At 44.5% G+C, this 72,089-nt stretch overlaps 2 protein-coding genes across 2 annotated transcripts; one reads left to right on the top strand and one right to left on the bottom strand.

Annotated features, from left to right (window-relative positions):
- The first annotated feature begins 16,418 nt into the window (after nucleotides 1-16,418).
- LOC119525920 (pre-rRNA-processing protein TSR2 homolog) lies at nucleotides 16,419-21,305 on the top strand. The gene is given in 6 exon segments (XM_037824709.1): nucleotides 16,419-16,499; nucleotides 16,656-16,746; nucleotides 19,275-19,366; nucleotides 19,916-20,101; nucleotides 20,328-20,359; nucleotides 20,361-21,305. Coding segments are annotated over 6 exon segments (582 nt in total). The 3' UTR covers nucleotides 20,461-21,305.
- On the bottom strand, nucleotides 21,128-66,591 carry LOC119525919 (FYVE, RhoGEF and PH domain-containing protein 1-like). Its single transcript, XM_037824708.1, is given in 21 exon segments — nucleotides 21,128-21,788; nucleotides 21,790-22,059; nucleotides 22,592-22,735; nucleotides 23,702-23,863; nucleotides 24,040-24,165; nucleotides 24,535-24,636; nucleotides 25,149-25,179; nucleotides 37,538-37,617; nucleotides 37,774-37,866; nucleotides 38,238-38,384; nucleotides 38,524-38,582; nucleotides 45,132-45,270; nucleotides 45,378-45,534; nucleotides 46,166-46,314; nucleotides 47,053-47,142; nucleotides 48,458-48,893; nucleotides 49,019-49,158; nucleotides 49,161-49,198; nucleotides 49,524-49,697; nucleotides 66,286-66,576; nucleotides 66,579-66,591. Coding segments are annotated over 21 exon segments (2,880 nt in total). The 3' UTR covers nucleotides 21,128-21,749.
- Nucleotides 66,592-72,089: the final 5,498 nt, after the last annotated feature.

Here is a 72,089-nt window from a genome sequence, read left to right as displayed (position 1 = left end):
TGGAGTGCACAGCTTAGAGGAGGGGTCCCACACAGAAGTGCCAGGACCCCTACCCTAATCCCAGGGACTTGTGGGTACATGGCAGAGAGGGACTGTGGGGAATCTGAGCCAAAGGGTTAGACTCATGCAACAGCCCCAGGGTATTCCAGCTGCAGCCCCAGGAATGGCTGGGAGTTCAGGATCTTAAAGCTGTCTTCCCTGACTAACTGCACAGTGCACATCCCCCACCCTCAGGGCTGGTGGTCACAATTGCACACGGAAAATTGGTGCACTGATTGGACCTCCACATTGTTTGGACACCCACTTGCTGCAAAGATGAAGTTGGGGAGAACTGGCTTGAGGGTAAGAGGTGGCTCAGGGTCACCATCTTCTGCTCGTCAAGGAAAGTGCACTGAACCAAGCTGTAGCTCCAACAAATTATAGATAATTGTTCAAATAAGCCTGCATATCCTAAAAGAGCTCTATCAAGATAAAGAAATGCCAAGAAGCTGAAAACAACAGAAAATTTTAAAGCATATGAAGGAACCAGAAGACATGGATAACCCAAACGCCCAAATCAAAAAAACCAGAGGAGACACAGAACTTGGAGCAATTGATCAAAGAAGTAGTCACAAACAACAAGATCATGGCTCAGGATATAAAGCACACCAAGAAGACCCTAGGAGAACATAAAGAAGAATTTGCAAGAGTATATTAAAAAAGAGAAGCTTATGGAAATTAAAGAAACTTGATCAAATTAAAAAGATCCTGGAAACACATAGCAGCTGACTAGATGAATTAGAAGATCAAGTAAATGAACTTGAAGAAAATGTTTTGGAGAGTGAAAGCACAAAAGTAAGAATGGAGGAAAAAATTCAGAAAATTTTAAATGGATCTCAGGGATATGATGGACAACATGAAGCATGCAAATATAATAATCATTGGTGTTCCAGAAAGGGAAGAGAAGGGTAAAGGTCTAGGAAGAGTATTCAGAGACATTGTTGGGGTAAACTTCCCAACCTTTCTAAATGACATAAATACGCAAATCATAGAAGCCCAATGAACTCCAAACAGAAAAATTCCAAATAAACACACTCCAAGACATATTCTGATCAAATTGTCAAATACTGAAGAGAAGGAGCAAGTTCTGAAAGCAGCAAGAGAGAAGTGATTCACCACTTACAAAGGAAACAGCATACGACTAAGTAGTGACTACTCAGTGGCCATCATGGAGGCAAGAAGGCAGTGGCATGACATATTTAAAATTCTGAAAGAGAAAAATTGCCAAACAAGAATTCTTTATCCAGCAACACTCGCCTTCAAATTTGAGGGAGAGCTTAAAATCTTCTCAGACAAACAAATTCTGAGAGAATTTGCTAACAAGAGACCAGCCCTACAAGAAATACTAAAGAGAGCCCTACTGGCAAAGAAAAAAAGAAAGGAGAGAGAGGTCTGGAGAAGGGCTCAGAACTAAAGATTTTTAGTAAGGGTACATTAAAGAAAATAGAGAGAGGGGAAAAATATATCTGACAAATAAAAACCAAAGGATATGTTGACTGATTCAAGCACTGCCTTCATAGTAATAACATTGAATGTGAATGGATTAAACTCCCAAATTAGAATATATACATTGGCAGAATGGATTAACAAATACGAACCATTAATATGTTACCCACAAAAGACTCATCTTAGACACAGAGACACAAAGAAATTGAAAGTGAAAGGATAGAAAAAATATTTCATGCAAGCTACAGCCAAAAAAAGCAGGAGTAGTAATATCAATCTCAGATAAAATAGACTTTAAATGCAATGACATCATAAGAGACAAAGAAGGTAACTATATACTAATAAAAGGGACAATTCAACAAAAAGAAATAACAATCATAAATGTCTATGCACCCAATCAAGGGGCACAAAAGTACATGAGATAGGGAGGTGGAGCAAGATGGCAGACTGGTGAGCTGTATGTTTTAGTTACTCCTACAGGAAAGTAGGTAGAAAGCCAGGAACTGCGTGGACTGGACACCACAGAGCAATCTGACTTTGGGCATACTTCATACAGCACTCATGAAAACGTGGAACTGCTGAGATCAGCGAAATCTGTAAGTTTTTGCGGCCAGGGGACATGCGCCCCTCCCTGCCAGGCTCGGTCCCGTGGGAGGAGGGGCTGTCAGCTCCGGGAAGGAGAAGGGAGAACTGCAGTGGCAGCCCTTATCGGAAACTCATTCTGCTGATCCAAACTCCAACCATATATAGACGGAGACCAGACAATAGAAAATCTGAGAGCAGCCAGCCCAGCAGGGAGGAGACAGGCATAGAAAAAAAACAACACGAAAAACTCCAAAATAAAAGCGGAGGATTTTTGGAGTTCTGGTGAACATAGAAGGGGGAAGGGCAGAGCTCAGGCCAGAACTCAGGCCCTGAGGCGCATATGCAAATCCCGAAGAAAAGTTGATCTCTCTGCCCTGTGGACCTTTCCTTAATGGCCCTGGTTGCTTTGTCTCTTAGCATTTCAATAAATCATTAGATCTCCGAGGAGGGCCCTTTTTTTTTTTTAATCCTTTTTTCTTTTTCTAAAACAATTACTCTAAGAAGCCCAATACAGAAAGCTTCAAAGACTTGCAATTTCGGCAGGTCAAGTCAAGAGCAGAACTAGGAGAGCTCTGAGACAACACGCAATAATCCAGTGGCTGAGAAAATTCACTAAACAACACAACTTCCCAAGAAAAGGGGGGTGTCCGCTCACAGCCATCATCCTGGTGGACAGGAAACACTCCTGCCCATCGACAGCCCCATAGCCCAGAGCTGCCCCAGACAACCCAGTGTGATGGAAGTGCTTCAAATAACAGGCACACACCACAAAACTGGGCGTGGACATTAGCCTTCCCTGCAACCTCAGCTGATTGTCCCAGAGTTGGGAAGGTAGAGCAGTGTGAATTAACAAAGCCCCATTCAGCCATCATTTCAGCAGACTGGGAGCCTCCCTACACAGCCCAGCAGCCCAGAACTGCCCTGGGGGGACGGCACTCACCTGTGACATAGCACAGTCATCCCTCAACAGAGGACCCGGGGTGCACAGCCTGGAAGAGGGGCCCACTTGCAAGTCTCAGGAGCCATACGCCAATACCAAAGACTTGTGGGTCAGTGGCAGAGACAAACTGTGGCAGGACTGAACTGAAGGATTAGACTATTGCAGCAGCTTTAAAACTCTAGGATCACCAGGGAGATTTGATTGTTAGAGCCACCCCCCCCCCCCGACTGCCCAGAAACACACCCCATATACAGGGCAGGCAACAACAACTACACACGCAAGCTTGGTACACCAATTGGACCCCACAAGACTCACTCCCCCACTCACCAAAAAGGCTAAGCAGGGGAGAACTGGCTTGTGGAGAACAGGTGGCTCGTGGACGCCACCTGCTGGTTAGTTAGAGAAAGTGTACTCCACGAAGCTGTAGATCTGATAAATTAGAGATAAGGACTTCAATTGGTCTACAAATCCTAAAAGAACCCTATCAAGTTCAGCAAATGCCAAGAGACCAAAAACAACAGAAAATTACAAAGCATATGAAAAAACCAGACGATATGGATAACCCAAGCCCAAGCACCCAAATCAAAAGATCAGAAGACACACAGCACCTAGAGCAGCTACTCAAAGAACTAAAGATGAACAATCAGACCATAGTACGGGATACAAAGGAAATCAAGAAAACCCTAGAACAGCATAAAGAAGACATTGCAAGACTAAATAAAAAAATGGATGATCTTATGGAAATTAAAGAAACTGTTGACCAAATTAAAAAGATTCTGGACACCCATAGTACAAGACTAGAGGAAGTTGAACAACGAATCAGTGACCTCGAAGATGACAGAATGGAAAATGAAAGCATAAAAGAAAGAATGGGGAAAAAAATTGAAAAAATCGAAATGGACCTCAGGGAAATGATAGATAATATGAAACGTCCAAATATAAGACTCATTGGTGTCCCAGAAGGGGAAGAAAAGGGTAAAGGTCTAGGAAGAGTATTCAAAGAAATTGTTGGGGAAAACTTCCCAAATCTTCTAAACAACATAAATACACAAATCATAAATGCTCAGCGAACCCCAAATAGACTAAATCCAAATAAACCCACTCCGAGACATATACTGATCACACTGTCAAACACAGAAGAGAAGGAGCAAGTTCTGAAAGCAGCAAGAGAAAAGCAATTCACCACATACAAAGGAAACAGCATAAGACTAAGTAGTGACTACTCAGCAGCCACCATGGAGGCGAGAAGGCAGTGGCACGATATATTTAAAATTCTGAGTGAGAGGAATTTCCAGCCAAGAATACTTTATCCAGCAAAGCTCTCCTTCAAATTTGAGGGAGAGCTTAAATTTTTCACAGACAAAGAAATGCTGAGAGAATTTGCTAACAAGAGACCTGCCCTACAGGAGATACTAAAGGGAGCCCTACAGACAGAGAAACAAAGAAAGGACAGAGAGACTTGGAGAAAGGTTCAGTACTAAAGAGATTTGGTATGGGTACAATAAAGGATATTAATAGACAGAGGGGAAAAATATGACAAACATAAACCAAAGGATAAGATGGCTGATTCAAGAAATGCCTTCACGGTTATAACGTTGAATGTAAATGGATTAAACTCCCCAATTAAAAGATATAGATTCGCAGAATGGATCAAAAAAAATGAACCATCAGTATGTTGCATACAAGAGACTCATCTTAGACACAGGGACACAAAGAAACTGAAAGTGAAAGGATGGAAAAAAGTATTTCATGCAAGCTACAGCCAAAAGAAAGCAGGTGTAGCAATATTAATCTCAGATAAAATAGACTTCAAATGCAGGGATGTTTTGAGAGACAAAGACGGCCACTACATACTAATAAAAGGGGCAATTCAGCAAGAAGAAATAACAATCGTAAATGTCTATGCACCCAATCAAGGTGCCACAAAATACATGAGAGAAACACTGGCAAAACTAAAGGAAGCAATTGATGTTTCCACAATAATTGTGGGAGACTTCAACACATCACTCTCTCCTATAGATAGATGAACCAGACAGAAGACCAATAAGGAAATTGAAAACCTAAATAATCTGATAAATGAATTAGATTTAACAGACATATACAGGACATTACATCCCAAATCACCAGGATACACATACTTTTCTAGTGCTCACGGAACTTTCTCCAGAATAGATCATATGCTGGGACATAAAACAAGCCTCAATAAATTTAAAAAGATTGAAATTATTCAAAGCACATTCTCTGACCACAATGGAATACAATTAGAAGTCAATAACCATCAGAGACTTAGAAAATTCACAAATACCTGGAGGTTAAACAACACACTCCTAAACAATCAGTGGGTTAAAGAAGAAATAGCAACAGAAATTGCTAAATATATAGAGACGAATGAAAATGAGAACACAACATACCAAAACGTATGGGACGCAGCAAAAGCAGTGCTAAGGGGGAAATTTATAGCACTAAACGCATATATTAAAAAGGAAGAGCGAGCCAAAATCAAAGAACTAATGGATCAACTGAAGAAGCTAGAAAATGAACAGCAAACCAATCCTAAACCAAGTACAAGAAAAGAAATAACAAGGATTAAAGCAGAATAAATGGCATAGAGAACAAAAAAACAATAGAGAGGATAAATATCACCAAAAGTTGGTTCTTTGAGAAGATCAACAAGATTGACAAGCCCCTAGCTAGACTGACAAAATCAAAAAGAGAGAAGACCCATATAAACAAAATAATGAATGAAAAAGGTGACATAACTGCAGATCCTGAAGAAATTAAAAAAATTATAAGAGGATACTATGAACAACTGTATGGCAACAAACTGGATAATGTAGAAGAAATGGACAATTTCCTGGAAACATATGAACAACCTAGACTGACCAGAGAAGAAATAGAAGACCTCAACCAACCCATCACAAGCAAAGAGATCCAATCAGTCATCAAAAATCTTCCCACAAATAAATGCCCAGGGCCAGATGGCTTCACAGGGGAATTCCACCACACTTTCCAGAAAGAACTGACACCAATCTTACTCAAACTCTTTCAAAACATTGAAGAAAATGGAACACTACCTAACTCATTTTATGAAGCTAACATCAATCTAATACTAAAACCAGGCAAAGATGCTACAAAAAAGGAAAACTACCGGCCAATCTCCCTAATGAATATAGATGCAAAAATCCTCAACAAAATACTTGCAAATCGAATCCAAAGACACATTAAAAAAATCATACACCATGACCAAGTGGGGTTTATTCCAGGCATGCAAGGATGGTTCAACATAAGAAAATCAATCAATGTAATACAACACATAACAAGTCAAAAGGGAAAAATCAATTGATCATCTCAATAGATGCTGAAAAAGCATTTGACAAAATCCAACATCCCTTTTTGATAAAAACGCTTCAAAAGGTAGGAATTGAAGGAAACTTCCTCAACATGATAAAGAGCATATACGAAAAACCCACAGCCAGCATAGTACTCAATGGTGAGAGACTGAAAGCCTTCCCTCTAAGATCAGGAACAAGACAAGGATGCCCGCTGTCACCACTGTTATTCAACATTGTGCTGGAAGTGCTAGCCAGGGCAATCCGGCAAGACAAAGAAATAAAAGGCATCCAAATTGGAAAAGAAGAAGTAAAACTGTCATTGTTTGCAGATGATATGATCTTATATCTAGAAAACCCTGAGAAATCGATGATACAGCTACTAGAGATAATAAACAAATTTAGCAAGTAGCGGGATACAAGATTAATGCACATAAGTCAGTAATGTTTCTATATGCTAGAAATGAACAAACTGAAGAGACACTCAAGAAAAAGATACCATTTTCAATAGCAACTAAAAAAATCAAGTACCTAGGAATCAACTTAACCAAAGATGTAAAAGACCTATACAAAGAAAACTACATAACTCTACTAAAAGAAAAAAAGGGGACCTTCAAAAATGGAAAAATATTCCATGTTCATGGATAGGAAGACTAAATGTCATTAAGATGTCAATTCTACCCAAACTCATCTACAGATTCAATGCAATCCCAATCAAAATTCCAACAACCTACTTTGCAGACTTGGAAAAGCTAGTTATCAAATTTATTTGGAAAGGGAAGCTGCCTCGAATTGCTAAAGACACTCTAAAAAAGAAAAACGAAGTGGGAGGACTTACACTCCCTGACTTTGAAGCTTATTATAAAGCCACAGTTGCCAAAACAGCATGGTACTGGCACAAAGATAGACATATAGATCAATGGAATTGAATTGAGAATTCGGAGATAGACCCTCAGATCTATGGCCGACTGATCTTTGATAAGGCCCCCAAAGTCACCGAACTGAGCCATAATGGTCTTTTCAACAAATGGGGCTGGGAGAGTTGGATATCCATATCCAAAAGAATGAAAGAGGACCCCTACCTCACCCCCTACACAAAAATTAACTCAAAATGAACCAAAGATCTCAATATAAAAGAAAGTAACATAAAACTCCTAGAAGATAATGTAGGAAAACATCTTCAAGACCTTGTATTAGGCAGCCACTTCCTAGACTTTACACCCAAAGCACAAGCAACAAAAGAGAAAATAGATAAATGGGAACTCCTCAAGCTTAGAAGTTTCTGCACCTCAAAGGAATTTCTCAAAAAGGTAAAGAGGCAGCCAACTCAATGGGAAAAAATTTTTGGAAACCATGTATCTGACAAAAGACTGATATCTTGCATATATAAAGAAATCCTACAACTCAATGACAATAGTACAGTCGTCCCAATTATAAAATGGGCAAAAGATATGAAAAGACAGTTCTCTGAAGAGGAAATACAAATGGCCAAGAAACACATGAAGAAATGTTCAGCTTCACTAGCTATTAGAGAGATGCAAATTAAGACCACAATGAGATACCATCTAACACCGGTTAGAATGGCTGCCATTAAACAAACAGGAAACTACAAATGCTGGAGGGGATGTGGAGAAATTGGAGCTCTTATTCATTGTTGGTGGGACTGTATAATGGTTCAGCCACTCTGGAAGTCAGTCTGGCAGTTCCTTAGAAAACTAGATATAGAGCTACCATTCGATCCAGCGATTGCACTTCTCGGTATATACCCGGAAGGTCGGAAAGCAGTGACACGAACAGATATCTGCACGCCAATGTTCATAGCAGCATTATTCACAATTGCCAAGAGATGGAAACAACCCAAATGTCCTTCAACAGATGAGTGGATAAATAAAATGTGGTATATACACACGATGGAATACTACGCGGCAGTAAGAAGGAACGATCTCGTGAAACATATGACAACATGGATGAACCTTGAAGACATAATGCTGAGTGAAATAAGCCAGGCACAAAAAGAGAAATATTATATGCTACGACTAATGTGAACTTTGAAAAATGTAAAACAAATCGTTTATAATGTAGAACGTAGGGGAACTAGCAATAGAGAGCAATTAAGGAAGGGGGAACAATAATCCAAGAAGAACAGATAAGCTATTTAAAGTTCTGGGGATGCCCAGGAATGACTATGGTCTGTTAATTTCTGATGAATATAGTAGGAGCAAGTTCACAGAAATGTTGCTATATTAGGTAACTTTCTTGGGGTAAAGTAGGAACATGTTGGAAGTTAAGCAGTTATCTTAGTTTAGTTGTCTTTTTCTTACTCCCTTGTTATGGTCTCTTTGAAATGTTCTTTTATTGTATGTTTGTTTTCTTTTTAACTTTTTTTTCATACAGTTGACTTAAAAAAGAAGGGAAAGTTAAAAAAAAAAAAAAAAAAAAAGAAAAGGAAAACAAGGAAAAAAAAAGATGTAGTGCCCCTTGAGGAGCCTGTGGAGAATGCAGGGGTAGTCGACTACCCCATCTCCATGGTTGCTAACATGACCACATGGTTGCTAACATGACTGGTGGTTTGATGGGTTGAGCCCTCTACCACAGGTTTTGCCCCTGGTAAGACAGTTGCTGCAAAGGAGAGGCTAGGCCTCCCTATGGTTGTGCCTAAGAGCCTCCTCCCGAATGCCTCTTTGTTGCTCAGATGTGGCCCTGTCTCTCTGGCTAAGCCAACTTGAAAGGTGAAATCACTGCCCTCCCCTCTACGTGGGATCAGACACCCAGGGGAGTGGATCTCTCTGGCAACGTAGAATATGACTCCCGGGGAGGAATATAGACCTGGCATCATGGGACGGAGAACATCTTCTTGACCAAAAGGGGGATGTGAAAGGAAATGAAATAAGCTTCAGTAGCAGAGAGATTCCAAAAGGAGCCAAGAGGTCACTCTGCTGGGCACTCTTATGCACACTTTAGACAACCCTTTTTAGGTTCTAAAGAATTGGGGTAGCTGGTGGTGGATACCTGAAACTATCAAACTACAACCCAGAACCCATGAATCTCGAAGACAGTTGTATAAAGATGTAGCTTATGAGGGGTGACAAGGGGATTGGGAAAGCCATAAGGACCACACTCCACTTTGTCTAGTTTATGGATGGATGAGTAGAAAAATAGGGGAAGGAAACAAACAGACAAAGGTACCCAGTGTTCTTTTTTACTTCAATTGCTCTTTTTCACTCTAGTTATTATTCTTGTTATTTTTGTGTGTGTGCTAATGAAGGTGTCAGGGATTGATTTAGGTGATGAATGTACAACTACGTAATGGTACTGTAAACAATCGAAAGTACGATTTGTTTTGTATGACTGCGTGGTATGTGAATATATCTCAATAAAATGAAGATAAAAAAAAAAGAAAGGACATAGCATTAAAAAATGACTCTGATTATCCAAATGGAAGATATTAAAGTCTTAAAATAGGCCTATAATTACCAGGAAGGAACTAAAAAAAATCAAGTGAATAGATTCCTGAGTTTTAGATAAGATTTATGTGCAAGGTTTAACTATGAATACTGAAGTTAATAACGTTTCCTGAAAATAAAGAAATGTACTCACTGCTGGAATTATTTTAAAAGGTAAAAAAATCATCTGCCAGAGATAATTGTGTATGCTCTGTTGGAAGCCTTTTCTTCCTTATGGGTAACAAATAATTTGTTTTAGAATAAAAAATCATAAATTGTGAAAAAAAAAAAAAAAGAAAAGTAGTTTTGGCATCCAAGAAGTCCCTGGTGACCTTGGTGAGGGCTGTTTTCAGTGAAATGAACAAGTGCATGGGGGCAAAAGCCAGACTGAAGTGAGTTTGAGAATGAAGAGAAGGAATGTAAATATAATGAGCATGTAGCAAAAACAGCACACTGAAAATCTGGCTCCGGAGGAGAGGGAAAAGGCTGGGGGCTGGAAGAAAGAGGTTAGAACTCCTCTATATGGCTCCCCCCACCCATTTTTTTTTTCCCTAACAAATGAGGTCCAGAGAGAGGATGGGGTCAGTCACTGGCAGAGCCAGAACCAGAGTTGACTTTTTCCACCCATTATCGGTAAAGCTTTGATTACTAGTCCAAAGCTGACTTCAGGGAAGTATTTGGAATTCGGCAGATCTGACCAGCCTGTCTTCACCTTCCCCTCAGCCCTCTTACTGGACACACTTCATTCTACCCCTACCCAACATCAGCTTCCTCTCCTCAGCTGCAGTTCAGTCAGCATCCACCAGAGGGCTCTGTCTGAGTCCTGGGGAGAGCAGGATCTTACACTTGGGGTCTGAGACTGCCGGGAGGTGGCAGAAGGGGGCTATTTGCCTCAGTGAAGCACAGTACTCCAGTTTGTCAATAAACTCATCCTGACCCCTGCACACATACCTCCTGACTGAAAACCCTAAGAAGAAATGACAGTTGAATACAAGTATAAGTTAAAATAAGCTAACTCATGGACTATCACCCAGTTTGATGTGGCAGCAGCTTGGGAATGCCTCCAAGCAGGGGCTGAACCCAAGATCAGAGGGAGTCACTGGTGAGATAAGGCTGCCTAAAACTCGATGCCACCTGGAGCTACTGTTAATCAGGGATGAGGTGGGGTGTCCAGGTTATAGGTTACTGCTATAGGTTACTGCTCCCCCCAGACTTCACCAGGGCATTGCACTGCATGAGGACCTCTGTCAAAACTTCTTGTTCATAGTAGTCCAGGAGCACTGAAGGGTCTGCAAACTGGCCCATGAATATCAAAGTTCAGAGAGCTGGGGGGCATTCAGCCCCAAGACGACTTGGGGAAATCATGATCTGGTCTTCCTATATCTGAAGGTTTGCCATGCAACTTGTTCCCAGGTTGCAGAAGTCAGTTTGACATGAAGAACTTGGGTCATCCTTCATCCCATATTGGAAGGGGTTGGTATATGTGTATTAATTGGAGATGCCCTTACCACTAACTTGTGAGCAGAAGTTAGAGGATTATAACTTAGAGGTAGTGCAGATTAGATGCCTTCTAAAATCACTGCCATTTCAGATTCTATGGTCCAAATATAGTTGTGCCAAGTACCCCCAAACTCTACCCTGTTTTCTAACCCATCTTTAGTAAGTGTTCCAGAAGCTCCAAGGAACCTGAGGGGACCTAGTGCCTTTTGGGGTCGGAATGCACCACTCCTCCTCTCCTAATACACCCCCCCCCCCAAAAAAAAAAAACCAAAAAACTCAAAAAGAAGTACAATGCCTGTCATACACACACATACCTATATGTATACACCAGAATATACATATATGTATATAAGTGTTCAGTAGATATTTAACAGTTGAATGTACAGATTATGTTTTGTGCTGTGGATTTATCTTTGGTAGTTTGTCTCCCCTCATTGTGAAGACTCCAATGAGGGCAGAGCTGTATCTCCCCTTTGAGAGCTGGACATTTCTAGGGTACATAGGAGCCATACTTAACGTCCCTCCTCTGTAACATCAGCTATCTTGTACATAGCTATTATTGCAGCCCAAACCCTTGTGAAACATGGACTACATCAATCAGAAGTGATTGATACACTTTATTGTATACAATAAAGATCATGGTAGGGGTGTGTGTGCTCATGAGAGAATAAACTGAGTTACCATCATGGCAGATGCCAGCCCAAGTAGTGTTCTAAACCCAAGCCAAGGCTAGTGCCTCCTGAAGAACTATTTACCAGCTTGCTGGCCTTAAAGTGGACACCAATTGCCTGAGAGAGAAGACTAAAGCCACATAATGGGGCTAGGATATGTGGATGCATACATGTCTTCTGTGAAGACAGATGTACTGACGCTTTTATGAGACCAGATAACAAAAGCCAGGGGTGGCAGAACTTCCCTGGGAAGAACTGATGACTCCTTGAGACTATGATATTGCTGAGAGCCGTGTGTCCCCTCCTGAAGGCTAATAATTAATCATTTACAAATATATTGAATGGTAGATGGGAACAAGTGTGGGCAGTGTTGGAACCTGCAGTAAGTGTGGGTGATCATGAATCAATTTGGGTATGGTTGGAAAGAATATTAGAAATTTGTCAATAAATATTTAAACTGGAAACATGCCAGTTTGTTGATAAAAAAAATAAATGGAAATAAAATAAATTTTAAAAATAAATTTAAAAAACCTAGTAGGTGTGAACTGGTTTCTTATTATGCATTTTTTTTATTTTTAACTTTTTATTGTAGTAATACATATGCAACTCAAAATTTCCCATTTTGACTACTTTCAAGTCTACAATTCAGTGGTATTAATTACATTCATGATATTGTACTACTGTCACCCAACATCCATCACTCAAATTTTTCATCACCTTAAACAGAAACTCTGCACCCATTAAGAAATACTTCCTTCCTCTTCCCCACCTGTTGTGTGTGTGTGTGTGTGTGTGTGTGTGTGTGTGTGTGTGTGTGTGTGTGTGTGTGTGTGTGTATTTTCTTATTCTAAGTATTTTTTAATTTAAGTGAGCTCATACAATATTTGTCTTTCTGTGTCTGGCTTATTTCACTTAACATATTTTCAAGTTTCACCCATGTTGTAGAACGTATTGGAACTTCATTTCTTTTTACAGCTGATTAATATTTGATCATGTGTATATACCACATTTCATTTATCCATTCATCTGCTGATGGATACTTGAGTTGCTTCCTCCTTTTGACTATTGTTAATAATGCTGTTATGAATATTGTTGTACAAATATATTTTTGAGTACCTGCTTTCAATTCTTTTTTGTATATACCAAGAAGTGGGACTGCCAGGTCATATGACAATTCTGTATTCAACTTTCTGAGGAACCACCAAACTGATTTCCACAGTGACTGCACCATTTTATAATCACACAGTGTACGAAGGTTACAATTTCTCTGGATCCTCACCAACACTTGCTATTTTCTGTCTGTTTTTTTTTTTTTAATAATAGACATACTAGTGGGTAGAAGTGCTTTTTTCATTTTGGTTTTGGTTTGTATTTCCCAACTAATGATGTTGAATATCTTTTCATGTGCCTACTGACCATTTGAATATCTTATTTGGAGAACTTACTATTAAAATCTTTTGCCTATTTAAAAATTGAATTGTTTTTCCTTTTTAGTTGAGTTGTTAGAGTTCTTTATATATTCTGGATACTAGACACTTATCATATATATTATTTACAAATATTTTCTTCCATTTTGTGTGTTGTTTTCACTTTCTTGATTGTGTCCTTTGAAACACAATAGTTTAATTCTGATGAAGTCCAGTTTACTGATTTTCTCTTTTGTTGCTTGTGCTTTTTGTGTCATGTTGAAGAAACTATTGCCTAATCCCAGGTCATGAAGATTCTCAACTATGTTTCCTTCTAAGAATTGTATAGTTGTAGCTCCTAAATTTATGTCTTTGATCCATTTTTGAGTTAATTTTTATATGGTGTGTGGTAATGGTCCAAATTCATTCTTTTGCATGTTCTTGCACCATTTGTTGAAAACACTATTCTTTTCTCATTGAATGATCTTGGCACCCTTGAAAATCAATCAACCATAGATTTATGGATTTGTTTCTGGACTCTCAATACTATTTCAGTAATCTATACATCTATACTTATGCCAGTACCATGCTGTTTTGATCACTGTAGCTTTGTAGTATGTTTTGAAATTGAGAAGTGTCAGTTCTTCAACTTTGTCTTCTTTTTCAAGATTGCTTTGACTATTCAAGGTCTTTTGCATTTCCATATGAATTATAGGATCAGCTGGGTCCCTTTTTTCTGCAAGAAAGGGAAGTTGAAATTTTGATAGGGATTGCATTGAATCTGTAGATCAATTTGAGGAGTATTGTCATCTTAACGATATTGAGTTTTCCAGTCCATGAACACAAGATTCCTTTCCATTTATTTAAGTCTTTTAAAATTTCTTTTAACAATGTTTTGTAGTTTTCAATGTACAGTTCTTGCACTTTCTTGGTTAAATTTATTCCTAAGTATTTTATTCATTTTGATTCTAAGGTAAATGGAATTGTTTTCTTCATTTCATTTTCAGATAATTCATTGCTAGCGTATATGACTATAATTGACTTTCCTACATTGATCTTGTATCCTGCAACCTTGCTGAAATTGTCTATTTGTTCTAACAGGTTTTTTTGTGGATTCTTTAGAATTTCCTATATACAAGATAATTTAATCTGCAAATAGAGATGGGTTTGCTTCTTCCTTTATATTCTGGCTGCCTTTTCTTTTTCTTGACTAATTGACCTGACTGGAACTCCAGTACAATGTTGAATAGAAGTGGTGAGATCAGCCACCCTTGTCTTATTCCTGATATTGGGAGGAGGTGTTTAGTCTTTCACTATTTCAAGTATTATCTTAGCTGTGGGTTTTTCATAGATGCCCTTTATTGGGTTAAAGAAGTTCCTTTCTCGTCCTAGTTGTTGAATGTTTTTTCTTTTTATCATGAAAGGGTGTTTGATTTTGTCAAACACTTTTTCTTCATCTATTTTCACGATCATGTGGGGTTTTCCCCTCTATTCTATTTGTATGTTGTATCACATTAACTGGTTTTCATACATTCAACCACCCTTGTATTTCTGGGAAAAAAATCCTGTTTGATCATGGTGTACTCCTTTTTTATGTCTTGCTGAATTCAGTTTGCTGGTAATTTTTTAAGGATTTTTACATCTATATTCATAAGGGACATTGGTCTTTAGTTGTTTTTGTTTTTTGAGACATCTTTGTATGGTTTTAGTATTGGGATGATATAGGTCTCATATAATGAGTTGGGAAGTGTTCTCTCCTCTTTTATTTTCCAGAAACATTTGTGAAAGATTAGTGTTAATTCTTCTTTAAATGTTTGGTATAATTCACAGTGAAGCCATTTTGGCCTCTGCTTTTCTTTGTTGGAAGTTTTTAAAATCACTGGATCAATATGTTTACTTGTTATATGTCTTTTCAGATTTTCCATTTCTTCTTCAGTTAGTTTTGGTAGTTTGTTCTAAGAATTTTTCCATTTCATCTAAGTAACCTATTTTGTTGGCATACAGTTGTTCATAGTATTCCCTTATAATCCTTTTTATTTCTTTAGGGTTGGTAGTGATGTCTTCCTTTTTATTCCCGATTTTAATTATTTGAGTCTTCTCTTGTTTTTTTCTCAGTAAGTCTAGCTATAAATTTGCAAATGTTGTTGACATTTTCAAAGAACCAACTTTTGGTTTCATTGATTTTCTCTATCTTTTCTATTGTCTATTTCATGTATTTCTACTTTAATCTTTATTATTTCCTTCTTGTTTTGTGTTTACTTTTGCTCTTCTTTTTCTAGTTTCCTAAGGTGGAAGATTAGGGTTATTGATTTGAAATCTTTGTTTTTCAATATGGATATTTACAACAATAAATTTCCCTCTAAGCATTGCTATATCTACCACCCCATAAATTTTGTTATGTATGTTTTGATTTCACTCATCTCAAGATATAATTTCCCTTCTGATTTTTTTCCTTTGATCCATTGGTTATCTTGGAGTATGTGAATTTCCACATATTTATGAATTTCTCAAATTTCTTTCTGTTAATGATTTCTCATTTCATTCCATTGTGGTTGGAGCACATACTTTGTATGATTTTTAACTTTTTTAAGGCTTGCTTAAGGTCTAGCATATGGTCTATCCTGGAGAATGTTCTAAGTGCCCTTCAGAAACATGTATATTCTGCTGTTGTTGAGTGCAGTGTTCTACAGATGTTGTGTTTTTTTGAAAATGTAGATTCCTTAGGCTGAACAACCTGAGGTTGATTTCTCTGCCCTGGGATCCGAGAATCTGTATTTAATAAATTGCCGCACATCTTTCCTGCGCAGTACCCACTGGCCCAGAACCCGGTGGCACCAACCGTCCTCCACTCCTGGCATCCTTCTATTTAATTAACACAAGCGAGTAATGTACACTTGTCATCATTTGCTCTGATAGGCTTTCCTATTGTTCTAGCCTTGTTGCTAGGTCAGCGGAAAAGCGAATTCTAGTCTCAGGATCGGCCTGCGGCTTATTCTGCCTGGGCCGGCGTGGGCAGCACCAGTTAGCGGCCTCGTTATCACGTGGTCCGCGATCCAGTGATGGCTGGCGCTGGGGAGGATTCGCGAGCTCTCTTCCGGGCTGGCCTCCGCGTGGCGCTGGAGGCCTGGCCAGCATTGCAGGTGAGTGAGGCCCACGCTGGGTTAAAGGTTAGGACAGAACAGGAGTTGGCCGGGCGAGGCGCCCGAGGTTTAGCTGGGCGATGTAAGCGGCGAACCCCCACCCCACTCCAGGCTGGCGCCCACGCTGACTTGGTGAAATCCGGCCGGTGTTTGCAGATCGCGGTGGAGAATGGCTTCGGGGGCGTGCACAGCCAGGAGAAGGCTGAGTGGCTGGGGGGTGCTGTGGAGGAGTACTTCATCCGTAATGGTGAGTGAACGTGAGGCGTCCCGACGTGTCTATGTGGAGGCGTGGAGAAGAGCCACTCAGCTCTGGAAAAATCCGCACTTATTCCTGTCTAGTTGTCGTTTGGTAACTGAGTGCGAGGTGGGATGAATAAAGCCCTTGGAATTAGAATCCTGGGTTCAGATATCTTACTGGCCGTGCCACTGATTCATTGTCTCACTCTGGACAAATCATTCCAACTTCCTGGGACTCGGTTTCTTAGTGAGTATAAAAGTATTTACCCAAGCGTTGTACAGTAGAAATATAATGTCAGCCAAATCTAGTTTAAAAATTTTTTGCAGTAACATTAATAAAGTATAAAAAAGCAGTTGAAGTTAATATATTTTATTCAACTCAATCTATTCAAAATATTTCAATAAAATAAAACATTATTAAGACATTTTAGTCTCTTTTTTTAGTATTAACTTTTTGAAATAATGGTGTGTATTTTACAATTTTAGCTCGTCTCAATTTGGCTTAGCCACATTTTAAGTGCTCAGTAACCACATGTGGCTAGAGACTACCAGATCTACACCTTAGGCTTGTGTAAAAGGTCATTTAAGAATAAGGGGCCCAGTAGAGGGCCTGTTACATAGTATGATTTTTACAAAATTCTTTGTTCATTCTGTAGCCTTGGAGATGACATTAGGCAGAGTCGTTTCTCTCAAGAAATTTACTATCTACTGAGGGATCCAGACAGGTAAATAGGCAGTCGCAAAAGAGGGTGATAGATGTTCTGATAAAGAGGAACTCCAGGTACTCGGGAGAACACGGGACTAGGGAGAAGGCTTCTCAGGAAAGGTGGTGATCGGGCTGGATCTTAAAGGATGATAAGGAACTAACTGGAGCAACACCTGCCTAAGTTCTGTGGTATGAGGAAATAGTATGTTGTTTTTAGAAAGTGACAGAGAACTCAGTATTGGAGTAAGGGTGTTTATGTGTGTGTATTTCTGGGGGGCGGGGGCGGTTCGTAGAGAATTAAGCTGGAGTGGGGGTGTGGAGTGGAGCCACCACCCCCCCCCCACCACCAAAGGCTAAGACATGGAAGGCCGTATGTGCCTTTAATTTCACCCTTTAGGCCACTGTTTGCCAAAATGCATGCTATGGTAGACTAGTTCTGTTAGATGTTCAGTGAAGAAAAAGCTTCACTAGTCAAATTAAGAAAAGCTCTTTTTCCCACTTAAGGGTCGGGATATTTAGTAACATATTAACAGCTTGAATAAGAGTAAGGACCACTGAAAAAGAAACCTGTTTACCTTTGTTTCACAATTGTCTATGGATAGAAACACAGCAGAGGAGATGTTTCTCAGTCAGACTATGAAATACTACAGTAGCTGATACAAATTCATGCACAGATTCTAAGGTGAGTGATAGGATGGGATTTACTGGCTGGAAATATCAGAAAGTAATCAGCATGGACTGGAGGGGGAAAACTGGTAAGAAAGCTGTTTTTGCCAGAAAATGACGAGGCCTGAACTATGGCAAATAGCCATGGAAAGGAAGGGGTGGATTAGGGTCATGGAGATTTGACTGCAGACAGAGGGAAAAGATGGCAGGTTTTCTGGTTTGAGTGGCTGGGTGGACTGGGCGATTTTTATGGAGTGAAGGAAACCTGGAAAATGAGAAGCAAATTTAGAGGATAAGGTGATGAGTCTGGCTTTGGATATGGAGGGTCTGATGTGTCTGTGAAACATTTAGTCAGAGAGTAGTCTGGTTTGGACACCGATTTGGGAGGTATTAGGGTCGAGTAGTAGGGAAAGCCAAGGGCATGAATGAGCTCCCTCAGGGAAAGCATATACAGTGAAGAGAGGGTGAAGAGCTTTGTGGAAGTCTTTCTTGAGTTCTTCTCTAATTCAGAAAATGTAGAGCATTTTATTGGGGCCCAAAAGGAAACTGAAGCCCAGATTTGGCCAAGGTCACACAGTAAGATGTTGATGTCAAGGTTATGACAATTTCATTTCATCATCATTGCAGCTACTTACCCATTTCTTACCATTCCCACTGATCTGTGGCCTCCTGTATCAGTGGAGCCACAGTTGTGAAAAAAACTTCAGTCCTTGAGTGATGGAAACATGGATTATGGGTCTCCCTTGTGCCAGGCATGGTGTTGGATGACTCCTCAAAATAGACCTTCAAGGAGGCCACTCTTCGCCCCATTTTACAGATGAGAAAACTGAGGCTCAAAGAGGAGTAAACAACTTGCTCAAGTTCACACAGAGGGGGATCAGTTAGAATGGATCAGAGGAAAGAGGGTGAACATGGGGCTGGGAGCTGTGGAAATAGAGGGCTCAGTGGGATGCAGGAGATAGTAAGTTAAATGTTAATAGTTACTGTCTTTTAAAATCATTTAAAAAACCTGGAATACAGACCATTTCAGCAAATAAAAGGCACATTGTTTGGACCTTTACCTACCAATCCGATGCAGACCCACCAAGTAGGTATTAAGGATTAGTGGGCAGGGGTAATGAAGTTGGCTGGTCTTTGACCAAAGGGCGCTGTCCTTTCCTACTCAGCTGACTTGGAGCTAGATGAAGTGGAGGACTTCCTCAGGGAGCTTATGACCAATGAGTTTGATACGGTTGTGGAGGATGGGAGTCTGCCCCAGGTGAGCTTATCATGGACAAAACTGCCATCTCCCTGCCTGCAGTCTTTTCTTTCCCCAGCTCTCTTGGGCCAAGACCCTTCTCTTGAGTCTGGCACAAGAACCTTCTATGACTCCCTATTGCCCAGAGGAAAAAGTCTAATTTTCCCAGGCCTTTCCAAACCCTCCATCTCCTCCCTTATTTCTCTCTTTTTATAATTCCCAGCAAAGCCTGTTCCTTACTCTTATTCCAAGCATAGGGCAGTCCAGGTACATTTATACCCACTGCTCTGGTACACATTGCTCTCCTTGCTGAAATGGCCTTCCCTTTTACATCTTCCATCTTTCAAAGCCCAGTTCTAGTGCCTTCCTGCTACGAGGCCCTGCTTTACTGCTTCTGGACCTCCACTGAGGCCTTTATATGTGGTTGCCTCATTGATGAACTCCCTGGGGAGGAAAGAGCCCTGTACTCTTCTGGAAATTTCCGACCCTCTCCATTCTTGCTGTAAATATGGGCTGATTGTATAGTTTGTTCTCTTGAAAATCCAAGCTCGTTGAGTATTTTCTTGGTAGGTGAGCCAGCAGCTGCAGACCATGTTCCACCACTTCCAGAGGGGTGATGGGGCTGCTCTGAGGGAAATGGCCTCCCACATCATCCAAAGAAAGTGCAGGGTCTCAGCCACCGCACTTACAACAACGAGAGAGACTGATGAGGATGAAGATGATACGGACAGTGTGGAGGAGATGGAGGTGAAGGGGGTGCCCTTTGTGGGGGATGCAGATATTTTCGATTTTCTGGGAGATCAGCTGGTTTCACAGGGAAGTGATGAGAGGGTTGATGGTGGTCGTGGTATTATTCAGAGAGGGCAGGTAGCTTTCTTAAGGTCACCCAGCCAGTCCTGACAAAGCTCATAACAGTCTGGGTCTCTAATGGCCACAACCGGAAAGTGTCACATTTTAGCTCTCTCTTATATTTCCTCTCCAGGTCACAGCTACAAATGATGGGGCAGCTATTGACAGTCTGCACCCAGCCTGAACCCTCTGTCCCAGACTCCCAGACTATTAAGGAAGAGGATATAGTGGAGGATGGCTGGACCATTGTCCGGAGGAAGAAATGAGTGGGGCTGGAAATGGTTTGGGCCCTTGATTACGAATTAATTTGAGACTTGTTTGTAGGGGCTGTTTTGGAGGGATTGTGGACCTTTGGTTACTCCATCCCCTCCCTCTCCCCTATTCCCCTGCTCATCTCCCTGCAGGGGAAGAAAAGCTGGGAAAGGATCATCAGAACCAATATGCAGTGCTAGGGGCTGGCTGGGTCAGGAATGGTGAAATGAACAGAACACATAAATGGAAGAGAGAATAGCTGAAGAATGAAAGCTGTGGTGTGCCCCTCCCTTGTTCCCCACCAGACACACGCCAAGCAGCTCTGTACCCCTGCCCAGAACTTGCTCCCTTTCTGCAGCTCAGCCTCTAGCCCTGGGTTCCCTCAGGAATTCTGAGACCTTGACTAGGTGGAAAGCTGGGCTTTGCTTTTTGTGTTCTCCAACTCCTTTCTGCACTCTTATTCCATCCCAGTTAAGTCCAGGGATAAAACCCCCATAAATACCTTACTGTTTAATCTGTGGCTTAACCTATGAGTAGCCTTAGAATTGATTAGCCTTCTGGGGGCTGAGCTTCAATGCTCAGCAAGGGAATAATATCTGGGCCCACCCTAAGAGCCTGGTGCTTTGGACAAACAAACAGATGGACGAATGGAACACATCTGTGCTTTGAAAGTTTCTGTAAGCCTGAAATAAACTGTATTTTTCTTTAAAAAACAAAACAGAGAGTATCCATTGTCCTCCCTCCTGTTCCCATCCTGCCCGGTGGCCCTGCCATGGGTCTGGACGATAAAATACTAGGTAGCCTTGGGGCCAGGTAGAAGCTGTAAGCCATGGGAGAGACACAGGAAGAATATAATTCACCACCCCACATTGAGTTGTACATGTGAAGACACTGGCTGAGGGGCAAGGGTGGGCAGCCACAGGGGTCAGTGGCAGAGCTGGCACTTGGAATCCAGATCTCCTGCTTCTGGTGCTTTCTGAGGGAATTGTGTGGAGGCAGGTTTTGTAGGGTATTGGGAGGGGGGATGGGGGCAAAATGGCTTAATTCAGGAGGGTCTAGCAAGAGCTCCCACCCTCTCTGGTGGGGGAGGATTAAAAAAATTAATGTTACCATAGGAATATTTTTTTAAAACCCCACTATTTGTGAAAAGATTAATTAAAAAACCCAAGACCCAGCATTTGGGATTGAAAATGCCCATGATGGGAGTTCAAGTATTGACTGAGCTGGGAGGGAGCTGGAGTTCCCAATTGGACACAGGCAGTTAGAGGGTGGGGCAGGGGGCTCCCAGTTCTCTCCAAACCCTTTAGGTCTTCTCTTGGGTCTGGGGAGCTTCGGGGGGGGGGGTCAGCAGTGGCTCCTGAAGCTGCCACCGGTGCTTCCTCCAGCTCCTTGTCCTCAGAGAGTATGGGGCCCAGGCAGAATGTGTCCCCACGGCCTGCCTGGCCAAGCACAGCCATCCAACGTCGCTGCAGCTCCTCTGTCTCAGGGCTGAAGTACCAGCTCAGGTGACTCTGGGTGATCTTGAAGACATGCCGTCTATCAGGCCGCTCTCCTGCCTCAGGAGGCCCCACCTCAAAGCCAATGAGGGGCAGGCTGCGTTGGGCTTTCACATCCTGGGGAGTAGGGACAGAGCTGGGGTTACCTTGGGGCTGGACCTTTCCCTCTGTTTCAGCTTCTAGTTGGTTTAGCAACTACTCCCCTTTTTTCCTTCCCCTGCTCAAGAACCGTCCATGGCTCCACTGTTATCAACAGAAAGATGTCTGAACTGGGGCTAGAACTCAGGATGGTTTGAATATCCAGTTCCTCTCACTTGCAAAATCACCTGGGCTAGTCTCTAGCGTACCCTATACAATGTTTTCAGGCCTCTGCTTGCCTGCCCTTCCCCACTGCATGTTCTTCCCCACTTCAGTTTGGACTTGGCATTACCCCATTTCCAATCCTGCTTCCTCCAGGAACCAGCCTTCCCAACTCACTTGTTTTTCCTACATACTCTGGCCCACAATCACCTCTTGTCCCTAGCTGGCCTTTGGCTCAGAAGGGTGGGAATCCTCATTTCCCCAAGGGGACTGTGGGGGAAGTGGGGGAAGTGGGGGAAGCCTGGCTTTGCCAGGTGGCTGAAAAGACCTGAAAGAATAGGATACACACCTGAGGGGCTCCATAGATGTACAGCACCAAGGGTTCATTCTCAGGCACCACAAACCATGCCTTGTGCCAGCCTTTCCCACCCTTCTCCGTGTAGTGCAGGAAGCTGCAGATAACGCTGTTCTCCGCAGCCACTGAGGCCTGTTTCTGTTGCCAGAGATGGGGGCATCAATGTTGACTGAAGGCCAAGCCTGGCTCTTGAGAATTTTCAGCACCCCTTCAGTGTAGGAACTGCTGTTCCCATATCTCAGATGAGGAAACTGAATGAAGCTCAAGTGGCCGGAGTGATTTTCCTATTGTCAACCAATGAGTAGAGTTTGGTCTGCCTGACTCTGGGGCCCTGGCTGCTGCCACTAAGGGCTGATGGAAGGGTGTACAGATTTATTTTTCATCTTTCTTCACACATCCATTGCCTACAGTCAGAGAAGGTAATAGAGCATTGTGATTAAGGAGGTGAGTGGGTGATTAAGGCAGTATGGTTCAGAATCCCAGTTCTGGATGAAAATATATTGACTTGGAAGGAAAGCAAATAGAGTTGTTGTGAGGATTAAATGAATTAATATACAAAAAAGCACTTAGAATAGTACCTGGCACAGAGTGTTAAATATTTCTTGGTTCAAAAAACAAAAACGTGTGTGTTTGTATGTATGTATGTGTATGCACCTAGAAAGATAAGGAGAAGGAGAAGTCGTAATCTCTGGGTCGAATGAACCTGGTGTTTTTATTATTTTTACTTACATTGTCTAATTTTCCTTAGTGCAAATATCCTAACTTGTAATAATGAAAGGTAATTTGTTAATTAAAAAAAATCTCAGCTTTGCCACTTACTGACTGTAACATGGGCAAATAACCTCTCTGGGCCTTGGCTTCCTCATTTGTGAAATAGGGGTTATAATAGCATAGATAGATTAGTTACTATAATTAAGTGTGTAATGCACTTAAATAAAAATGACTGTCTTTCATTAACTCTTACACTCATTTTTCTAATTCTATGTATGTCACTTGTCCAGTGGACATCCATGGCACCCTAAGGTTTGAGATATCCAACCCTCTTCAATACACTGTGTGGGGCCCATGTGGTTGCTGGGGGATTCATGGGATCCTGGCTCTTACCTCCAGGATGGACCTCCGACGCTGGGGTGTATGCTGGCTGCAGGCTGGGCTGCTCCCGGGCACTCCATGCAGGGCCACATAGCAGTCGCTGCACACACGGTTGGAATGGTTGTTGTCATAGATGAGGCAGGCCCAGAACTTGGAGCACTTCCCACAAACCACCTGGGGTGGCGGGTAGGCAAAAGCAGCCTGATTCCAGTGGACCTTCCCCTTTGGTGTACCAACTCCCACAGCAGACTTGCAGATTCCTCCCACTTGGAGGGTGCCCACTCAGAAGTGGGCCTTTGGGCTGCCAATTTGTCCCCTCCCCAGCTCTGCCCCTACCTCCCAACACTCACATGCCCACAGGCCTTGCAGTGGTGCCTGTGTTCGGTGATGGAATTGAAGGGCTCCTGGCAGCGCATGCACATGGTGACTTCCTTTTCCCAGTTGGGTGTAGGTGCTCACTTCCCAAGATCCACGTTCTGAGGGGAGGGCCAGGGCCAGATCAGAGACAGCTACTCACCAGTCCTGTCCAGCCAGCCCATGCCCTTGTCCCTGCCCCAAGACATGGATCATAATGGGGGGCAGTAGATAGGGGGCCTGCCTTTGAGTCCTGGCTCTGTCCCTACCTCACTGTGCTACTGAAGACAAGTCACTTTCTACACGTTGGGCCTTGCTTCCCCAGTGATTTCTCTGTGGCCCTACCAACAGAAGACTGTGTTTCTCAGGGTCATGCATTGCCTCTCTGGTCTTTACTCTCGGAGAAGGGGAGAGGGGCATTTCAAGGTGAGGTGGGGACTTGGAGGCCTGAAATGGACCCTGATGCAGGGGAAGAGGGGATGGGGACTTACTGGAGAGTTAGGGGGTGTGTCTTCATCTTCCCTGTTTGTTGAGTTCAACAATTTGAAGGTCTCCAGCATCTGTTCATGCTTCAGGAGGGTGGAGCTGATCGCCTGGGGGGGGGAGGTGTAAAAAATGAGAGGTCAGATTACTCTCCAACCCATCCCTTTTCCACCTCACCTCACCCTCCTCTGCCCTACCCTAGAGTAAGAAGAGTTGGGTTCTAGGACTACTCTGCCACTGCTTGGCGTATGGCCTTGAACAAGTTCCTTTTCAAATCTAGGGCTCAGTTCTTACAACTGTGAAATTGGTAAGGGGAGCAGTGGCTGAAAAACCTCAGAAGGCATTCCTGGTCACTGTCTGGTCTTAAGGTTTTATAGGACTTGACTCACTGGGATTAAACCCTCACAGGAACCAGCATTTTAAAAGAAGAAATCTGTGTTTCTGCTTAGCCTCTGGACCTCAGTTTGCTTATCTGTGATATGGGGATGGTAAAGTTTATTGGAAGAGAGGTGTCCATGCCCTTTCTGGTGAGATATGAGTTTTGCGGGTACAGCCCACCACCCTCTAGGAGACCTGTTAATGCTTTTCCAAACCCCTACCACAAAGCCTTGTTGGATGTTACCTGGAACCAGTCTTTCTTCTCTTCCTCAGTCCTAAGGGCAGAAAAAAGAAAGATGTTGGGTTATGCAGGCCAAAAAAGCAACTGGAGTTTGGTAAAGAGCATGTTTTGGAGTTGGGCAGACCTGGGTTTGACCCTTTGCTCCTTTATTATCTGTGACCTTGGCAAGACACTTAACTATTGCAACAGTTATTAATTCCTTCCAAACCCTGTGCTAGGAATTTGGGCCTCAGAAAAGACCCTACCCTCAAGGAGCTCATGGTCCAATGGGGGAGACAGACAGGGACATACAGAGGAATCAGTGCTGTGACAGAGTGAAAGTAGGGCTGGAAGCCCAGAGGAGGGGACCCGGAGCTGAGGTGGGGGCTTTTAAGGAAGGTTTACTCAAGAAGGTGCTAGGTCATAGATTGAGGGGTAAGGGTGAGGTTTAAGAAAGAATATGGAACATACAAGAAACCATTAATAATTCCCTGTTGTTGGAATGTCAAGTTTGAGAAAGGAGGACAGTTTTTTAAATTTATATTTTATTTCTATCTCTGGGTTCTGTGATATAAAGTGCCCAGTGCAATGTCTGATATACTAGATGCTTATCAGCGTGAGTTCACCCTTCCCTTTGCCTTTCTTCCCTCTCTCCTGTCTGCCCTGCAGTCTCCAGGGCCTCTGCCCTGGGTGCAGCCCCATCAGCTGCTCACTAGGAACACAGGACCCCTCTTTGCTGCTTCCTGTCTTACCTCTTCTAATCTCCTTCCACATCCACACTCCAGACATCAAAAGTATTTTTCTAATATGAAAGTCTGACTACATCCTTAGAACCACTTGGCTTAATTAGTAGAAATATTATCAGTAGAGTTTTGTAGACATTCAAGGCTAAGTAAGTCTGATAACGCTGTGGATACCCTCCTTTGATCTTGATTCACTCGTACTTCAGAATGCATTGTTTACCACTCATGGTTCAAATGTAAAGATAGAATATGACTGTCCATAACAATGCTATTTACTGCAGTGAAAGATTGGAAGCAGACCAAGTGTCCAACAACAAAATAGGTTAAAAAATTTCAGTACATCACTACTGCAGGAGAATATCAATGATGTAAAAAGAAGTTTATAATATATTAAGTGAAAACAACCTGCATAAAATACATATAGTATCTTCTCATTTTTGTTTAAAAAAATACGTGACACAAGTAGCCAAAACTCAGCCATGGTACACTTAAGATCTATGTATTTCACTGTATGAAAATTTTACCTTAAGGAGGAACCTTAAACAAAATATTGAACACTAGTTAATGATATGAATGCTAGAGTCTTTAGGGATGATGTCTAATGATGTCTGCAACTTACTTTGAAATGCATTTAAAAAATCAGATGTATTGGTGGATATATAAAAGGATAGATATGTGCTAGAGTAAGTACAGCACAGTGTTAACACTTGTAGAATCTAAATGGTGGGTTTATGAGTATTTGCTGTACAATTTTTTAAACTTTTCTATATGTTTGAAAATTTTCGTAATAAAATGTGGAAAAAATTACATATACATATTTGTGTGTTTTTGTATGTGGACTATAATCTATGCATAGAGAAAAGACTTGAAAGGGGTTTTGCCAATATATCAACACTGGTTATCTCTGGGTGGTAGGGAATTTTTCTTTAATCCTATTGTATTCTTTTTTATTTATCTATATTTTCTATTTTCTAATTTCTTTGCAATGAAGAAGTGTTGCTTTTGATTTTTTTTTTTTTTCAACTTCAACACATTTTTACTAAAGGAGCACTTAAGGTAAAAGGAACAAGTTTACAATGTAAACATAAGTTGATACATTACCAAGCCTGGGAGCCCCTGTTCCTCCTGACATAGCTGGACAAGAGCTCCCCCTTGTCTGAGTTACTGAGTATTTATAGCATTTTTTTCTTTTTAGAATACATTCAATTAAGTCATATTCTATCTTTACATTTGAACCATGAGTGGTAAACAATGCATTCTGAAGTACGAGTGAATCAAGATCAAAGGAGGGTATCCACAGCGTTATCAGACTTACTTAGCCTTGAATGTCTACAAAACTCTACTGATAATATTTCTACTAATTAAGCTATGACTTCCATAAGAGCAATATAACATACTTTTTTCTTACATAAAGTCTAAAATTAGAAAAGAGATTACTATTACTTATCTCTAACTTTTTAATATAATTTTCTTATTTCATTCAGTGATTAGTTTAGCCATTACATTGTTACTGTCAGAAAACACAGTCCTAAATAGCCAGACCTGCCTGATCCCGCATCAAACAGAAAAACAAGTGTCTTTGCTTTGGTGAGAAGGTGAGTTTCTTGAAGATGCATCAACAAGGAACTGGAGGGAAAAAAAGACTTTCCAAGACCATTTCAGAGTGAGAAGAGTGGTTTGGGCTTCTATAACCGCAAACAAAGAAACGGCCAGAATCCAGAAGGAAACAGAAGGGAAAAAATATATATATAAGAGAGAAAGCTGTTTGATCACATCTACTCTTTTTTTTTTTTAATCATCATTTTATTGAGATATATTCACATACCACGCAGTCATACAAAACAAATTGTACTTTCGATTGTTTACAGTACCATTACATAGTTGTACATTCATCACCTAAATCAATCCCTGACACCTTCATTAGCACACACACAAAAATAACAAGAATAATAATTAGAGTGAAAAAGAGCAATTGAAGTAAAAAAGAACACTGGGTACCTTTGTCTGTTTGTTTCCTTCCCCTACTTTTCTACACATCCATACATAAACTAGACAAAGTGGAGTGTGGTCCTTATGGCTTTCCCAATCCCATTGTCACCCCTCATAAGCTACATTTTTATACAACTGTCTTCGAGATTCATGGGTTCTGGGTTGTAGTTTAATAGTTTCAGGTATCCACCACCAGCTACCCCAATTCTTTAGAACCTAAAAAAGGTTGTCTAAAGTGTGCGTAAGAGTGCCCACCAGAGTGATCTCTCGGCTCGTTTTGGAATCTCTCTGCCACTGAAGCTTATTTCATTTCCTTTCACATCCCCCTTTTGGTCAAGAAGATGTTCTCCATCCCACGATGCCGGGTCTACATTCCTCCCCGGGAGTCATATTCCACGTTGCCAGGGAGATTCACTTCCCTGGGTGTCTGATCCCACGTAGGGGGGAGGGCAGTGATTTCACCTTTCAAGTTGGCTTAGCCAGAGAGAGAGGGCCACATCTGAGCAACAAAGAGGCATTCAGGAGGAGACTCTTAGGCACAAATACAGGGAGGCCTAGCCTCTCCTTTGCAGCAACCATCTTCCCAAGGGTAAAACTTATGGTAGAGGGCTCAACCCATCAAACCACCAGTCCCCTATGTCTGTGGTCATGTTAGCAACCATGGTGGTGGGGTAGGCGAATACCCCTGCATTCTCCACAGGCTCCTCAAGGGGGCACTACATCTTTTTTTTTTTTTTCCTTGTTTGTCTTTTTTCTTTTTTTTTTTTTTTAACTTTCCCTTCTTTTTTAAATCAACTGTATGAAAAAAAAAGTTAAAAAGAAAACAAACATACAATAAAAGAACATTTCAAAGAGACCATAACAAGGGAGTAAGAAAAAGACAACTAACCTAAGATAACTGCTTAACTTCCAACATGTTCCTACTTTACCCCAAGAAAGTTACATAATATAGCAACATTTCAGTGAACTTGTTCCTACTACATCCATCAGAAATTAACAGACCATAGTCATTTCTGGGCATCCCCAGAACGTTAAATAGCTTATCTGTTCTTCTTGGATTATTGTTCCCCCTTCCTTAATTGCTCTCTACTGCTAGTTCCCCTACATTCTACATTATAAACCATTTGTTTTACATTTTTCAAAGTTCACATTAGTGGTAGCATATAATATTTCTCTTTTTGTGCCTGGCTTATTTCGCTCAGCATTATGTCTTCAAGGTTCATCCATGTTGTCATATGTTTCACCAGATCGTTCCTTCTTACTGCCGCGTAGTATTCCATCGTGTGTATATACCACATTTTATTTATCCACTCATCTGTTGAAGGACATTTGGGTTGTTTCCATCTCTTGGCAATTGTGAATAATGCTGCTATGAACATTGGCGTGCAGATATCTGTTCGTGTCACTGCTTTCCGATCTTCCGGGTATATACCGAGAAGTGCAATCGCTGGATCGAATGGTAGCTCTATATCTAGTTTTCTAAGGAACTGCCAGACTGACTTCCAGAGTGGCTGAACCATTATACAGTCCCACCAACAATGAATAAGAGTTCCAATTTCTCCACATCCCCTCCAGCATTTGTAGTTTCCTGTTTGTTTAATGGCAGCCATTCTAACCGGTGTTAGATGGTATCTCATTGTGGTCTTAATTTGCATCTCTCTAATAGCTAGTGAAGCTGAACATTTTTTCATGTGTTTCTTGGCCATTTGTATTTCCTCTTCAGAGAACTGTCTTTTCATATCTTTTGCCCATTTTATAATTGGGCTGTCTGTACTATTGTCATTGAGTTGTAGGATTTCTTTGTATATGCAAGATATCAGTCTTTTGTCAGATACATGGTTTCCAAAAATTTTTTCCCATTGAGTTGGCTGCCTCTTTACCTTTTTGAGAAATTCCTTTGAGGTGCAGAAACTTCTAAGCTTGAGGAGTTCCCATTTATCTATTTTCTCTTTTGTTGCTTGTGCTTTGGGTGTAAAGTCTAGGAAGTGGCCTCCTAATACAAGGTCTTGAAGATGTTTTCCTACATTATCTTCTAGGAGTTTAATGGTACTTTCTTTTATATTGAGATCTTTGGTCCATTTTGAGTTAATTTTTGTGTAGGGGGTGAGGTAGGGGTCCTCTTTCATTCTTTTGGATATGGATATCCAACTCTCCCAGCCCCATTTGTTGAAAAGACCATTATGGCTCAGTTCGGTGACTTTGGGGGCCTTATCAAAGATCAGTCGGCCATAGATCTGAGGGTCTATCTCTGAATTCTCAATTCGATTCCATTGATCTATATGTCTATCTTTGTGCCAGTACCATGCTGTTTTGGCAACTGTGGCTTTATAATAAGCTTCAAAGTCAGGGAGTGTAAGTCCTCCCACTTCGTTTTTCTTTTTTAGAGTGTCTTTAGCAATTCGAGGCATCTTCCCTTTCCAAATAAATTTGATAACTAGCTTTTCCAAGTCTGCAAAGTAGGTTGTTGGAATTTTGATTGGGATTGCATTGAATCTGTAGATGAGTTTGGGTAGAATTGACATCTTAATGACATTTAGCCTTCCTATCCATGAACATGGAATATTTTTCCATCTTTTAAGGTCCCCTTCTATTTCTTTTAGTAGAGTTATGTAGTTTTCTTTGTATAGGTCTTTTACATCTTTGGTTAAGTTTATTCCTAGGTACTTGATTTTTTTAGTTGCTATTGAAAATGGTATCTTTTTCTTGAGTGTCTCTTCAGTTTGTTCATTTCTAGCATATAGAAACATTACTGACTTATGTGCATTAATCTTGTATCCCGCTACTTTGCTAAATTTGTTTATTAGCTCTAGTAGGTGTATCGTTGATTTCTCAGGGTTTTCTAGATATAAGATCATATCATCTGCAAACAATGACAGTTTTACTTCTTCTTTTCCAATTTGGATGCCTTTTATTTCTTTGTCTTGCCGGATTGCCCTGGCTAGCACTTCCAGCACAATGTTGAATAACAGTGGTGACAGCGGGCATCCTTGTCTTGTTCCTGATCTTAGAGGGAAGGCTTTCAGTCTCTCACCATTGAGTACTATGCTGGCTGTGGGTTTTTCATATATGCTCTTTATCATGTTGAGGAAGTTTCCTTCAATTCCTACCTTTTGAAGTGTTTTTATCAAAAAGGGATGTTGGATTTTGTCAAATGCTTTTTCAGCATCTATTGAGATGATCAATTGATTTTTCCCTTTCGAGTTTTTAATGTGTTGTAATACATTGATTGTTTTTCTTATGTTGAACCATCCTTGCATGCCTGGAATGAACCCCACTTGGTCATGGTGTATGATTTTTTTAATGTGTCTTTGGATTCGATTTGCAAGTATTTTGTTGAGGATTTTTGCATCTATATTCATTAGGGAGATTGGCCGGTAGTTTTCCTTTTTGTAGCATCTTTGCCTGGTTTTGGTATTAGATTGATGTTAGCTTCATAAAATGAGTTAGGTAGTGTTCCATTTTTTTCAATGTTTTGAAAGAGTTTGAGTAAGATTGGTGTCAGTTCTTTCTGGAAAGTTTGGTAGAATTCCCCTGTGAAGCCATCTGGCCCTGGGCATTTATTTGTGGGAAGATTTTTGATGACTGATTGGATCTCTTTGCTTGTGATGGGTTGGTTGAGGTCTTCTATTTCTTCTCTGGTCAGTCTAGGTTGTTCATATGTTTCCAGGAAATTGTCCATTTCTTCTACATTATCCAGTTTGTTGCCATACAGTTGTTCATAATATCCTCTTATAATTTTTTTAATTTCTTCAGGATCTGCAGTTATGTCACCTTTTTCATTCATTATTTTGTTTATATGGGTCTTCTCTCTTTTTGATTTTGTCAGTCTAGCTAGGGGCTTGTCAATCTTGTTGATCTTCTCAAAGAACCAACTTTTGGTGATATTTATCCTCTCTATTGTTTTTTTGTTCTCTATGTCATTTATTTCTGCTTTAATCCTTGTTATTTCTTTTCTTGTACTTGGTTTAGGATTGGTTTGCTGTTCATTTTCTAGCTTCTTCAGTTGATCCATTAGATTCTTTGATTTTGGCTCTTTCTTCCTTTTTAATATATGCGTTTAGTGCTATAAATTTCCCCCTTAGCACTGCTTTTGCTGCATCCCATAGGTTTTGGTATGTTGTGTTCTCATTTTCATTCGTCTCTATATATTTAGCAATTTCTCTTGCTATTTCTTCTTTAACCCACTGATTGTTTAGGAGTGTGTTGTTTAACCTCCAGGTATTTGTGAATTTTCTAAGTCTCTGATGGTTATTGACTTCTAATTGTATTCCATTGTGGTCAGAGAATGTGCTTTGAATAATTTCAATCTTTTTAAATTTATTGAGGCTTGTTTTATGTCCCAGCATATGATCTATTCTGGAGAAAGTTCCGTGAGCACTAGAAAAGTATGTGTATCCTGGTGATTTGGGATGTAATGTCCTGTAGATGTCTGTTAAATCTAATTCATTTATCAGATTGTTTAGGTTTTCAATTTCCTTATTGGTCTTCTGTCTGGTTGATCTATCTATAGGAGAGAGTGATGTGTTGAAGTCTCCCACAATTATTGTGGAAACATCAATTGCTTCCTTTAGTTTTGCCAGTGTTTCTCTCATGTATTTTGTGGCACCTTGATTGGGTGCATAGACATTTACGATTGTTATTTCTTCTTGCTGAATTGCCCCTTTTATTAGTATGTAGTGGCCTTCTTTGTCTCTCAAAACATCCCTGCATTTGAAGTCTATTTTATCTGAGATTAATATTGCTACACCTGCTTTCTTTTGGCTGTAGCTTGCATGAAATATTTTTTTCCATCCTTTCACTTTCAGTTTCTTTGTGTCCCTGTGTCTAAGATGAGTCTCTTGTATGCAACATATTGATGGTTCATTTTTTTTGATCCATTCTGCGAATCTATATCTTTTAATTGGGGAGTTTAATCCATTTACATTCAACGTTAAAACCGTGAAGGCATTTCTTGAATCGGACATCTTATCCTTTGGATTATGTTTGCCATATTTTTCCCTCTCTCTATTAATATCCTTTATTGTACCCATACCGAATCTCTTTAGTACTGAACCTTTCTCCAAGTCTCTCTGTCCTGTCTTTGTTTCTCTGTCTGTAGGGCTCCCTTTAGTATCTCCAGTAGGGCAGGTCTCTTGTTAGCAAATTCTCTCAGCATTTCTTTGTCTGTGAAAAATTTAAGCTCTCCCTCAAATTTGAAGGAGAGCTTTGCTGGATAAAGTATTCTTGGCTGGAAATTCCTCTCACTCAGAATTTTAAATATATCGTGCCACTGCCTTCTTCGCCTCCATGGTGGCTGCTGAGTAGTCACTACTTAGTCTTATGCTGTTTCCTTTGTATGTGGTGAATTGCTTTTCTCTTGCTGCTTTCAGAACTTGCTCCTTCTCTTCTATGTTTGACAGTGTGATCAGTATATGTCTCGGAGTGGGTTTTTTTGGATTTATTCTATTTGGAGTTCGCTGAGCATTTATGATTTGTGTATTTATGTTGTTTAGAAGATTTGGGAAGTTTTCCCCAACAATTTCTTTGAATACTCTTCCTAGACCTTTACCCTTTTCTTCCCCTTCTGGGACACCAATGAGTCTTATATTCGGACGTTTCATATTATCTATCATATCCCTGAGGTCCATTTCGAGTTTTTCAATTTTTTTCCCCATTCTTTCTTTTATACTTTCATTTTCCATTCTGTCATCTTCCAGGTCACTGATTCGTTGTTCAACTTCCTCTAGTCTTGTACTATGAGTGTCCAGAATCTTTTTAATTTGGTCAACAGTTTCTTTAATTTCCATAAGATCATCCATTTTTTTATTTAGTCTTGCAATGTCTTCTTTATGCTCTTCTAGGGTCTTCTTGATTTCCTTCATATCCCGTACTAGGGTCTCATTGTTCATCTTTAGTTCTTTGAGTAGCTGCTCTAGGTGCTGTGTCTCTTCTGGTCTTTTGATTTGGGTGCTTGGGCTTGGGTTATCCATATCGTCTGGTTTTTTCATATGCTTTATAATTTTCTGTTGTTTTTGGCCTCGTGGCATTTGCTGAACTTGATAGGGTTCTTTTAGGGTTTGTAGACCTATTGAAGTCCTTATCTCTAATTTATCAGATCTACAGCTTCGTGGAGTACACTTTCTCTAACTAACCAGCAGGTGGCGTCCACGAGCCACCTGTTCTCCACAAGCCAGATCTCCCCTGCTTAGCCTTTTTGGTGAGTGGGGGAGTGAGTCTTGTGGGGCCCAATTGGTGTACCAAGCTTGCGTGTGTAGTTGGTGTTGCCTGCCCTGTATGTGGGGCGTGTTTCTGGGCAGTCGGGGAGGGGGGGTGGCCCTAACAATCAAATCTCCCTGATGATCCTAGAGTTTTAAAGCTGCTGCAATAGTCTAATCCTTCAGTACAGTCCTGCCACAGTTTGTCTCTGCCACTGACCCACAAGTCTTTGGTATTGGTGTATGGCTCCTGAGACTTGCACGTGGGCCCCTCTTCCAGGCCGTGCACCCCGGGTCCTCTGTTGAGGGATGACTGTGCTATGTCACAGGTGAGTGCCGTCCCCCCAGGGCAGTTCTGGGCTGCTGGGCTGTGTAGGGAGGCTCCCAGTCTGCTCAAATGATGGCTGAATGGGGCTTTGTTAATTCACACTGCTCCACCTTCCCAGCTCTGGGAGATTCAGCTGAGGTTGCAGGGAAGGCTAATGTCCACGCCCAGTTTTGTGGTGTGTGCCTGTTATTTGAAGCACTTCCGTCACACTGGGTTGTCTGTGGCAGCTCTGGGCTATGGGGCTGGCGATGGGCAGGAGTGTTTCCTGTCCACCAGGATGGTGGCTGTGAGCGGACACCCCCCTTTTCTTGGGAAGTTGTGTTGTTTAGTGAATTTTCTCAGCCACTGGATTATTGCCTTTTGTCTCAGAGCTCTCTTAGTTCTGCTCTTGACTTGACGTGCCCAAATTGAAATTTTTTGAAGCTTTCTGTATTGAGCTTCTTAGAGTAATTGTTTTAGAAAAAGCAAAAAGGATTTAAAAAAAAAAAAAAAAAAAAAAAAAAACGGCCCTCCTCAGAGATCTAATGGGTTATTGAAATGCTAATAGACAAAGCAACCAGGGCCATTAAGGAAAGGTGCACAGGGCAGAGAGATCAGCTTTGCTTCGGGATTTGCATATGCGCCTCAAGGCCTGAGCTCCGCCCTTCCCCTTTCTGTGTTCACCAGAACTCCAAAAATCCTCTGCTTTTATTTTGGAGTTTTCCGTGTTGTTTTTTTTCTATGCCTGTCTCCTCTCTGCTGGGCTGGCTGCTCTCAGAGTCTCTGGTGTCTGGTCTCAGTCTATCTATGGTTGGAGTTTGAATCAGTAGAATGAGTTTTCTATAAGAGCAGCCACTGCAGTTCTCCCTTCTCCTTCCCGGAGCTGACAGCCCCTCCTCCCCCGGGACTGAGCCTGGCAGGGAGGGGCGCGAGTCCTCTGGCCGCAAAAACTTACAGATTTCGCTGATCTCAGCAGTTCCACGTTTTCATGAGTGTTGTATGAAGTATGCCCAAAGACAGATTGCTCTGTGGTGTCCAGTCCACGCAGTTCCTGGCTTTTTACCTACTTTCCTGGAGGAGTAACTAAAACTTACAGCTCACCAGTCTGCCCCACATCTACTCTTATCTTGAAGTTTTTGAAGAGGACCGCTTTTGATTTTTTTAAAAGCTACAGTAGGCTTTTTGGTGATGCATGCTGAAGTATATAGAGGTGAAATGTCATGGTGTCTCTCATTTACTTTAAAATGGTTCAGCAAAATGTAATATAAAATATATATAAATATATAAATATATTTATAATATATAAACATATAATATATAAATATAAATATATAAATAAAAGTATATAGCACAAAATATTAGCAGTTGCTGACTCTTAAGTCTGGTTCTAAACCCTGGTGCACACATTAAAGTTACCTGGGGAGATGTTAAAAATTCCTATGTTCTGGCTACACCACAGACTAATTAAAGCAGAATCTCTTGAAGTGCGTCCCAGGCATCAGGATTTTTTTAAAGCCTCCTGCCCCCAAGCTGAGTCCAGTAGGGGCTTCTTGTATGAGTCTTTCTACTCTTCTGGATATTTGGGGGGGGGGAAATCACATGCAAAAATAAATTTTAAGGTCAGTAAAAGTTATTGCAAAGCAGACCCTCTATGCCTTCCCTCTGCCACTAGGAGGAAACCCTACACTGCTGTGCAGCCTCTGCTGGGCCCAGCGTCCCTCAGCAGCCCCCTCCCTGCAGACGACGTGTCCCTGTCACATAGCTTGTCACTCAGGCTCCACCAAGGCCGAGGCCGGACTGGGGCCAGCACCTGCCCTCCCCCAGATGTGCCAGTCATCAGCTTTGTTCTCTCTTTCCCTGCTGCAGGCCTCCACAATTCTCTGCCCCAGGAGGACCCCTCTAGCCCACATTCATCCCTTTCTCTTGCCTTCACACAGTTTCAGCAACAAGGGTTCTGTCTCTCATTTCTCACTTCCTCCCAGCCTGTCAGAAGCAGACCATCTACTGATGTGCATCCACTCTCGGGCTCTGACTGTGACCTCGATACCCGAACACTTGGGCCCTCAGAAGGCAGCATGGGCAGTGGTTAGGAGCATGAATTCCGGGGTCAGATGGCCTGAGCTCCAATTCTTTCTAGCTGTGGGACCTTGGGCAAGATGCATAACTGTTCCGTGGCTCAGTCTCCTCATCTGCAAAATGGGGTTAATGATAACAGTAGCTACTTCAAGGGTTATTGTAAAAATTCAATTAGTCAATTTAATGTAAAGCACTTAAAATAGTGCCTGGCACAAGAGTAAGTGTTCATTAAATGTGAGTCCAAGTAGAGGATGGCTATGAAAATCCCTTTGTTAAATGGCTGGGCATTCTACTCATGTATTAGTTTTAAACTTTTTATTATGAAAAATATCAAGCATACAGAAAAGTAGGATAGCAAAAGTATAATAAACACCCATTTATCCACTATATTGATGCAATAATTTTTAATATTTTGCCATATTTTTCATCTATATATGTATTTTGGGGGGTGATGACTCATTTTCTAGTAAATTACTGACATCCTGACACTTCACCACTAAATCCTCAGCATGCAGAGCCCAAAACAAGGCCATTCACCTATATCACCATCATACCATTATCACAACCTGAGAAAAATCAGCAATACTTCCCCAATACCATCTAATGCTCATTTCACATTCAAATTGTCCCTAATACCCTACAAATGTCTTTTAGGGCTGTTTTTCTCAAACCACGTACCTATCAAGGACCAAGCATTGCATTTGTTTGTTATTTCTCTTAAATCTCTGAATCTAGAATAAACTATTTGTGTTGTAGTTATTCATGTTAGGATCAGCACCCCCTTCATCCCTCTCCTCTAATGAAAGCCATCAGAAGAGATTTTTGCTTTAAACAGGGACAGCTTATTCATTCCCCCAAAAAGACCTCCTGGCAGGAGTGCCACCTCTCCCCACAACATGAAGTACTCACCCTGAGATCAAGTGGGCTCTATCCTTCAGGGATCAGCCCCACTCATGAAGAACAACCCTGCATCTTTGGGCAAAGGTGTCCATCCTTCCTCTGGAACTATCTCTTACCCAAAGAGGTAAGCCTGGCACTAGTTCTGGAATTCCTTTCCATCTCTGAAGAGAGGGCTTGAAGCACGGTATAAGCAAGGGCAAGTACCTGGCTTGGAGCTCCAGGGAGCATTGCTTTCCTGACACCAGGAAGGTCCCAGGCAGATTGAGGTTGGAGCTTTCCTTTAGCTGGATGGAGGGGGAAAGGGACTTGGTGAGGCCTATGACAGAATCCCAGCCCTTTACACACATGCACACACAGACTTGGGATCAAAGCTAGAACTTTGTTCTTCCCAACATCAAGGCCCCACTCCAGGTCCCCATTTTCCACCTCCTGGTGCTCACCTCCATGCCATCTACATCAATGCGTGCCCGAACACTGAACTTCTGACCAAGGAGCCGCAGCCTGGGTACGCAATAAAGGAGGCGGTTGTTGAGCTAGGAAGGAAAAGGTTTGGGATATATGTGCAGAGGAGCTAGTGGAGTGGTCCAGCTCCCTGCCCTTATGAAGTCCTGAAGTTTTATTGCTGGGTACCCAGATTGGTTACAGGGGTCACAAGGATAGAGTCTAGGCATGGGAGTCACTTCCTAGCTCTGTGACCTTGGACAAGTCACTTCTCTCTAAGTCTTAGTTACTGCACCTGTAAAGCAGAGAAAAAAATTCCGTGTGTGTGTGTGTGTGTGTGTGTGTGTGTGTGTGTAGTGAAGATATGAGTTAACAGGAAATAATTGTTAGCATGAGGTATGGTCTTGAGTCAGTAGGGGGAGGGCAGGCACGGCTCACTCACAGTCCCACACCTGGCACTTACTAGTATGAGGTATCGGTCTTGAGTGGTCCCATTCTTTGCTGACAGCTTAAGGATGTGGCCTTCTTTTATGAGCTCTTTGGTGGGGCTGACAATGTCCTCCTCACCCCCTAGCAGCTCATATACCTTCAGCAGCTTGTGCATTCGCTCCTGGCAGGAAACAGTGAGCAAAAGGCAGGGCTTGCGGTGCCAGCCTCCCCTCAGATGCCCACAAGGCACAAAGTCCCCCAGGACAGAGACACCACAGGTGGGTGGCCAAGGAAGGGCAGGTGTTAGAAGTGCCACTTACCATTTTGCGGATGGCAGCATTGGAGTGCTCTGCTGCTGTGGCTATCAGCTCCAGAGACTCTGTGGGCATAGAGAAGTGAGGTCAGATAGGAGATGGGCAGAGAAGAGGCTTTTGGGGGCTTCTTTCTTCTCTAAATACATCATCTTGCCCTGACCACATCCTCCCCATCCCAGAAAGCACCAGCCTCAAAGATATTCATAGCCACATCATTTATAATCAGGAACTGTCCCAATTAATGCCATAATATCAGAATAGTATATGGAATAGTTGGCAGCCAATAAAATCTATGTTTACCAATATTATTATTAATAACAACAACAATACTAGTTACATGTGTAACTGGAAGGAAACATGCCATATTTTGAGTAACAAGTTGTCTATGGATGGTAGGACTATGGGTGATTTTTATTGTCTTCTTTAGGATTTTCTATATTTCCATATTTTTGACAAAGAACATGTATTATTTTTATCAGAAAAAAATACAGAAAAAAGAAACAAAGAGATGACACTATTCTTTGTCTCAGTAATCCTGAATATAGGAATCTACGCTAAGCAAATACACATTCTGTACACATTCACTGCAGCGGTGTTTACAACAGTGTCAAACAGGAAACAAAATATTCAACTGTCTAGGGATTCAGCTAAATAAATTATGGTGCAGTCATACAATGGAATATTAACCTTTACAAATGATGCTTATGTGGGGATTTTAATGATATGGGAAACATTTGAGGTATTTTAAGAAAAAAAGGCTACAAACTTGTATATATAGTATGATCTCAGCTTTACAAATATACATGTATAAAAAAGATCAGGAATAATATATGTCAAAATGTTCATTGTGGCATATTTGAAAGTGGCTAAAATGGGAAAGTTTAGGTTGTATATATGTTACCAGAATAAAAATGTTTAAAAACTATAAAACTGTACATCACAAATGTAAACTATGGACTATAGTCAATAGCGTAATTATAATCATATTGGTTCATCAATTGTAACAAAGTTACAATACTAATGCAAAATGTTAATAATAGGGAAAACTGTGAGTGTGAGGAGGGGGTATCTGGGAACTGTACACTTCTATGTGATTTTCCTGTAAACCTACAGCTTCTCTTTAAAAAAAAATCATATTTGTTCTCTGGGGGCTCAGATCACAGGTGATTTTTTTCCCCTAATTCTTTACTCTTTTCTGTAATTCCCGTTTTTTCTATAGTGACCTGGCATTCTCAGGGAAAAAAAAAATAAGTGCCTAAATATTCCCCTACACTAACAAATCCTGCCCATGCTTAAGGCCCAGCCACAGCTACACTGCAAGCCACTCTGTTTATATGGTGCTGGATTTGCCCACTCACTAAACATGCCTGGAATGGAGGAGCACAAGTGCTTCTGAAGATGGTCCTTATGGTTTGCAAACTAAGTCTTGTTTTCCTACAAGGCTTCTCTCCATAGCCAAATCTTGGTGCTCAAGAAGATCAGTGGCTCCTGTCCCAGCTCAGGCCTAAACATGCCTTTCAGATGCCAGGCTCCAATCTCCAACTTCTCTTCCACCCTGGCTGCCAGAGGGTGTTTTTTCACACACAGCTTGCTATCACTCTTCTGCTCAAATCTGTCAGTGGTTCCCCTGTGCCCACAAAGTAAAGACCCCACCCCTTGGACTGTCATTCAAAGCCCTGTGATCTGGCTTCTGCTGAGCAGTCCAGCTTCCTCCTCTTGCACCTAAACATGTTTTGTCTTGCTTCAACTGGCAGACTTCCACTCGATCTTCTGGATTCAGCTTACCTTCTCCAGGAAGCCTGCCCTCAGTTCCCAGGTTTCCTATATTCCCCTTTGTTGCTCCCCTGTCCCACTAAATTGGGACATACAGTGTGCTCACAGGACATTTATATACCTATATTTGTATCCCTTAGTAGAAAAAGAGCTCCTTAAGGACAGGGCCAATGACCCACCACCTTCCAGGGCTTGCCCAACAAATGCTTTGCATAAATTAGCTCCTTCAATCCTTTTGACAACCCTGAAAGGTAGACATGATTGTCCCATTTTACCAATGAAGAAACTGAGACTCAGAGAGGGGAGGTGGCCAGCCCTAGGTTGTCTAGTTGGGAGATGGCAGAATTAGCATAAGAGCTGGGGCTGGTCACCCAGCTGCCCTTTCTCCTACACTTTCTCCATCTCCCCCAGACCCCAGGGTGGGGGGCATGCTGGGTAGTGGAGGTAGGGGTACCTAAGAAAGGGGACAGGAAGCAGACAGGAAGAGGACTCTGACAAGCTGTGGGCACACATGCTCAGGTCTGTATAGGCCACTGGGCTCGGACTACAGGCCTAGCTGTGCAGAGCTCTGTCTGGAGAGGTCTTATGTGAGGTACAGTGTTATTTCCAGTTCAGTGTGTGCAGGCTGTCTGGGTTCAGTGTGGGGATCTCAGTCCACAATTTCATTCGGGGGTTCAAGCTAGGGAGTGCAGTATAGGGGCTTGGTCAGGAAGTGTTATGGCCCCTGGTGTAGGCTGGCAGTCCTGAGATGCTGTAGTTCAGTCTTGGGCTCAGCACAGGTGGCTCAGGCCAGGAGTTCTAGCTAGCCTGATCTGGGGAGCTCAGTCTAGGGTCCAGGCTCTAGAGTTCAGTCTGGGAGGTAAAAAATGGGCGAGTCAGTCTGAGGAACCAGAGAAATGATTCAGTGGGGCTCAGACGCAGAAGCACTTTCTGGGGCTCAGCCTGGGGATTTTAGTCTGAGGGGCAAAAAATAGGGAGCTCAGCTTAGGATCTGGGTGGGCACATCTCAGCTGGCTCTCATTCAGAGATTCACATTCTGAGCAGCTCAGAAAACCAGACCGGGAAGTTCTTTCTTGGGGGTTTCATCTTTGGGCTCAGTGTGGGGAGCTCAGCCTAGGGAGTCTCTTTTAGGGGGGCTCAGTCTGCCAAGCTCAGGCTCTGAGGTTCATTCTGGGGTGTCAGATGGGATTGGGATTGGTACAGAACAGGTATCTAAATTTGGTGAGCTTAATCTGAGGGCTGATTTTGGGGGGAATTAAGTATGAAGGAGGTCAGCCAGGGCAGTCAGTAAGACTAAGAACAGCTGAAAGTTATTGCACCTTTGCTAAGTGCCAGGTACTGTGAAAAGCTTTACCTGGATTATCTCCTTTATCTTCACAATAACCTTATGAGGTAGGTATCATTATCATTACCACTCTACACAGGAGAAAACTGAGGCTGAGAGCCTGAACAGCTTTTCCAAGGATACATTGTTGATAAAAGGGACTCTATCTGGAGTAATGAAAATGTTCTAAAATTAATTGTGGCAAAGAATGCACAACTATTTTATGATACAGTGAGCCACTGATTATATATTTTGGATGGATTATATAGTGTGTGAATATATCTCAATAAAATTGTATTCAAAAAGTGGGGGTGGGGGTGGGGGGATCTCTATCTGGGGCCAAGTCTAGGGAGCTTACACTGACAGCTCACCTTGGGGGTCCAGTCCAGGGAGGTCATTTGGGGAATTTCAGTCTGGGGATAGCATTCTGGGGATTGAATCTGGAAGCAAAATTGCAGGACTCAGTCCTGGGAGCTCAACGTGAACATGTGACTCTGTGGAGTTTTGAGTGGAGAGATGGTACAGTAGGTCCCTTCTGGGGATCCCAGTATGAAGGCTATAACTCTGTGGTGGCGAGGCACCCTTCTTGGGTCTCATTGTGAGGCCCAGTCTGCAGAGTGCAGTCTGCTAGACTCAGCCTGGGTATCTCAATCCACAAATTCAAGTCTGGGAGGTAGCAAATAGGGGGCTCAGTTTGGGGGTCAGTCAGGGAGTTGAGATTGGGAAGATCATACTTGTAGCCTTTGCCTGGGCGGCTTAATTTGAGGGACAACTTAAGGCATGAGTCTGGGGGCTCAGCAAAGACTGAATCTTGGGGATAGAAAATAGGGGTCTTCAATCTGGGTGACTTGGGCTAGGAAGAACAAACTCGGGAATTTCAGTTTGGAACTCAGTCTTGGAGCTAAGTTTGGACAGCTCAATCTCAAGGTTGAACTGGAATTGACACTGGAGAATTCTGGGAATCCAGTGTGAGGGCTCAGTGGGGTCTTTGGGATGGATCTAGAGATCAGTCTTTTGGGCTCAGCTGGAAATTTCAGTCTGAACGGTGATCAGTTGGGAAATATCCATTCTATAGAATGGTGAATGAGATCAGACTGGGAAGCTCTTTTGGGGGAATCTCACACTGGGAGATCAGGCTGAGTGCTCTGACTGAAAACTCACTCTCAGGGCTCAGGGTGGGGATAGCATTTTGGAGGACCCAGACTGGGGATCTTAGTTTGGGTAAACCAGCGCAGAGATCTATAACTGGGCCCTCAGACTGGGTTCAGTTTGAGGGCTCTCAGGTTGGGAATGTCAGTTCATGGGGCTCATCAGTCTGAAAAGCTCTTTGTAGAGGTTTAGGTCATACATCCTGATACCTCAGCGAGGGCTCAGTCTGGGGGAGGAATGGGGTACTTAGTCTGCAGATGTCAATTTGTAGAGCTCAGCTATCAAGCTTTCTAGGGCTGCTGCTCTTTCTAGGGGCCTAGGCTTGATAGCAAACTGTCCCATCTGGTGGAGGGAAGGGGCTCAGTTTGGGAAATCTTAACAGGAGTGGAAAAAACTGTCTACTCCTCCTTGTGGCTTCCAGAGCCCCTCGCTTTCCCAGTTTTCCTCCTACCTTCAGGGCCACTCCTTCTAAGTATCCTTTGCTGATTCCCCGTCCCTGGGCTTTGTCATGGGCCCCCTTTTCTTCTCCATTTACACTGACTGTCTTGGTGATCTTGGCCAGCCCCATGGCTTTGAATACTGTCTATATGCCAGTGATATCAAAATCTCTCTCCCTGGAATTCCAGACTCATCTAACTACCTAACTGGCAGCTCATTTTGAACATGTCCAAAATCAAACTCCCAAGCTCATGTCAGTAACCATCACCACTAGCCAAACATCTAGGAGTCATTCTTGACTGTTTCTCACAAGCCCCACACCCACTCCACCCTAGTCCTTTCAGTGCTACTTCCAAATATAATATATCCTGTGTCCAACCATTTCTCACCACTTCCATTGCTACTATCCTTGTCCAAGCCAACTTCTCTCACTTGGATTATTGCAAAAGCCTTTCAACCAGTCTCTTGGCTCCCTTTCTTGCTCTCTGTGTAATCCCAGTCAAAACCTTCTCATGCTTTCCCACTGCACTCAGAACAAAATCCACCTCCTTATCTTGGCCTTCAAAGTCTTGCTTCTTTTTCCAACTCCTCTTCTACCATTCTACCCTCACTTGCCATGATTGGGTCACACTGGCCCTCTTGTTGGTCCACAGATATGCAAGCTGATCCCCTGACCCCGACTTAGAGACTCTGCACCTGCTTTTGCCTCTAATGGAATGTGCTCCTCCCCAGTCAGCATGTGGCTACCTTCTTGTTATTCAGGCTTGACTCAAATGTCTTCTATTCAGAGAGGCCACCCAATCTAAAGTAGGCCCCAGTCACTGTCACATCACCTTCTTCTAATTCTCTGGATTACACTTAGCACCTATCTACTATTTTCTTGTGTGTTTATTACTTTTGTTTATTGTCTGTCACCCCCACTAGAACATAAACTCCCTGAGATCAAGGGCCTTTTCCTTGTCCGTCTTGTTCCCCTTATTACCAGTGCCTACAACAATGGACAGAACATTGAAGTGCTCAGTAAATAGTTGTTAGTTAATGAATGAATGAATGGAAATAATTTGAGGGAAAGTAGAATTAGAATCTGGTGGGCTCTATCTGGGGCTGTGACCCTGTGGGGGTGGGGCTCATACTGGAGGAAATTAGAATGAAACACTTTTCAAGTGGTTCAACGTGTAAGGACTCAGTCTGGGGAGGGGTTATCTGAGCCTAGAGATCCAAATATGGGAAGTAGAAAATAAAGGGGTCCAGTCTAGGGTGCTTAGTTCTGGAGAGCTGATTCTGTGGGGCTCTAACCAGACTTGGAAGTTCTTTTGGGAGGTTCATTCTGGGTAGTGGCTGCAGGACACAGAGTAGAGCTCTAAATCTAGAGGACAGAAAATCAGGGGCTTGACTAGATAGGAGTCTTTCTAGGGAGCTCAACCATGGAGATTCAGTGAGAAGGAGGGGCGAGCCATGGATCTCACCTGATAGCTCAGTCTATGCAACTCAGTTCCTGGGGTTCAGGTTCAATTTCATTATGGACTTTGTATAACTTCATTCAGGGTCCAGTCTGGTTGTCAGCCTTGGGGCCTCAGCTTAGGAAATGGGTTGCTTCCTTTGGGGAGATCATTCTGGACATGCCCCTCAGACTGTGAGGTTCCAGCTGGGAAATTCACACTGGGGGACTCCTTCTGAATGTTCTGTCTGGGCGCTCAGGCAGGGATCTCACCTGGTGTTCATTCTAGGGTCTACTCCAGAACCTCAATGTGGGCTTTCAGATTAGAGACCCTGTTTTGCGATCTCAATCAGGTGGCTCAGGACAGGAATTTCAGTCAGGGTCTTATCCTGTGAATTAAGTTTTGGGGCCCTGAATCAGAGGTTCTGCTTAGGGCAATCAGCGTGTGGCTCATGGTGGAGGGTGGAGCAGGGCTTGGGTGCACACACTCACTTTGGGTGTCTTTGCTGTCTGGGGAGCCATGGGGCAGCTTTAACAGATAGTCCTTGAGAAGCAGCTCATAGCAGGGGATGCGCTGCACAGGCTCCAGCATGTGGTGCTGCAATATCAGGTTGCCACAGGCTTCTTCCTTCTGTGATAGGCAGAGGCAGGAGGGGCTCAGGTCTGGCTACAGAGCCCCCACCAGGTCCCTGCAGACCTCTCTTCCCCCAGGTTGCCTCATCCAGCTTTTCCACTTACCTGCACTTCATGGATGATGACTTTAAACTGGGTGGAATGCTCTGTCCAGGTGTTGACCAGCTCCATGGCCCAGTCAGAGTTCTTCACATACTCGCCATACATCTTGAGGAAGGGTGCCAGCTTCTGCAGGATGTCTCCAATGCGTGGGTAGTGGTCCCTGGAGTGATGTGGTCTGATTGCTCTTTAGAAAGATGCTTCTGGTAGATGGGGTTGAATCTAAAGATTTCATTGGGAGAGGAGAGCCAGGAGGTCAGGAGACTGTCTATAAAACCCACCCAACCCAAGACTGGGTTAGGTCTATTTGTCTGGATTCCCAGTGTCCCATTCTCACTTCTATCAGTAACAACAGCTCACATTTATTGAGCACTTATTATATATCAGGTAGTGTTCTAAGCTCTCTATAGTATCAACTAATTTAATCCTTAAAACAACCCTACAAGGTAGACTATTATTATTTTTCCCATTTCATAGAAGAGCAAAGGCACTACAACTTAAGAAACTTGTTCAGTGTCACAAAGCTAGCGAGTAGCACAGCTGGAATTTGAACCCAACCAATTTGGCTACTGAGCTCACACTCTTAAGGGCTATGCTATTGTAATTGTCTGAGTCCTGGTCTATGTTCCACATTAGATTGGGAGGGCTAGAAGGCAAAGCTTGGGCCTGATTCCTTTTGCAAAAGGTGATAAGAGGAGAGGGCAGGCAGGAATGAACCCTGTGCACACATCTGGGCCTAGGCCCAGTGGGCAAGTGGACAGGAAGGTGGGCAGACTAGGCCTGGGGCCCCTCACCATTCTTCCATGCACTTCTCTAGCTCTGGCAGCAGGAACTGCTGATGGAAGCAGTAGATGGAGCAGATGTTAGAGAAGAAGCCATGGACAGCATCGGCCGGAAAGGAACTGCGATTCTGAGCTTCTTCCAGGAGCCGGGCACAGAATACCTGTTGTGCAGGGCAGGAGTGCTCAGCCTAGCTGGACCTGGGTTTGGCTGGGGAACAGTGGCTTGCAGGTGAGAGAAGCTTTGTGGAGCTTTGGAATCAGCGCTGCTCTTGAGATTTAGGAGAGAGGGTTATGTTATATATGGGGTTGGATTTCTGGTTGTTAAGATTAAGACCTGGATTAAGACCTGGAGTGAGGCATTGGAACAATGAAAAGTCAGGATCAGGTCAAGGTCAGAATTAAGATTCAGGGGCAGAGAGAAAGTTGGAATTAGATCCATTTATTTAACAAATATTTTTGAGTGCCTACTGTCTGCCAGGCACTGTCTTAGAGGTTGGACAGAGCAGTGAACAAAGCAGACAAAAATATCTGCCCTCAGAGAACTGATATTCTAGTGCATTTGGGGTCAGGAATTGGGTCATGGTTAGAATGAGATTCAGGGTCTGATTCACAGACAGGTGTAAATTCAGGATTTGGGTTAAAGTCAACAGTAGGGTCAGAATCACAGTCAGAGCTGATACACGAGCCCAGGCTTAGGAATGAGGGTTGGTATGAGTATCAAGCTTAGGGTCATAATCAGTATTGGCCCCAGGGCCAGGATGGGGCTCAAGGTCAGAGAAGGGCCTTACCACCTCTAGATTCTGATCACAATGGTGCGGTTGAGCTCAGGCCCTACCAAATCCTCCTTGGAACCTACCTCCCCAGTCCTGGGGCCCCAGGGCCCTTGAGGAGCCATTCACCTGATCCAGAAGATGGAGTCTAGAAACATAGGCCTTCTCAGTTTGCAGGAGCTCACTGGCAATGTGGAACACCTTCTGTTGCACGGTCAGCTGGAAAGGAGAAGAGGTAACCCCTGATCCATCATCTTCCACCCTAATACAAGCGCTGACCTCTAAGAGTTCTCTGAAAAGTTCAAATGTTACTCCATACATAATGCCATCCCAAAATAGCCCTAACCTCCATCTCTAGACCCATAAGTCTCCCCAGCTTCATCTCTGACTCCCCAGTGTATCATAAGGCCCACCTCTCAATAATGACGACACGCACACCCTCACTCAGCCACTCATTCACCCATTCATTTGTTCTCTCTATTCATTCAGCATAGTGCAATGGTTAAGACTGTGGACTGGGAAATCAGTCTTCCTGGGTTCAAATCCTAGCTTTGCCATTCTACTAGCTTGTAAAAAACTGTTTAACTGCTCTGCATTTAAGTCTCCTCATCTATAAATAGGATAATAATAGGACTTAAGTCCATCTGTCGTTGTGAAAAATGGTTTAATACAAATAAAACATAAATTACAGGGAGGGGGTAGAGAATTAAAAGAAAACATAAACTACAGATTAAGCACTCTATAAATGTTAGCTATTTATTCACCCACTTAGTTCATTGTCAGCAAAGGCCTGCTGAGTACCTTGGGCGTGAGGAAAAAAAAAGTATGAAAATGTATAAAATGCACTTCCTGTTGGCCCAATTTCCCATTAGATATATATTTGCTCAGTACCTGCCATCCCAGCAGTCCCTGGCCTCAGCTCCCACACTTGAGCTTGATTCTAGAGGAGCAGGTATTCTGGTTGAGACCTAACTCAAGTACAAAGATGCCTTCTAAAGAAATAGTGGGCTGCCAGTGCAAGAAAGGGATCTCTACTGCCAGGCTGGCCTCAGCTGGCCCTGTGGGGCTCTAATTCTTGAGCTCCTCTGCCAGCTGTCAGAAAGTCTCTCATTATGCCCCAATTTACAAATAAGGAAACTGAGGCTTCTAGTTTGGGAGTGAAGAGAGAAGAAACTTGATCAGTGTTACATAGCTACTGTGTCATGGGACTTTGCACTGGAATAGGACTTTAGAGATCCCTAACCAATTTGCCCATCATCAAGACAGAAAACCTGAGGTCCAGCTAATGGTAGGACAATCACCACAGTTGGCATCTGAAACTGTGTACAGTCAGTTTGGTAGTCACAGTGATGGGGGGTGGGGAGTGAGGGTTTGCTGCTGGTATTTAGTACCAGGGGACCAGGGAAGTTAAATGTCCAAAATGGAAACAATGCCCAGTTATGGGAAATACTGAGCTAGGGGAAGAACCAAGCATAAAAGCTAGGCTCCTGATTTCTCCATATGGTCCTGCTTCTCAGTGAATGTGGGTCAGTACCTCCACAGACTCCTGTCTCTGCATGGGGGGCACTGGGATTTCTCTGTCCTTCTCCTCATCCTCCTCTTCCTCGTCCTCCTCCTCCAGGTCACTGTCAACCTCCTGGGAGCCGGGCCAGAGGGGGTTGGCCAAATCAACAGGCACACTGGCCAGGGCAGGGGGCCTGGGGCAGAGGCTATGGCTGGTGGGCCCATCATCACTGACAAAGCAGGTTTCCTTGCTGTTGGATGGCAAGCTGATGCTGTCAATTCCGCTGTCCCGGTTGGGCACCTTCTCGCCGTCCTGGGGCCCAGGGGCCAACAGGAAGCAGGAGGCCTCACCCTCTGGGAGCTGGGGCACTGGTGGCTGCGGGGGTGGTGGTGGCAACATGGCTGGCTCTGTGTGACCTGGGTTGGGGCCAGGGGTTGGCCTATCCGAGGTGGCAATCACAGGCTCTCTGAGGTGGGTGGCAGACACATATGAGGGCAGGGTGTGAGCTTGACTGAGAGGCCTCTCCTGCAGATCCCTTCCTGTCCCAGGCCCACCCTCCTCACCACTGGGTCCCCTGGAGACCAGACTCACCTCTCAAACTTCTCAATCAGTGAGGATACTGCTGCAGAACTGGGGCTGGCCTCCATCCTGGGGGCTAGGCCCTTGGCCACTCAGGGATCTGCAGGCAGTGGGCATGATGGTGGAGGGGGGATGGGCTCAGGTGGGGGGGGGGCATCCGGGGCATCTGCAAGTAGCTGGGCTTTGGGGGGACTGGAGAGATGGATGGGAAAGAGAGAGAGGGGAGACTTCAATGAGCTAGGTTTGGAGATGGCTGTCACAGCCAGGTCACAACCCCCTCTACAAATCCCCAATCTGCACTTTGCCAGAGGTGGGAATGGAGCAGACCTGAGGTGAGATTCCAGTGTGCACCCATTAGTCCTAGGCCACAGCCCTCTGCCCCCAAGCCCATGGTGCTTCCCTGTCCTTCTAACAAGCCCTATCCTCTGCCACTGGTCAACCTTTCCCCTTCCTCTGTCCCCTCTGCTGTCTGTGCCATTCCCTGGGCCACTGTCCTCTCCTCTCTGAAACCACTTACCTTGTGGCTTTGGACCTGGTGCCTGTTTCAGTGGTGAAGGACGCTGGTTGGGAGTTTCACTCAGGAGGCCTGGGTCTGAGCGAAGTCGTTGGGGGCCTTCTGGATGAAGCTCAAGGCTCTGGCCAGGGTCAAGGGACAAACTTTTAACCAGGATCCAGTTTCCCTGGTGCAGCCCTGCAGAAAGGGAGAAAATGGGTGTGAAGTGACTGACATCACCCCAAAAGGGACTGGGGAGTTACATGTCTTAGCAGGTATCGGGGGTGTTGGGTTTTCCTGAGCCCCTTTCCTGGCCACACTGCTTTTCTGAGAGGCCCCCTGCTCCAGCCCTCAAACGGGGGGCCAGATCTAAGGCTGTGGCAGGCTTCGTTTTCATAAATAGATGAGAATTCTTTGTGATTAATACACTGATTCCATGTATGTCAACAGGCATCATTACTAAGGAGTTTAACCATGCTGGAGACGAGAATGAGTACCTTAAAGTTTGTGTACATGTTTGCAGTCCTTGTTTACAAAGCCACAATAGACGCTGAGCATAAACCATTTTTTTAAGGCCCCAAGGATATATGGACTTTCTTGGTTACAATTTTGTACAGCTGAATATCCTTGAAAATGATGAAACTGTATTTTATGAGTTTTGTGTTGTAAAATCCCAGCTTCTCACTAGTCTGTTGTACCCTCCTGTACTTCAGTACCCACCCACATCCCTACACACCCAGCGCCCAGAGTTCAGGTGCTGAGATTGACTGGCAGGGTGTCATGGGAACAACTTTAAAACAGTGGATAAAAAATTCAGAAAAATGGAGGCCTTTTTGCACTATCAGCCCCTCTTCCCTCTCTGTGGGCCTCCTAAATCCACCTGTGTCTTTGGTCCTGGGGGAGATGATGGTCACATTTGGGAGAGAAGACTCAGCCTGGGAGGCAGTGAGGGAGCCCCTAGGGATAACATGACCTGAGGAAAAGAGTGCTGAGTGTGCACCCATTAGCCCCAGGCCATAGTTCTCTGCCCCCCAGCTGGGAAACGCTTGTCCCTCCAGACCATGGTGCTTCCCTGTCTTTCTAACAAGCCTGCTCCTCTGCCACTGACATGTAGTCCTGGATGGGTATGGGGCTGTTGGAGGTGTCTCAGATAATAGAGAAGTCAGGTGGGGCCAGAGAAGAGAGGAAAAAGCCTTAGGTGCCAGGCTGAGGAGCTGGACATCCATCCTGTGGGCAGAAGGGAGCCATGAAAAATCCTGTGTAGGGGAAGGATGCAGTGCAAATAGGTGTAAGGATGCCAGAGTGAGTGGTAGTCAAGAGCTCCGGAAGGCACCACCAGCACAAGGTGTCAGTTATGTGGTGCCACAGTCACATGGCCTCTCACGCATGGCCACACAGGGTCACACAATCTCATATATGACCAAAACTAAATGAACTCGCTCAGTCACAAAGACATACAGAATAATTTCACAGTTAGCTCAATGGTGGGGCCACACAAATTCATGCACTCAATCACATGCCATCACACTCCTGAAAACCTGGTCATACACAGTTGCAAAGACCCACAGTCACAACCTCACCTATTACACACAGCCACACAGTATCATGCACTCCTGCAAACACGGTCATGCACAGTCACAAAGACTCATAGTCACACAATGTCAATTATATCATTTCACATACAGCCTCATACAACAATCACCCAACCACATAGCATCATACACCCCTCAGACATGGTTCCACTGAGTCACAGAGATATACAGTGCCATTTACACTGTGTCTAACAATTGCAGGGCCACAGAGTGTCAGACACATCGTAATATACTTTCACACACCTGAAAACATGGTTACACGCAGTCACAAAGACTAGAGTCACACAGGGTCAATTATAGCATTTCATATACAACCACACACAATGACAAAGCAGCACAAAGTAACACACCACCACATACACAGAAACACAAACACATAATCACAGACACATGGCGTAATTTATTTTGTCGCACTCATGAAACAAACATGTTCACGGTGTCCCTGAGTCTTAGCTACAGATGCAGGCACATGAATACACACAATGACACCTGCCCTCTTCTGGTCTAAATGGTCACAGAGTCACATGTGGCCTCTGTTGCAAAAACATACGGTGTCCTCAAACACAGCTACAAAACACACCCTCCTTTACAGGGTCATACAGGCACAGAGTCACAGGGGATTTCAGGTCTCCCCATCTTGGAGGGAAGGAGCAGCTCAACCCACATAGTTCCAGCAGCCCCCCTGAGACCCTGTCCCCACCCTGGCCACAGTCCAGCCAGGCAGGTCCCAGAGGACTAAGGTCATGATTCCCTCCCAGCCTTGAGGGAACAAGGTGCCCCAGGCCCAGGCCAAGCAACCTTTTGCCCACCCTGTACCTTGCTTTGGGGGCAGTTTCCAAACTTCCTTTCTGACCTGAGCAGGCAGGCCCCAGCCAGGAGGTAGGAGGTGTTCCTCTCAGCTCAGCTGGGCAGCTTACCCTGCCCTGCTTACCACATCCTAGCCTGGTCCTGCCCTCCCCTCCCCCTGGGCGTGGGGTTGAGGAGGATTAATCACCTGGAGGACGGCACATGCAGAGACATAGTTTGAGATACGCAGCCAGAGAAACTGAGACAGAGTAGCTGACAGGGCCAGAGATCCAGTGAGCAAATCCAGGCACCCCATTGTACAGCGATCACCCACCACCCACTCCCACTTGCTTCAAAGATACACACATAGTGCCCAGAGTTCCAGGCGCCTCTTGTCTGTCTCTTTAGACCTGGCCCATTTCCACAACCCAAAGCAGGCAGGCTTTGCCAAGTAAGCCCTCCCCATCCAATATGTAGCAGGGCAGTAGGGTCCCTAGTTGGGGCTTCTCTCCCATTGCTCTGCTGACTGTTCTGGGGGTGGAGGTCACCTTGCCCTAGCCCCATCTCTAGTCCCTCCTCCTCGACCTCACCCAGGAGCCCACGGACGGGCCTGCTTCTCCTTTCTCTCTGCCTTCTTGCAGGCAGCCCTGAAGAATGGGAGGCTGAATGAAACTCAAATATTCTGGAACACTCTGGAGACCCAGGTGAGCAGGGCAGGGATTGATGGATCAGTTTCTAATAAGGAGATGAAGGCAGAGAGAGGGGCAATGACTTGCTTGAGGTCACACAGCAAATCAGTGGTAGACTTTTAGGCACTAGCTGGTCCTAGACTGGACTTCTTTCTTAAGCCTGCTCTCCAAGGGGATGCTGGAAAAGAGGGAGACCAGGAGGGGCAGGGGTGCACCCCAGTGTTTCAGAAATTCATGAACTGCAATGTAGCTAGTGCACTCCCAACCCCCATCTAGAGGGACATGAACAATAGGGCTCTAGTTCAGAAACATAGCCGTGGCCAAGAACCAGGCTAGGTTCTACTGAGGGGAAGAAGGTTCAAGATCCCTCCCTCAAGGCTAAGCCTACTTATAATTGTGCCTAAGAGTCTCCCCCAGAGAACCGCTTTGTTGCTCAGACGTGGCCTCTCTCTCTAAGCCAATTCTGCAGGTCAACTTACTGCCCTCCCTGCTATGTGGGACCTGACTCCCAGGGGTGTAAATCTTCCTGGTAATGTGGGACCTGACTCCCGGGGATGAGCTCAGACCTGACATCGTGGGATTTAGAAAATCTTCCTGACCAAAAGGAGGACACGAATTGAAACTAAATAAAGTTTCTTGGCTGAGAAATTTCAAATGGAGTCAAGAGATCACTCTGGAGGGCATTCTTATGCACTACATAGATATTCCTTTTTAGTTTTAGTGTTTTGGAATAGCTAGAAGGAAATACCTGAAACTGTCAAACAGCAACCTAGTAGCCTTGATTCTTGAAGATGACTGCATAACTATGTAGCTTACATGGTGTGTTTGTGTGATTGTGAAAACCTTGTGGCTCACACTCCCTTTGTTCAGTGTATGGACAGATGAGCAGAAAAATAGGGACAAAGACTAAATGAAAAATAGGGTGGGAATGGGAAATGGAGTGTTTTGGGTGTTCTTTTTAACTTTTACTTTTATTTATTTATTTTGGAGTAAAGAAAATGTTCAAAAGTTGATTCTGGTGATGAATGCACAACTATATGTGTGCTGTGAATAGCTGATTGTACACTGTGGATGACTGTAGAGTATGTGAATATATGTCAATAAAATTGTATTTAAAAAAGCAAATAAAAAAGATCCTTCCCTCTCCTACTTCAGAACAACTCCTCCCTTGTCTCTCTGCCTACATTTTCCTGTCTCCACCTGTTTCCCCTGCATGGCCTCCTTAGCCTCAGATCTTGCTCCTTCCAGATGGCTGAATGAACCTTCTTACAGTTCAGCTTGGGTCATGTCACTTAACTGCATAAGAACTGTCCATGACTCCCCATTGCCCAAGGGAAAATAGGGGAACTTCTCAGCCAGGCACCTGCAACCCCTCACGACCTCACCCCTACTGAACTCTCTGACTCACCCTGGCTTAGTTTGGTCCCCCTCGCCCCATGTTTCTAAGCCCTGCTCCAAGCCTGATAGGTTCTGGGCTAGGGGATGCTGAAAACCCCATCCCTGCTCCCAAGGTAGGGTTCCCCACTTCCTGGATACCACAGACCTTCCTACTGCCCCATCCATCTCCATCCAGCTAAGTCCTGCATTGTTTTTTTTTTCAGCCTATTTATCATGGTTGATAGTCTACTACATTCTCTTTCTCATGCACATACACACCCACCCACACATGACAATATCCTCCACCAGCACTGCCCCCTCCATCACTGAGCTTACCAGAGCTCCCAAAGCCCATTAGAGTATAGGCCACAAAGCCTCTCTTCCACACTGTGCCAGTTTGAATGTATTATGTCCACCAAAACACAATTATCTCTGATGCAATCTCGTATGGGGCAGACATATTATTGTTGATTAGACTTATTTTTTGAGTGTTTCCATGAGGATGCGACCCACCCAAATGTAGGTGATAACTCTGATTAGATAATTTCCATGGAGGCGTGGCCCTGCCCATTCAGCGTGGGCCTTGATTAGTTCACTAGAGCACTATATAAGCTCAGACAGAAGGAGCAAGCTTGCTACAGCCAAGAGGGACACTTTGAAGAACACACAGGAGCTGAGAGAGGAGCTGCAGATGAGAGAGTTTGAAGATGGCTGCTGAAAGCAGACTTTTGCTCCGGAGAAGCTAAGAGAGGACAAACACCCCAAGAGCAACTGAGAGTGACTTTATGGAGGAGCTGCAGCTTACAGAGACATTTTGGAGAACACAAACCAGGAGTAAGCAGACGCCTACAGAGGAACATCCTGGGAGAAAGCCATTTTGAAACCAGAACTTGGAGCAGACACCAGCCACATGCCTTCCCAGCTAACAGAGGTTTTCCAGATGCCATTGGCCATCCTCCAGTGAAGGTACCCAATTGATTGCTGATGCCTTCCCTTGGACACTTTATGGCCTTAAGACTGTAACTGTGTGACCAAATAAACCCCCTTTATAAAAGCCAATCCATTTCTGGTACTTTGCAAAAAGGCAGCATTAGCAAGCCGGAACACCCACCAAATAGTCATACCACCAAACCTTATAACCTTTTGTGAAAATGTACCCAGCCACACACCAACTATGCACAGACCTAGAGAGAATCAAAAAGCTGTTCACACATCCACATGCAATTCTTTCTGCACAATGTACACACACACACACACACACACACACACACACACAACCGCCACTCAGACATCTCCTGTCAGTGATGGGAAGCATACCCCAAGCATCCGTTTTGTGCCTAGGTGCTGCCTCAGCTTAGCTGTATGGGTATGGATGTGTGCACCACCCCCTCCACCTACTTCAGGACCTCAGTAGGCAGGAAGGGCAATCTTGACCCTTACCCTCAGGGAGCTCCCAATCTCAAAGACAAAAGACTCTCATTCAGGAAAAGCTAAGCGGTAGCTCAGGAAGTGCAAAGGGGTCAGCTTGTCAGGACCAGGGAAGCTCAATGGAGGGAGAGGTCGGGGATAAGGTTGCCAGATAAAATACAGGATGCCCAGTTAAATTTGTATTTTAGAAAACGAACACTTTTTTTCAGTGTAAGCATGTCTCATGCATACGTCTACTAAAAACTTACACTAAAAAAGTGTTTGCTATATATCTGAAATTCAAATTTAACTGGGCACTCTGTATTCTCTTTTGCTAAGTCTGACAGCCCTAGTTGTCCTTTTGGAGAGAGTGAGGCAGAGCCAGGTGTCCAAGGCAGCATCTGGCAGATATTTTTCCACTTAAGCCTCAGGCAGGCTATGAGTTCTACCCAATTTGTCCTACAATGGGCACCTGAATACTTGCGACAGTGACATTATTTCAGGGATAACCTTGACTCTGGTCTTTTTTTTTTAATTAAAAACAAATTATGATTTAAAAATTCTGGTACTTGGCAATTCCAGACAAGGCTGTTGTGACCAGAACCACCAACAGGACTGCATAGATTAAGGTGTTGCAGCATCTTTATTAAGAACAGCTGGTTTAGGAGTCACACAGACCCCAGTTTAAAGACCAACACCATTTACTAAATGTGTGACCTTGTACATCTGAGCTTCAGTCTCCTTGCTGGAAAAAAAGGATAATAATAGCAGCTCCCTGGTTTGGGGGCATCTATGAGACATCTCAGGTAAAGAGCTTAGCATAGTGCTCCCTCTCCCCCAACAGAGAGCAATAAGGATTAAACTTGAAAACCGACAGAATAGCACACCAACAGAGACAAAAAAACTACACAAACAGATACATAAACCCACAGGCTACAGGCCACAACCCAACACAAAGCTATTGATACACTGAGAAACCCAAGCAAAGCCAACAGAGGTGGGCATAGAATCCAGCCCCACTCACCGTGACAGCACTGCAGATCAGGGTGGGATTCCTATTACAGGCAGCATGATAATGAAAAAGACAATGGCACCCCATCCCCCGATATGCAATTCAAATTACAAACCACACAAATCTGTAAAGTAAGTGTCACAGAGTTTTGAATTTCCCCATGACAACGTAATGTAATCTAAAATCATTTCAAAATTGTTTCTGTTTGCTGCATGCCCCTGCTTGACAGATGCCCTGAGCACATGCTTCTGGCCTTACAGGAGCCCTGGTGGGTCATTTGGAGGTTCCTTCCCTGAGGTAGACTGATCTTCCGAATATAAGGACTCTGCAGAAAAATGGAAGCACCTTCTGTAGAGTGCAGGCACTTTTGGAAAGTGGGAGTCATCCTGGCCAGTAAGGAGCCTTCTAAAGAATGTTCCTTCCTGCAAAATGGAGGAGCTTTCTGTAAAATGGAGGTCTCTTTAATAAAAAAAGAAAGCCTCTTCTGTAATGTGAAGAAGTTTCTGCAAAATGGAGGAGCCTTCTCCAAAGTGGAGGGCCATTCTGTAAAGCATTCTGTAAAGTAAGGAGAGTCCTATAAAGTTAAGAACCATCTGTAAAAATGGATGACCAGTCTGTAAATGGAGGACTCTTTGACAAAATAGAGGACCCTTCTGTAAAATGGAAGGACTCTTTTCTGTAAAGAAAGGCCCCTTCTTTAAAGTGTGGATCCTTCTGGAAAGTAAGGATATCTCTGTGAAATGGGATGGTATAAGGCAATAGGGAATGGTGAGGACTGGGGTGAACTGGAGAGTACGTGCCTCACCTAAAGCAGGGGCAGCAGCTATTCTCCTCCATCCAATTGTCACTTGCCATAATGAGCCCTATATTGCCAGATCTTCCAGTATTTCAAGAGAATCCAGAAATCCAGAATTTTATGTGAAATCCCCTAATTTTAAAGGCAGTGAGCAAACCAAAGGAAACATTTCTGTGAGTCAAATTCAACTTGTGGGTCACCACTTTGTAATATCTGAGTTGGATGGACGGTCCTTAAGGCCCCTTCCACCTCTGCTGTTTACCTCTTGTCCTGTTTGACACGCTCTGGCCCTTGGGCCTTGGAGGTCCCCTTCATGACCCCCAGAAGGGTCAAAGTTTCTTCTGGGTTGGGACAGGCTCATGCAATTCTTGTCAAGAATTCCCTGAATTGGAATCTGCCTTTTGTTCTGCCTGGCCCAGTTCAAGTTCTACCCTGTGTAGGACACCTGGAGAAGAAAGCAGGGGATTGCAAGAACTTTCAGAATTCTCTGGAACTCAAAGTATTCACTTTCTTGTGGAGGATATAATGCTGGGTATTCAACAGTTTGGTGAACACCTACTCTTGGTCAGGCATTGTACTGATGCTTTCCTGTATGGCATTCTCCTAACAACCGTGTGATCCATGGGAAATGTCCTCCAGGCAAGGGAAGAAAAACTGGGCAAAAGTATGGATACTGGGGGGTAAAGAATGAGTGTGAAGGACTGAGAGTCTTGTGATTTGCAGGAGGCACAGGAAGACGCCAAAAAATGCAGTAAAGCACCACCGCTACCATCACCAAGACACAGATCCAAGGGGGACTCACAGAAAAAAACCCAGTGACAGAGGCACAGAAACAGGCACATATACACACATAAGATCTACAGAGACTCATACAGAAACATCTAGAAACCCCCACAGGCTTAGACTGAGCCAAGGTGACACAATAAAGGACTAGTGTGAAAAATGCAGGAATACGCATACAGACCCTAAGATACACACAGACATATGGATATACATAGACATACACATACATGAAACATACACAGATATACAGAAACAAGAATACCACACACAGAAACAGACCCAGACTAAAGACAGCCAGGCAGACAGGCACATGTGCACATGCACACAAAACAAACCATATAGCCATATAAGAGCACAGCCAGCCCATCCCTCTTCTAGTTGTTTGATTACTGTGAGGGTCTGGCCACCTCCTCCCTGTGTTTCTGGACCTCAGCTCCACCTCAGGGAGGGGCTGGGGACTTCAGAGGACAGGAAGGGAAGGGAGTGGAGCTGCAGCTGGGAGCACTGGGGGCAGTAATTACCCGGTGCTGGGGCTGCCATGCTGGCTAGGATTTCCCTCCCTGTGAGGACACAGGAGGCAAAGCTAGTAGGGGAGATGGCTCCTCTGACCCCTGCCACAACCCCAATGACCCCAACGCCCACCCATATCCCCTCCATGCCACCAGAGGTCTGGTCAAATCTGACAGTTGGAGACAGAAATTATGAAAGAAGAAGACAGCTGACAGAGAAAGACACTGGGGCAAAGACAAGGTGGGAGAAAACAGGAAAACTACAGAGACCCAGAGAAACAGACAGATATCAAGGGAGACAGAAAAAGGAAGTGGGGGGGGGGGGGTCAGAAGGGAGACAGAGACAAAAAGACCCATATAAGGGATGGGAGTCAGTGAGGGATTCAGGCCCAGAGAGGCAAAGGGGCAGGGACAAAAGGGGGGCAGGCCATTGCCATTTGTTGAACGTGGCTATGATGTGCTATGCCAAGTGCTGTGGGCATTACCTCGGGCATTTACTCCTTACATCTTTAGGAAGTGAGAATTCTAATCCCATTTTACAGATGAAAAAACAAAGGCACAGAGAGGTGAAGTGACTTGTCCAAGGTGGCAGAGCTGGGTCTGTGGGGTTCTCATCACTGTCTGACCCTGCCAGAGACAGGGAGCCCAAACAGAGAAGATCCCTGAAGGAATTTTCCAGAGAGAGAAGCAGTCAGTGAGACCAGAAAACTTCAGTCCCTAAGAGATGCACGGTGAAAGAGAGCCACACCTTCCCTGCCCCCTCCACCAAAGCCCCGGGGTAGGGGAGGGGACTGTGTCTTCACCTGGAATGCATTAGGCAAGGAGGCCCGGTCTAGGAGAGTCCGTAGGAAGCTGGAGGGGAGAAGGGAAGGTGAAAGCAAAGGTGGCAGTGTGGGTGTCAGTGGCGATGGCACAGGCCTAGCAGCCACGGGTCAGGCCAGAAAGGCTTCTATGCCAGTTGCAACTCCCTGGGGCCAGCCCAGACAGTCTGGCCTTTCCCTGCTTTCTGCAGGCACCTTTCCTCGCTGATTTAACCCTTTCCCTGCAGGGGCCACAGGGAAGTGTCATGGAGGGCTAAAGCCCTGAGCACCCAGAAGGGCCTTCTAGTCCTTCCCTGAGCCTCAGCCAAGCACCTGTGCTCCCCCCTCTCCTGCCCTTACTCTGGGTTCCAGACAGGCACATCTGATGCCTATTGGGCACTGCCTCCTATGCATTCTGTCCCCAGGCTCCTCAGACTCACTGCATCCTAAATCACATTCCTACCCCACCCCCCAATCTGCCGCTCTTCCTGCCTTCTCCAACCCAAGGAATGGCACCTTCAGCCCACCCACAGTTGCCCAAGCCAGAAACTGTGAGTTCTCCATAACTTTTCCCTCTCCTTCAACCCACACATCCAACCAGGTCCCAAGTCCTGTGCATGCAACTTCTTAGCATCTCTAGAATCTGTAATACTTTTTTCCTCCCACTCCAGCCTCCTGATTTCCCTTCCATCCTCAGGGCCCTCTACAAAGCATTCTCCACACTACATCAAGCTTTTGGAAAACACAGTACCCTTCGTCCTTTCAGCCCTGTCAAGGGCTCCCCTTACCTTCAGGGTAAACTCCAAACTCCTGAGCAAGGGGACAGCGCTGGCCTAGCTCGTGAGCATTTCCCTGCCCCCACCCTCTAGTCACAAAGGACTGTTGTCTGTTCCTTGAAAGTGCTCTCTACCACCTGGGGCTTTAGCACATGCTCTTCCCATGGTCTGAACCACTTTTGTGCTTCTCCTTACCTCTGGACTCCTACTTATTCTCAGGTCTCAACTCAAGAGTTCTCTTTTTCCTGCCCCCTTCCCCCAAATGCTCATGTAGCATCTGTACTTGGAATTACTTGTAATGTGTATCTTTTCTGCTAGATATAAGCTTCATGAGGACAGGGATTGGCCTTTTTTTTTGCTCACCCAGCACCAAGTGCAGAACCTAGCACATAACAGGCATTCAATACACATATCGTAAATAAAGAAATGCCCTCCTTCCTCCCCTCTTTCACTTCCCCTTACCCTCTCTCAGACATTCATTGACACCCTATTATATGCTGGACAAATGCGATGACCAGATCCACGACGTAACAGATGGCGAAACTAAGGCCCTGAGAAGGGAAGAAAGGCCTAGAGGTACAGTGAACTAGTGGCAGACCAGCAGTACAGAGGCTCCTTCAGCTACTGCTCTTGTCTCCAGCCTCATCTGTTTTGAGGCATCTTTGGAGGTATGATGCCTTCCAGGTCCAAGGAACTGGACATTCAAGTCCTGGGAGGCTGGACTCACTGCTCCTAGGGGCAGTGATGCTCTCCAGATGAGGGAACTTAACTCTACAGGGCCAGCCAATGGCAGCTGTGCTTTCTGCCCTCATTCCAGACAGGTCCTAGCCCCACCCAGCCAGCGTCTGGCCAGCTCCACATCTGCCTAAGACATTTAGCTAACTGGCCCCCAGAAAGCGATGGCTTGCATCTGTCTGGGGCACTGTTAGCTGCCGCTCACCTTTGAGGAAGCAGACAGCTCCAGCTGGGCCCTCTCCCAGGGACACAGGCGCCTAAAACGGCAGAGGAGCAGGAGTGCCAACCATCTGCAACTTGGAAATTTCAATTCTTTCAATCCTGTCTGTGGAAGTCCTTTTCCCAGCTACCCAGGGTCTTTACATTTTGTTGTGTTTGTTTGGAAGGCCCCAGTTGACTAGGAACTAAATCTGGGTCTTTTCCCAGACACTCCCCCTGGAATCTCAAACTACTGCTTTCCAAAAAACCCCAGCAGACCTCCTCCCCACTATTCTGCCCTTCCTGGAGCTCTTTCTTCTGCCTTTTCTGAGCAACCCTTCCCCCCTAGCCTCTCACTATCTCTCTGAGCCTCTCAGAATGTCCTGGACAGGGAGAACAGCAAGAAGGGAGACACAGGAATGTACTTTGCCGATGTCTGATTTGCTTTTTGGGAGTTTTCGCACAGTTCTTTGCAATAGCCAGCTACCCCTGAGTGTATATGAAATGGGTCTCAGCTTTAGGCAAATATGCTTTCAAAAACTGTTCCCGCAAAAAAGAATATTTCTAAGGTGAGGTTTGGGCAGGTAATGAATGATCCACCAAGTGTGATTCTGCTGACCTCACTATCTATGTCTTCAAGGACCCCACCATCTATGTCTTCAAGGATCTCACTATTATATGTATCTTCTGGCCCCCAGAACCATCTACACTCTCCCCACGAGCCACTGTGTGGTCTATGGTATGTGTTGGTGGTGAGAACTTCCAAACATCCCTGGCCAAAACCTCTCTTCTGAGATTCTGAATCATACTTCCAAATGCCTGCTGGCCAGTTCCACCTGGATGTCCTCCCAGGCCTCTCAAACTCAACATGTCTCATACACAACATGTCTTCTTCCCAAACCTGCTCCTATTCCTATATGTAGATGACTCCACCACCATCTACCAGGTCACTCTAGTTGGTTTCAGAAGACAACCGGACTCATCCCAAACTTTTCCCTCTTTCTTGGACTCTACATCTAAGTTGCCACGAAGACTTGACCATATTAGCACCTAAGATCTCTCAGATCTCACCCTCTCCATCTGCCACCATCCAAACCCAAAATACCATCCCCTCTTGCTGGCATGACTGCGATGACCACCTGCTTGTCTCCCTGCTTCCATTCCTGCACCCGTCCTATTCATTCTCCACATGCAGTCATGGGAGTCTTTCAAACACCCACATCTGAGTACAACATTCCACTGCTTAATAAACCCTTCAATGGTTTTTTGCTCTCAGTTTAAAATCTTTTTGCCAACCTTATCTCTCCACTCCTCCCAACACCAGCCCCAGTCCCTAGGATGCCCCATGTCTCAGTGCCTTTGCTTCCACAAAAATCCCCACCTGGACTTCTCTCCATGTTACCCTCTGGTTGTTACAAACCTTACTTGACACCCCTATAGAGCCTTTCCTTCTGGCCAGGCCCTGTACTTGGTTCTCTCTGCCTAGAGCCCCAGAACTGTAACTGCCTTCCAATTTTGACTGCCAAAGGACAGCCATTCATGGGAGCTAGGAATAAAAAATGAACTGAGGCAGCCAGTGTTTCTGTGAATGTGGGAAGCGGCTGACTTTTGCCTAAACCAAGTACCTCCCTTGGGATTAGGAGTGAGGGAGGGAGGCCCACATGGGGCCCTGGGGAGAGGGCCTCAGATGGGAGGCAGATGACTTCTCTTGGTTGTAGCTAATGCTGACTTACTGGAAGACCATGAGTAAAAAATCACTCTCTCTCTGAGCCTCTACTACCCCAACAGGAAAATGGCCTTGACCAGTGATTTCCACACTAGGCTGCACAACAGAATCACCTGGGGAGCTTTTGAAAATAGATTCCTGGGTTCCAGTTCCAACCCTAAGGTTCTGGAGCTCTGAAGTAGTCTGGGAATCACATTTATTTTTTTAAGGTTAACAGGGGATTCTGATGCTCACCAGTTTGGGAAACTCAAAACTAGATGGTGTCTAGGGGCCTTTTCAGCTCCAGTTCTAACTCTTAGAGTCTCTGAAGATGTTCCTGTGCTCCATATCAGGAGTCAGCCCCTCTTGCTGCCCACCCTCAAGTGACTCAGTTCCCCCTACCACCAGGAAAAAGCTCTAACTTCAGACACAACTCCTTCTCCTGAGCTAGGGTCAGGCTGCAAGGTCTTGCCCACCCAACATCTGGAAGGACATTCTAGGCCTCACCCCTGAGGAATAAGTTAGGGTCCTCACCAAATCCCTATGAGCAAACCTACACCTGGAAACCCCTCTCCAACTCTCAAAGCCCTCTCTGGCATCTCACTGGGTTATGCATGTAACCCAGTGAGGCTCTAGGTTTTATCAACCTTGAAAATGGGCATAAAAGCAATTGCCTGTCCCCTCACCAGGAATCAGACAAGGTAACTGAAAAAGAAATCACTATGAAGCAAGTCAAGGCTCTTCACATGGATAAGATAGACTCATTATTTTAACCAATCCCTCTAGCCTCCCCACCCCCTCCACCCCACCCCACCCCCCAGCCAGGATGGGCCACTAGGCCCTAAGGATGGTGATTCAATAAAGGTTTCAGCAGTCTGAGAGAAGTCAGCAGGCACATGGAAATCTTAATATGTGGATTAAAATGTTTCAACCCTTTAATTGAAGCTCAGGAAACTCTCTCTCTCTCTTACACACACTCACCCCACAACCACCAGCCCTGCCCTTTTTGGGCCAATTATAGGCGAGTCCTGTGGAGAGACAAGCAAGTCACTTGTGCCTACCCTTGGGCCAATTGGGCAGTGGGGGAGGCGGGCCTCACACCTCCTGCTGCCGTGAATCACATGGCTCAATGCCTGCCCTGTCAGGGCCTGAGTAATTCCTGTCTCCTCTTCAGAAAGTTTTTCTCTTTTCTTATTTTTTATTTTAATTTTTTTTTTAGCTCCCAGTTGCTGAGGGTTTAGACTGTGCTGCAGGCTTTGTAAACAATATCTTATGGACTTCTTGGACCGTGCTGCAGACTTTCCAACCAGTATCTCATAGACTCCTTATGGCATTCTCTAGATGAGGAAATTGAAGTTCAGAGAAGGGAAGTCACTCATCTGAGGTCACGCAGTGAGTCAGTTAGGAATGGCAGGATGGGAGGTCAGGTCTGTCCCTGACAAACGTCACTCCCAATTCTCACCTTGGATTAGAAAAAAAGATACTCACCATGCATATAATGACAGAGACAGGGGCTTCATTGTGAAAAAGGATCCTGGGGATTTTGTGTTACCTTTTCGGGGAGGAGGGGAGTGGTTTAGGAAGGGTTTTGTGATTTGTAATTTGGAAGGATTGGTGGGAGTGAGAATGAACATGCAGAAATACCACCATGTATTGATCAGAGAGGCCAGAGACCAGGAGTCTAGACACTGCCCAGACAGTGACTCCCAGACCACGACTACCTGGAGGACAGGAATTCAGTTCTCCTCTTAAACAGTAGTTACTGAGGGTCTACTGTATTCTCCCTTAGTATCTGTTCAGGCATTCATTCAACAAGGATTTATTGAGCACCTACAGAGTGCTGGGCAATGTGCTAGTTGCTGGGGATACCAAAGTGACCAAAACATACAATCCCCTTGCCCTCATGGAGCTCACATTCTAGTGGGGGAAGACAGGCAATAAACAAGCAATCACATTCAATGAGATAATTTCAGTCTGTACCAAGTGCAAGCATGGAAACATGCTAGCAGCTGCAATGGAGACTCACATGTAGCCCTACCTTAAGTGGTCAGGGAAGGTCTCTTGGAGGAGCTGACATTTGAGCTGAGACCCAAAAGATGAGGAGCAAGCCAGGTGGAGGGATGGGGAAAAAGCTGCCAGGCAGAAGGAAAAGCAAATGCAAAGGCCCTGAGGTGGGACTGCTTGTGGTATGTTTTGGGATTCGAAAGAAGGTGCTGCAGTTAAACAAGTGAGTAGCCCACTCATTTACCATCAGTGTCTGTGAAGGGGAGTTGGGAAAGACAGCAGGAGCAATATGCAAGGCAGAGTGTTAAAGGTCTGCTATCATCTGGTTACCTTCAGCCCATACCACAGGAGCTCCCTGTAAACTCCTAGAGGTTCCATGACTATCCCAAGTTTGCAACAGCAGCAAGGGGTGTAATTTGCCTATGCTTTATGCTTCACTCCTGCTACGTGGTACTGGGCCACAGTCCCCAAAACCTGTAGAGCCTGGGGTATGAGTCCTGGGTGGCCCACAGAGGCTGAACAACCCATTCAGTATTGTCCAGTAGAAGGGAGAGCAGACATGTACTGCTCTTCCTCCCCAGCTCCTGGGCTCAGGCCCACATGAGAATGTCCCCAGATGGGGGAGGCCCTGCTGGACTCCTCACTAGACTTGGTGCAGTGCAAAGGCCCCCTCAGGCAGTTTTCTGTGGCTCCAGCCCAACTAAAGCTGCTCCACCTCTGCAAGCCCAAGTTCAAGCATCCTGATTTTTCCTGATCAACAACCCCTGCAGCTCTCCAGCTCTGCTATATCTTAGCCTCTGCCCTCTGACTTTTCTGCTGCCGTCCTACCCACCAGCCCCACCAGCCTTCCCCTCCATCCTGACCCCCAAGGCCTACCACTTCCACTTTTCTCTCCCATCAATAGGTCAACTCCCTCCCTCCCTTGTCCTCCTGCCATACACACCTGGCAAAACCCCAACCTTGGATCAATCCACCATCCCCCCCTTTTTTTTCCATTCATACTCCAGGACTACTGAATACTACAGGAGAAAAATCATATAAACAGAAAGGTTGGCATTTCTTTCATGCTCACCAACCTCAGTTTGGGGGAGTGGAAAGACAATAGACTTTGGATTAAAAAAATCTTGGCTCCATACTAGCTGTGTGACCCTAAGCAAGTTACTTAACATCTCTTAGCCTTAGTTTTCTCACCTACAAAAGGAGGCTAATGATACTTACCTCACAGAGGACCCGTGAGGATTAAATGAGAAACCATGTAAAGCACCCAACCCAGTGCTGGGCACAATGTAGGCACTTGGGAAATGGGAGACTCCTCCTTTTCTTCAGTTCCCCCAACCAAATCCCCGTTGCTGCCTTGCAATCCTGCCCCTATTCTTCGAGTGTTCCCTCGCCCATTAACCTCAGCAGACAGATGACAAGGGAATCAGAGGCGTTGCGGGGCACAGGGGACAGAGAGAGGAAACAGGGACAGAGATTGAAAGGACGGAATGGAAGGCCTAGGAGAGGGGGTGGGGGTTGGCGGCACCCGAAAAGCCAGGATGAGTGGGCCAGAGACCAGGAACCCACTCCCAATACCAGGCCCGTGCCCCAGGCTCCCACGCTCTCTTGATCACTCACCAGGCCGGGGCTGTGAGCCCTCCAGGTGGTAGGAGAAGCGCAGGGCCCGGTGGTGCTGTGGGCTGGGGCCGCAGGGCAAGACCCGGGGGCCTGGTGCTGCGCTTGGACTGGCGTCCGAGGGCCAGGCAAGCTGGGGATCCAGGGGGCCGCTGAGACCCGAGGCTGAGCCCCTGGGCACCGGCAGTCCGGACTCCGAGGCTCCAATGTCTGAGTCGGCACAGGCCGGTGGAACAGCGCCGGGGGATTTCGCAGCCGGGTGTTCGGGCTCTGAAGGCCGGGCACCCCCGGGGCTCGGTGGCCATGCATGGTCCGGGCCTGGGCGCGGGGTCCGGGCTCCCCGCTGGGCTCCAGCTCCTGGGGCGGAGGCGCGGGCAGAGAAGGCCCAGCGCCCGGCAGAACAGCGGCCTCAGGCTCGGGGGGGCGGGGCTGTGGGCTCAGCCCCACTGCGGAGCTTCAAGCCTCCGGCCCGGACTCGGGCCAGCAGCTGAGGCAGTAATGGCAGCAGCCGTGGGTACCGCTGCCGCCGTACCAGGCATCGCCAGCCTGGGCTCCGCGCGGGGAGTAGGCTCGGCTGGACCGGGAGCCCTCTGGGGAGTTCAGTCTATAAGGTAGCGGCTAGAAGAGGGTCGGGGTCTGCGACCCGCGGCAAGCCACTTCCGTGGCCAGGGGGCAAGCGGTCGGTCGGATCTGAGTGCGGAGTCTTCTTTCTCCCGGAATGGGAATCCGGGAGAGGCTGGTCAGAAAGGGTTCTTCCTCCCGCTGCAGCGGAGGCTGGGGGGCGGAGGGGAGGGGAGGGAAGAGGAGGGAAGAGGGGGCGGCGGCGGCCGGGGGCGCGCTTGTGTGCCCCGCGCGCGTGGTCTGCGAGGGTTGCCCTCAGCCAGTTCCCCTGGACGATGCTCCAGCCGCGGGGACAGGGAAACGGCCTGGGCCCAGCTCCACCGTCCTCTCCAGCCTTAGCCTGGGTCTCCGCGGCGGCGAGCGGGAGGGAACCCAGGGAAGGGGGTGGGGAGGCGGGAGCCGTAGCTCAGGCAGCCGAAGCCACAGCGGCGCTGGGACCCAGTTACCGGGGCTCCGCCCCCTAGCCCGGGATTTGAGCTTCGCCACGCCCACTCACTCGGATCTTCCTCACCTCTCTCTGAGATCCTGCCCCCAAGGCCATCCTTCTCTTCCTTAAAAATTACCCCTCAGCCTGCCGCCTTCAGCCTGCCCTGATCCCTCACAGGCAATGTCTCCTGACTCCCTCCCCCAAAATCTGCCCTTCTGTACCATTTCAGTTCTTCTTCCCTCCGCACCCCCTTCAATCTCTTTCCCAGAAACCTTTCCACACGTTCCAGAGCTTTACTGGGGCTTGGATGCTCTTCGCTCTGCTCAGACCGCACTCCATGGTCCTTTCCTTCACCACTCCCTTAACAATAGCCTCAGTTCCCTGGTTTGTCCCATCCACTTGGCAACATCCCAACCTTGGATCAGTCCAACTGTCCACCTTTCAGTGCCTTTGCCCAGGCAGTTTAACACTGCTGGAAAAAATTATTCAACCTCACAGACTGGTGCCACTACAAACTCATGGTCCCCAATTTCTACTAGGCCCTCAGTGCTGACCACAACCCTATTACATGTCTCTAGTTCTCTCTCTCCCACTCTCCACAGCAACCATTTCAAACCTTCTCCCTCTCCTCAAACTTTCAACTTCTCCAACTGCCCTCTCAACTGTTAGCAAATGACCCCACCTCCTACTTCACAGAGTAAAGAGAAGCCAACAAAAAGGAAGCTCTTAACTCCTTGGTGCCAAACTTACAGAACTCATAACTTGCTCCTTCCTGTCACAATGTAAACATGCTTAGGTCTCTTCCATCTAAAAGCAAATAATTACCAAATATTCTCCCTTCCCAACCACCTCCCCTTCTCACTTCTCCTTTCTATAGACAAACTTCTTGAAAGAGTTGCCTACAATTGCTGTCATTTCCCCACCTCCCATTTACCCCTCAACTCACTACCATCTGCCCCCACTGCTTGCCTTAATATGTTGCTCCTCAAGATCCTCCATGGCCTCTGTGTCATTAAATCCAATAGAATCTTTTCAGACTTTATCTTACTTAACTTCTTGGTAGCATTCGGCACTTGATCACTCCCTTCTTCTTAAACTACTTCCATGACACTGCACTCTCCTTGTTTTCCTCCTACTTCCCTGGTGATTCTTTTTTACTTTCCAGGCTCCTTTTTGTCCATCCCTTAAATATTGGTGCTCTTTAGGGCTTTGGTCTGAGCTCTCTTGTTTTCTCCCTCTACATTCTTTTCTTAGATTATCTCATTCACTCTCATGACTTCAATCATCATTTCATTGCTGATGACTCCCAAATTGATACCTCAAGTCCAGATATTTCTCCTGACCCATGCATTCAATGGGATACTAGACAGCTCTACCCAAATATCCCACAGATACCTCAACCCTCAGCTTCTCTCCATCTCAACTCACTGTCCCCCAGCCTGTTTGTCCTTCTTTGTACCTTACCTTAGTGAATGACCCTAGTCAAAGCAGAAACCTGAGTTATACCCCAGACTCTTCTCTCTCCTCCACCTCCCATGCAATCACCAATTCCTGTCATTTCTCCCTCCTGAATATCTTCTCTATATATTTAGGTAGTATCCTCTCTACTTCTGCTGCCACTACCCTAGCATGGGCCAGCAGCATTTCTATCTTGCACTACTGTCATGGCCTCCCTGTTTCAGTCTGGTTCCCTGGAATCAATTCTTTATATTGTAGCCAGTGTGATCTTTTGAAAAGGTAAATCAAATCATATCACTCCTATGTTTGTAACTCTTCAGTGAGTCCCCAGTGACTCAAAAGGAGACACACTTTCCTTAACAGGGTGTGCCTAGCCCTTTTGTGATCTGGCTCCTGCCTGCCTTTCCAGACTCCATGCTCAAGCCAAAACTAAAATTCTTAGACTGTTCCTTAGTCTTTCCAGCCTTCAACTCTTTGCATATGCTGTTGCCTCTGCCTGAAACCCTCTCCACATGTCCCCATCCTCACTTCATTTGCTCTTCAGATCTCAACTCATTCAATAAATGTTTTTTTTTTTTTTGAGCACACACTATGAGCCACACGCAGTGTGAGGTACTAGCTATGAAGTAGTGAATAAACAGCCATGGACAAGACAATGGCAAACAATCTCTGCTCTCGGAGTTAACAGTCTGGTGCTGGAGAGGATGAGAAATGAACAAACATATAATTGCAACATATAAGCAGCCATCATTACAAATTGTGATAAGGCTATAAAGGGACAGAACAGAGTGATAGGAAAGAGAATGATGGGAGTGGGGGTAATTTAGCTTGAGGAGTCAGGCAAAGAGGACTGATTTTTAAGCTAAGACCTGAAAGAGTGGGAGTTAGCAGATAATGAGTGGAGGCAAAAGTGGGGAAGGCTCTAGGGAGAAAGGGAAATGGTATATTTAGAAACTACAAGTCCAGTGTAGCTGGAGCATGGTGATCCAAGGGCAAGAAGGGTGGGATATGATGTTGAAGAGGTAGGAGGAACCAGATTATATAGGGCTTCATAGGCCAAGGTAAGGAGAATGGATTACGTTCTGTGAGCAATAGAAAAATACCAAAGCAGTGCTTTTAAGTGTGGGTCACACTAGAGAAGGTACTGACATCAATATGAGAAAAAATAAAAAATATCAGAATGTATCATAGGATCACATAGGAAGGGTATGTTTCATGAAGTGTTTGCTTCAGTTATATATAGTACACATATAAATTCTATGTGAACTGGATCATGATGAAAGTAGTATGTATCTCTTCTTTACGTCATGTCCAAAATGGCGAAATACACTGAACTGAAACTTTTGTTTTAATTAGAGAAGTTTTAGATTTACAGAAAAATAATGCAGAAAATATAGTTTCCATATACCCTTCCCTATTATGAACACTTTGCATTAGTGTGGTAACTCTGCTACAAATGATGAAAGAATGTTATTACAATTGTACTATTGACTATAGTTTACATTATGGTTCACTGTTTGTGTGGTATCATCCTATGTTTTGTTTTTTTTTTTTACATTTTTATTCTGATAACATATCAACATATCTACAACCTAAAATTTCTCCTTTTAATCACATTCAAATATATTATTCAGTGGTGTCAATCACATTCACAATGTTTTGCTACCGTCACCATCATCAATTACCAAAACCTTGCACTGAAAGGTTTTAATTGGGGATTGACATGATCTGGTTAAAATTTTTAAAAGATTACTCTGGCCGCTGTGGATTGGATTGGAAGTGGACAAGATTAGGATCCTACTGCAGTCAGATGTTATGGCAAGTTTACTAAGGTGATGGCAGTGGAGATGGAAAGAGGTAGAAGATTTGAGAGAGATTTAGAATGGAGGGGGCTTGGTGTGGGGAGGTAGACTCAAGGATGACTCCCAGGGATCTGGTGATGGTGGGGCCAGGCCATTCTTTGAGAAAAGGAACAGATTTTCAGGGAAAGATCAAGAGTTCAGTTTTGGACATGTTAAGCTGGACATGCCCGTAAGATACCCAAGTGGAGAAGTCAAGTTGGTAGTGGTATGTACAACCTAGGGGTGAGGTCTGGGTTTCAGATACAAATGAGAGTTGTCAGTATAGAGATAGTATTAAAAGTCAAGAGAGTAGAAGAGATCAGCCCGAAACACAGCAAAGAATGAGAAAGGAAGAGGACCCATGACTGAACTCAGAGTAACTCCAACTTTAGAGGTCAAGTGAAAGAGCAGGAATTGGAAGAGACTGAGAAAGAGGTAAGGGACATAAGCAGGAGTGTTAGGGATGTTTCAAGATCCCCGAGAAGTCAAGCAAGATGATTGAAAAGGGCCCACTGGACATGGCAACATGGATGTTGTTGGTGACCTTGATAGGACCTTGACAGTTTAGGGGGAGTGTTGGGGTAAATGCCAGAATGGATGATGTGTGAATGGTCACACTATTCGTAGGAGTGTAAATTGATACAACCACTCTAGAAAACAGGTGTTCTAGTAAAGTTGAATGATGCACATACTCTGACCCAGCAATTGTGGGCATATACCCTCAGAGAAGTAGTTCTCATAGTGTGGTTTGGGGGTTCTGGGGGGTTTTATTGGAAGGATTCAAAACTGTAATACTAGTAGGATGGTATCTGCCTTTTTAAATTCTCATTCTCTCCAGAATGTAGAGTGGACTTTTCCAGAGGCTACATGACATGTGATATCATAACACAATTGAATGTAGAAGCAGATACAAAAGTCAAGCTGTCTTCTTTTAAGCCATACATTAAAGAGATTTGCAAAAATGTACAACAGTGCCACTCTTCTCAGTAAATTCTTTTCATTTTCCATACAAATATATTATTTGTGTGACTATGCAACGGGTTTATTTTAAAATTAATTAATATATTTACATTTTCTCAGTTTTAATTTTGAGTACACTAAATATAAATTGAAATAACCTACATAAACAGAAGTTCATTGGGTCTGTAATGATTTTTAAGAATGTAAAGGGGTCCTGAGACAAAATAGTTTGATTATGTCTCCCTTAGAGAAATTAGAGAAATTCTTGCACAGGCATACTGGGAGACATGTACAAGAATGCTCACAAGAATGTTGTGGGTAAAAGGGGGAAATTTTAGATTGTATACATGGTACTAGAAATTTTTTTTAAACCCATAAGACTATACAACACAGTGAACCCTAATGTAAATTATAGACTATAGTTAATAGAACAATTATACTAATATTCTTTCATCAATTGTAATAAAGATACCACACTAATGCAAGACGTTAATAATAGG

Source organism: Choloepus didactylus (genome assembly GCF_015220235.1).
Source record: "Choloepus didactylus isolate mChoDid1 chromosome Y unlocalized genomic scaffold, mChoDid1.pri SUPER_Y_unloc1, whole genome shotgun sequence".
NCBI lineage: Eukaryota > Metazoa > Chordata > Mammalia > Pilosa > Megalonychidae > Choloepus > Choloepus didactylus.
The sequence above is the reverse complement of the archived record's forward strand: the minus strand, read 5'-3'. Positions and strand labels throughout refer to the sequence as shown.